The sequence below is a fragment of the Cherax quadricarinatus genome, chromosome 22 (genome assembly GCF_038502225.1).
Source record: "Cherax quadricarinatus isolate ZL_2023a chromosome 22, ASM3850222v1, whole genome shotgun sequence".
Lineage (NCBI taxonomy): Eukaryota > Metazoa > Arthropoda > Malacostraca > Decapoda > Parastacidae > Cherax > Cherax quadricarinatus.
This window is the reverse complement of record NC_091313.1, coordinates 1,596,572-1,648,072: the sequence shown is the minus strand read 5'-3', so window position 1 is coordinate 1,648,072 and position 51,501 is coordinate 1,596,572. Positions and strand designations below refer to the sequence as shown.

The following is a 51,501-nucleotide window of genomic DNA, read 5'->3' as shown; positions in this document are numbered from 1 at the left end:
GTCATGAATGGGTTGACATTATTTATACAATTATTACAATAATGCAAAAGTCTGCATAATAGTAAATCTATTTTTTTGTGAATAAAAATTCCAAATTGTAAGCAAGTTATTATAAGAATACATATGTACTAATTAATAATAACAATAATACATATAATAATAATACTATAATATGTACGTATACTACACAATTTAGCATATGCCAATGTGCCCAACATCTTTTCTCCATCTCCAAAGTACTACATTTCTTCACAATATTATTGTTGTTGTTTTCCACATGAAACTATGTACGTAGTGATCTAATGGAGTTTGCCTTACAAACACTCAATTTTATGTTATAATGAAGCATGGAAAGGTATGTAGGAGTGGTAACCATAGTGGCCCTATACACCCCAACAACAAAGGTCATTGTACTGCCTCCACTAACACTATTCACATACGTAATATTTCATTCATTCTAGTGTATATATCATGTTTCTATGTTATTATGTCATATTAGATGATTATTATTATAATCAAAAAGAAGCGCTAAGCCACAAGGACTATACAGCGCTGCAGGGCAGGAAGGAAGCGAGGGCATCAGGTGGCAAAAGGGAGATGGATGAGCAACAGGTTACGGATAACAGCGGGGCAGTGGATGGTGAAAGGGTAAAGGGCAGCAAGAGACTGAACCAGAAAGGGCTGAGGGGAGTGCGAAAAGTATCATCAGAGTTTGTGGAGTAAATCAGTCGTTGTCAAGAAGTCAATGAGAGAGTCAGGATTAAAGGAGGGTCCATCAGCAAGAAGGGAAGGTAAAGAGAGAGTAGGGGAACGAAGACGACGTTGGAGGTAAATTCTGCGTGCTCGTTGATAGAGAGGGCAGTCTAACAGAATGTGGCTAATCGATACTGGAACTTGACACTGCTCACAGAGAGGAACAGGGTGCCTCTCCATGAGATACCCATGAGTAAGACGAGTGTGGCCAATGCGAAGGCGGGAGAGAGTGGTCTCCCAACCTCGGCACTGATGACAAGAAGACGGCCAGTAACCTATGCTCGGTTTAATAGAATGAAGTTTGTTACCGAGCAGAGTTGACCAACGTTGTTGCCAACGGGTGCGAAGGTGGGTAGCTATTGCAGCAAAATAGTCCAGAAATGGAACACCTCGATAGGAAATTGGTAGGTCATATACTGCTGACCGCGCAGCAGTGTCTGCCTGTTCATTGCCCTGTACGTCGACATGACCAGGGACCCAACAAAAAACAATATCTTTATGTTTGGTAGAGATACGGCGTAGCCAAAGTTGGATACGGAGAACTAGGGGATGAGATGTATCAAATTTTCGTATAGCCTGTAGAGCACTAAGGGAGTCTGAGACTACTACAAATGATGACACAGGCATAGATGCGATACGAATAAGTGCTGCAAGAATGGCATACAGTTCAGCAGTAAAAATGCTAGCTGAAGATAGTAAATGCCCTCGTACGACGCTGTCCGGAAACACTGCTGCGAATCCGACGCCGTCTGAAGACTTAGAGCCATCTGTGTACACAGCGGTGGCATGAGAATGAGAGTGGAAGTGATCAAGAAAAAGAGAGCGGGAAGCCACCGTAGGCAGTTGAGCTTTCGAGCAAGGGAGTGAGAAAGAACAGACCCGAACAGCTGGAACTTCCCAGGGGGGTAGGGAAAAGTGAGATGCTACATGAACATATAAAGGTGGTAACTGAAGGGAAGACAAGAGTGAAAGTAGGCGAAGAGAAAAGGGACGGAGCAAACAGGGGCGGCGAACGAATAAAGAATGTCTACTAATATCGGTGACCATTCTATAAATGGAAGGATTGTGTAGATCGTGAGAGCGTACATAGTAACGAAGGCAATGGGCATCACGGCGATCAGACAAGGATGGAACATTTGCTTCTGTATAGAGGCTCTCAACAGGGGAAGAGCGAAAAGCACCAAGGCACAAACGTAAGCCTTGGTGATGGATAGAGTTAAGGCTAGAGAGAGTAGCAGGAGAGGCCGCGGAATAAATCTGGTCACCATAATCGAGTTTCGATAAAACGAGGGCTGAATGTAGGCGAAGCAGAGTTCGACGATCAGCTCCCCAGGAAAGATGAGCAAGGGTTTTAAGAAGGTTTAGCCGGCTGTGACAAGTTGCCTTCAGAGAGGTAATGTGAGGTTTCCAGGTTAACCGACGGTCAAAGAGAAGGCCTAGAAACCTGACTGTATCACGTTCGGGGATACGGGAGCCATAGAGATACAAAGGATGATCGGAGATAACAGAGCGTCTAGTGAAAGTAATTTGGTGAGTTTTGGTACTTGAAAATTTAAACCCATGTGTGGTGGCCCAAGTGGAAACACGGTCGACCGCATGCTGGAGAGAAACTGCAATAAGGTGACAGTCAGCGCCTGCACAAGCAATAGCGAAGTCATCAACATAGAGTGATGACCAAATATTGGGTGGAAGAACAGAGGCCAAATCATTTATAGCAAGGAGAAAAAGTGTTGTGCTTAGAACACATCCCTGAGGGACACCTTCAGCTTGGACGAAGTCCGGGGAAAGAACATTATTGACTCGAACACGGAAATGTCTGTCAGTTAAAAAGTTCTTAAGGAAGGATGGTAGATTGCCTCGGAGGCCTAAGGAATGGGCCTGGGCCAAAATATTATACCTCCAAGTTGTGTCATATGCCTTCTCAAGGTCAAAAAATATGGCAATAACTGAGTGATTATTCGCAAAGGCATTACGAACATACGTATCCAAGCGTAGTAAGGGGTCTATGGTAGAACGACCCTTACGAAAGCCATATTGACTAGCGGAGAGACTGTTGTGAGTCTCTAAATACCACATTAAACGTCGATTTACGAGGCGTTCCATCACTTTGCAAACTGCACTTGTAAGAGCGATGGGGCGATAGTGGGAGGCATCATGTCCTGTAGTACCCGGTTTGCGGAAAGGGAGAACAATGGCAGATTTCCACAGCTGGGGAAGAACTCCTTGTGCCCAAATAAGATTGAAGAGGTGTAAGAGGACTACAAGGGCTGACCGATGTAAATGTTGTAACATACGAATATGAATGTCATCAGGCCCAGCTGCCGATGATCGGCAAGCTGAGAGCGTTGCCTCCAGTTCTTGAAGTGTAAAAGGCACATTATACTGTTCTTCTCCGAGAGAAGAAAAGTCCAAGGGTACTAACTCTCTGGCAGACTTTGAGGAAAGAAACGAGGGGCATAGATGGAGCCCTCGGGAAATACGGACCAGATGTGTGCCAAGTTCAATGGCAACGTCGAGAGGGTTTGCTATATCAACACCAGTGACCCGTAGAACAGGAGCCGGGTCAGGAGAGTATTTACCACTCAATTTCCTCACTTTTTTCCAGACTGCACTCATAGAAGAAGCAGAGGTGATGGTGGAAACATAGTCTCGCCAACAAGTGCGTTTAGCTTCACGGATGACACGGCGAGCGATCGCACGCTTCTGCTTAAAATCAACAAGTCTCTCAGCGGTTCTATTGTACCGGTACCTGCCCCATGCAGCACGTTTCAAACGTACTGCACGAGCACAAGCAGGAGACCACCAAGGCACACACTTCTGAGAATGCCTGCCTGAGGTGTGGGGTATAGAATGAGAAGCTGCGGTATAAACTGATGTCGAGAAGATGTGTAGGAGCTCATCAATGGAGGATGAAGAAGGAACCTCACTAAAAGCAGTGAGGTGTGAGTAAAGATCCCAATTTGCCCGATCAAATTGCCAGCGAGGGCTACGGGAAGGTGGTGAATAGGAAGGAGAAGTAAGAATGATCGGAAAATGATCGCTGTCATGTAAGTCTGGTAGAACAGACCAGGTGAAGTCTAGTGCAGTGGAGGAAGAGCAGACTGATAGATCGATGCAAGAGAGAGTATGAGTACGAGGATCAAAATGGGTGGGAGTACCCGTATTTAAAACATGGAGGGGGTGAGAGGCAAGAAAAGCCTCCAACTGAATGCCACGTGAGTCACAATGAGACCCCCCCCAGAGGAAATGGTGGGCATTAAAATCACCAAGTAACAGAAGTGGTGGTGGTAAGGATGAAACAAGAAAGGCAAAGTCTGGGATAGAAAATGCTCGAGAAGGAGAGAGATATAAAGAACATATTGTAAACCACTTATTCAAGTGGATACGGGCTGCAGTGTAATGCAGCGAGGTATGGACAAATAGTTGACAGTACGGAATATCATTGCGTAGAAGAAGGGCACTTTCATTAAAGGTCCCATCTGAGAAAGGATCCGAAGAATACAATAAATTATAGCCTGAGATAGGTTGGAAAACAGCCGAGTGTAATTTTGGTTCTTGTAAGCAAGCACCAACAGGGGAAAACCTGGAAAGCAACATCTGAAGCTCACCCCGATTACCCCTGAGGCCGCGGATATTCCACTGTAAATAGGCCATGATTGGCGATGAAGAAAATATCAGGAATCTGTAGGTAAAGGCACCTACGGACTAGAGGGGTTAGAAAAGTCAACGTGTGGTGGCATTGGAAGATGTTCAAGTAGCGAAGGAACGGAGCGTTGCGAAGAATGGGGTTGTGAAGATGGAGGAGAGGGAAGAGAAGGAACAGGAAGTGAATCAGTGTCCATTGAAGGTTTAGTCTCTGCAATATATTCTGAAATGGCTTCAAGTGTTTCTGAATTCAAAGATGTATGGGAAACCATATTGGAGATAGGAGGAGGAGGGTGAGTAAAGATTGGGACAGTAATGGACTGTACCAAAGTAGAGGGGGAGGGAAAAGTGTAAGGGACTGGAGATGAAGTGTGGGGGGGGACAGAAGAGGTAGAAACCTGGGAGGTGACAGAAGAGGGAGAAACTTGGGAGGGGACAGGGGTGGAAGGCATAGTACGAGGAGGAGGGTGAATCTCCACACTTGTAATAGAGCCAGAGAGAGGGGAAGAACTAGGTACAGAGACTGGAAAGGTAATGTGTGGAGGTGGAAGAAGGGAAGGAAGGGGCAAAGAAGATTTGAGCAATGTGGATTTTTTGGACTTCTGAGTAGAGGGGCGATTGGTATTAGGTGTCGTACGAGGTCTTGTCGATACTGGGGCTTGTGAGGAAGGACGCGAAGATGTGAGAACAGACTGAGTTGTAGTCGGGACGTCAGAGCCAAGGACAGCAAAAGGATTAGATGCCGTAATGGCTATGGGAGGGGTAACAACAGAGGAGGCTGCAGAAGATGGGACCCCAGAAGTGGGGGGATGTTTGGAAACACGAGAATAAGAAACACGGGGTAGTCTCCCTTGGAGGCGGAGATGAGTAACTGCCATAGCATAAGGGAGACCTTCTGCCTCTTTGAGGCAACGGATTTCACGTTCATTTAAGTAGACCTGGCAACGGCGGGAGTACGAAGGGTGAGCTTCATTACAATTAAGGCAAGATGGAGGTTGACTGCAAGATGTATTAGAATGGTTGTCGGCACCACAGACTGGGCATTCGGCCATAGATCTGCAATATTTCGCTGGGTGACCAAAACGCCAGCAATTTCTACATTGTTGCGGTGTAGGTATCACCTTTCGAACTTGTAACCGATGTCCCGCGACATATACAGAGGACGGGAGTTCTCGGCTGTCAAAAGTTAAACGAGCCACATTGCAAGGGTAACGTCTCCGCCCCCGGGCAGGAAGGACATAAGTGTCTACTTTGAGGATTGGGAGATCCTGGAGTTCCAGCTGTTCAAAAATGTCATTGCCACATGACTGGAAATTCTGTTGGACTATGGTATGGGGCAGAATGACAGTACCACTACAAGAATTGAGAGAAAGATGTTTTTCAATAGTGATAGGAGTAGTATCGATATTCGAAAGGAGAGAAAGATCATGAGCTTGGGTAGCATTCTGGACAGTGACGATGCGCGTACCGCTCTTGAGAGCGTGAAATGAAATATCTCTGCCAACATGACGCAGGAGCGCTTTGGCAATACTATGGTCAGAAAGGTAGGCAGAAGAAGAAGTTGGTCTTAAAGTAAAGAATTTAGTCCATTGTGTGGTCCGAAACTGAGCGTGGAGAGGGAGTGCTTGACGTGTCGGTCGTTTCCGAGTAGAATGGGAAGGTAACGACGGAGCATCATCAGGAGATTGACGTTGGCGTTTAGGAGTAGGACCGGAGTTGGTCCGGCATGAAATGGGTGGGCGATTCGAAAATTGCCGTACCGTAGAGGGAGAAGCCGGAAGCATAGTCAAAGGAGAGCGGAGTTCAGACAAATCGAAGGAGTCAGTCGAAGCCCCGGTACCTGAAGCGGGTGAGGAAACAGCACCAGCAAGAGGTACAGGGGCATCAGGAGTGTCCGAAGAGTGGTCTAAACACAAGGCAGGGTCAGAATGGGGTGCGGTATCAAGAAGGGGCCCGGGGGTAGTGGTTTCATGGACTAGGGCTGCCATGGTTAGGTTACTCCTTTGCTTTTTGTTTTTAAGAAAAAAAAAGAAAGAAGAAAAGAAAATAAAAACAAAAAAAAGAATAAAAAAAGGGGGGAGCGGGGAGGAATAGTTCCCAGGAGGAATGAAAGGGCCGGAAATCTCCCTCCGCGCCCAAGAGGACTCGACACCGCTAGTAGCGCAGATGCAGCATGGAACCCGTGCCATACCCTACCCTTCATGCCAGTAAACCAGCAATCCGGGATAGCAACCTCACATCTGCCGAGCTACCTCGGTGGACAAAAGAGAGGGCGGCCGGATATCCGCCACAAAGCATACCTCCTTCAGCCACCACCCCCGGAATCCGAAAGGTGGCTTCCAGAGATACACCCGTCGCCCAAAAGACACCCAAAGCTACTCCGGGATACCGGAGAGGGATCGGGACATCCCTAGGCAATCCAGATTCCACGGCAAACTACGCCACCGCCAAGAAACCTCAACGGAATGGGATCGACCCCGGTGTCCTTTCCCCTACCTAGGAACTAGCACGCCTGTGGGAGAAATCACGAAGGCTAAAAAGAGGAAGGGCAAAAGGGAGGGGTGAGGAGGAGGAGGAGGAATGGAAAAAGGGGAGGATGGGGAGGATGGGATAGGGGAGGGGAGAATGGGGGGTAATTAGGTTCGGTCTGAGGAAGAAGACCGACAGGGCTAATTCCTCAGACCAAGAGCCTCTTCACCACGCCAAGGAGCCCCCCTTGAAGAGGAAGTGAAAATGAATACTTGCTCTGATTAGAATTACTACATTCATAAAGTCAAGCAGCACTGGGAAAAATAGAAGGCAATCAGGTTTGATCCAAGGAAAGGAACAATAAGTCTTAATTCCTTGAACCAAGAGCACCTCACCAGCATCAAGGGGCCTTGATAAATGGTACAATTAAAAGGTTAAACTATCAACAAGACCTGAAAAGTTTTGCAAAGATTTGATCCAAGGGAAGAATAGGTCCACTTCCTTGGATTAAGAGCTCTTCACCAGCATCAAAACACCAGTTTAATATTAACTCCATTACATTATAATCAACTGAAATGCTAAACCTGAAAGTACCTTACAGCACTGCTCATTTACAACTTGCAATGCCTGTACTGAAGATTTTTCAACTTCAAATATAAAATTGAATCCCATTTTCTGTCTACTAAGGTAGGATGACTACTACCTTTAGTCCTCCCAAAACCCTAAACCTACGCTAACAATATATTTAAAAATACTCGCATGCAACCTGGAAGCAGCCTTGGAGCTCATAACTTCAGTTCATCAGTTCTAATAACACAACTGCTCCAGCTATCAACCTATCACTTTGCAGTGACCATATATTTATCAGTCCTCCGCTGGTCATATCCACAAGATTCCAGTCTTATAAGAAAAAAATTCCTGTTTTTTGAACCTGTTGCATTATTACATTCATGGGGAGCACTAAACCCATAGGGGTCGTATGCCTCGGGGAATGAAATTGCTGAAATTTGCTATTTTGCTCGATAATAATTACTTGTTTTAATCCACGTATAATCATCTTATACAGTGGAACCTCTACTTATGAGCGCATCCACGTACAAGTTTTTCCAGATATGAGCAGTCGCTTGGTAATTTTTTACTTCCAGACACGAGCAAAATTTCCAGAGAGCAGGCCTCAAGGAGGTTCCTCGATGCTTGTGAGGGGCTCTTGCTCTTGATCTAGGGAATTGGATCTCATTTGTTTGTTGGACTATCTTATTGAAACTTGGGCACTGTATGATGGAAAGATGCTTCTTAATGTACATCAAAATTGAAAGAAATCGGACCCTAAATAATGGAGTTCACTTCTCAGCCATTAGCTGCCCCTTAGCAGTATATTTCACATTTTTTTTTTTTTTGTCTCATTTGATAGAATGGAATGAGCTAAAAGTAACAGAAATGTGTGTCCAACTGGCCAGTCTAATATGCAGTCATGAATGGGTTGACATTATTTATACAATTATTACAATAATGCAAAAGTCTGCATAATAGTAAATCTATTTTTTTGTGAATAAAAATTCCAAATTGTAAGCAAGTTATTATAAGAATACATATGTACTAATTAATAATAACAATAATACATATAATAATAATACTATAATATGTACGTATACTACACAATTTAGCATATGCCAATGTGCCCAACATCTTTTCTCCATCTCCAAAGTACTACATTTCTTCACAATATTATTGTTGTTGTTTTCCACATGAAACTATGTACGTAGTGATCTAATGGAGTTTGCCTTACAAACACTCAATTTTGTTATAATGAAGCATGGAAAGGTATGTAGGAGTGGTAACCATAGTGGCCCTATACACCCCAACAACAAAGGTCATTGTACTGCCTCCACTAACACTATTCACATACGTAATATTTCATTCATTCTAGTGTATATATCATGTTTCTATGTTATTATGTCATATTAGATGAATTGTGAATGAAAAATAATCCGTAGTTGATATTAGGGAAATTATTGAAGTACTTTGTCGTGCCTGGAATTCCAGAGGAACGGATTAATTCCATTTCAGTTAATTTAAGAGGGAAATTGACTCTGCATACGAGCAAATCCAGATGTGAGCCAGGTCACGGAATGGATTAAACTCATAAATAGAGGTTCCACTGTACTATGTTATCTAACTTACTGTGCACTGTACTTTCACAATAAACTTACTTAATAGTTTTTCACCCTCATCTGTAGTTTTCTTTATCTCTTGTATCTTTTCCTGGTCTAGATTATTATAATCAAAACTAAGTGCTTAAACCACTGGTATGATAAGCACTGCTCCCTGTTCTAGAGAACCTGATATATTCTGCATGTGATGTGTACCAACAAAAGCTTGCTCCATGTAATGAGAATACTGTACAGGATATAAATAAAAAAGTTAACTTGCAAATTTTTATTTAAAAATACAAATTAGCTATTTTTTAAAACCATACACAGTATAGTGTATAGATATAAATATTAGAAAATAATACTGTATTGTACTATATTTAATAAATGCTGAGGTCAATTTCATTACCAATTAAAAGCCATAAGAGCTGAACTTTTTCAAAACTATTTTTCTAAGTAAATGATCTCTGAAATAAGTGTTTATGCAATTAAATAAAAATTTGAGAATATATAACAAATCTTAGAGAGCAAATAATGACTTAAACTAAGCAAAATCAATTCACAGAATGGATGGAGCTTGAACCCATAAAACTAAAACGGCAGGTGCCCTAAAACCTTGGGAGTTTTAGGAAACACTTGCCATGGGTTTGAGCCCTACCTATTTTGTGACTTGTCTGCAATTAGTATGCTGTTATGATTTTGAGTCATAAGCAAAATTTTTTTTGGTAGCTCAACCTTACTTCCTTTGGGAAATTGAAACTCCATTAGTTGAACAATTACTCGGAATCCTTAATTTACAATTTTCACATACCACTATACATTATTATATTATTACAGTTTTCTCACTGCTGTATTCAGTGCACTAATAGAAAGTAGAGTGAGGCTACTGCAATTCAGAGATCCATCTGAATTGTGATGTTAGCATGCTTCTGGCAAGGCAGTGATTGAATGACTGTTAATGCATTTCCTCTTTTTTTTTTGAGCCATCTACCTTGTAAAGAATAATATCAAATTAACCCTTTCAGAGTTTCTGATGTACTAGTATGTTTTATGCACCAGGGTTACTGATGTACTAGTACGCGTAAATTCTAGCGCCTTCAAATCTAGCAAGAAAAAGCTGATAGACCTGCATATGAAAGGATGGGTCTATGTGGTTTCTCATTACGCACTGAGAAAAAAAAACTGTGTTTTTGGTTTAAAACAGTGACTTTGCACTGTATTTTCGTATGATATTTATGGTTGTATTCTAGTTTACCTGGTCTCATTTTATAGAATGGAAGACACATTACAGAAATTGAGATGATTTTGATTGGTTTCACAATGAAAAGTACCTTGAAATTGAACTCAAAGTAGCAGAAATGCTTGATTTTTGCCAAAGTTCAAAAGTAAACAAATCATATCAAGCGTCCAATACATATCAACTGCTGAGTCTAATATTCTTTCACAAGTGCGCTGATATTATTTACACCATTTCTACACCAATACAGTAGCCTGCATAACAGTAAATCTTCTATTTTTTTTGCAAGAATAAAAATTCAAAGTAGAAAGGAAATGCAAGAGGGGCCAGGGGACGTGACTAACGAGCAGAGGAAATGTTATTTTAGTGCCAGGAACATCTGTCTTGTTTATTCCGAATCCTATTTGGAAATTGGCATCTTGAAATTTGTGTGAAATTGGCAAAATTGCCAATTTCTGACCACTTTACCGATAGTTGAAATCGGTAAATGGGTGGTTTCTTGTACTCATTCGATAGGAAAAAATGGAGTTCTAGCAAAATAGTTATGATTTTTGTCAACTAGTACACTGGAATTGGCCAAAAATAGGGCTCAGTAGGCGAAATCGCCAGTGCATAAACATAGTCGAGACCGCTAACTTCGCGAGAGCATAATTCCGTAAATTTTCCATCAAATTTTATACTTTTGGTGTCAGAAAATCTTTTCCCGATCATAATATCATTTCATATGAAAAAATAATTTTTTTTTTTCCAAAAAAATTTCGACCTTGAGAACAAGTTTAGGAGAGGGCCTCTCGACCCTAAAAGGGTTAAGCACTCAACCCAAAAGGGTCATACATGCCTGCAATGAGGGATGGATGGCCAACGAAAAAAAAAAATTGCATGGGTCATAAAGCTCTGCAAGGCTGAGGGAGATATTGCAAAGGAGTGTGATAGGTGACTTTACAAGCTAGCAAACAAAAAGTCAAGATTGATGAAACAAGTCAGTTTCAATAATAAATAGTCAAGTGTGTTCTAAAAGCAGGGCTTTCCAAAAAGACAGCAAAATGACGACACTCAAATACTGAAAAAGAAATCATAAATGAATTCTTGGTGTTCTTCAATAAATGGTACAATATATCAGGTATTTGTTCGTGAAGAAGACGTGACAAGTCTCGCAAAGATGCTAGACGCCTCTCCACATATGAATCATGTGGTCAATACCCAGCGATGAAAAGATGACCAAGAACTCAACTGTGGTTTAATCAATAATGCCTTGTTCACTAACCCGGATATATAAAATTGGCATCAATTCCAAAGGCTTAACCACAAAATTAGAAAACACTCAGTAACATTCAGATCCAGGCAAATGGCAAGTCCTGAATTGCAGAACATACTGAGGACTGAGTGTTCAATACTCCAAGCAAAAGAATGACCAGGAACCCAACAGAAGACAAAGTTTAGAAGCTAACTGAAGAAATGACAGCCAATGTTAAATGCAAAGGGAACTGGAATATGACGAGTCAAAGACTGAAGACCTTGTTATGTATTTTGAGTCATTAAAAAGAGAGAAAAAGAGAGAAAAAGAGAGAAAAAGAGAGAAAGAGAGAGAAAGAGAGAGAAAGAGAGAGAAAGAGAAAGAGAGAAAGAGAAAAAGAGAGAAAAAGAGAGAAAAAGAGAGAGAAAAAGAGAGAGAGAAAGAGAGAGAGAGAAAGAGAGAGAAAGAGAGAAAGAGAGAGAGAGAGAGAAAGAGAGAGAAAGAGAGAGAAAGAGAGAGAAAGAGAAAGAGAGAGAAAGAGAAAGAGAAAGAGAAAGAGAGAGAAAGAGAGAGAGAGAAAGAGAGAGAAAGAGAGAGAAAAAGAGAAAAAGAGAGAAAGAGAGAGAAAAAGAGAGAAAGAGAGAGAAAAAGAGAGAAAGAGAGAGAAAAAGAGAGAAAGAGAAAAAGAGAGAAAGAGAAAAAGAGAGAAAAAGAGAGAAAAAGAGAAAAAGAGAGAAAAAGAGAGAGAAAGAGAGAAAAGAAGAGGGGGGGAGAGAGAGAGAGAGATAGAGAGAAGGGGGAGGGAGGGGGGGGCAATATGGCTAATGACTAATAGTGTATAACTGGCATGAAAACAGTAGCCTCTTGTAAGTGAAACCTGTTATTTAACCCGTAAACGGTCCAAACGTATATATACGTTTTTTCAACATTTGAAAGTATGTAAAAAAACTTTGACCTACTTTTTTTTTGTTACATTTGAAAATATGTAAAAAAAACGTAGATCTACTTTTGTAGCACTACACATGTGAACGTAGATCTGTTTGGACCGTTTACGGGTTAATAAATTATCTACTTTTGCTATATTGCATGTCTTTTTCTAGCACTTGTCAGTGCACCTCTGCTCAATAACCTGGCATTGTACCACTTCATTTCATAATTGTGAACATTCACAAAGTCAAGTACCCACCATTTGTATTAAAAAAAAAAAAAAAAAAATTATACGAGTGAAACCAACACGACTCCTACAGCTCAATCCTTAACCCTTTGAGGGTCGACAGGCCCTCTCCAAAACTCGTTCTCAGGGTCGGCCAAATTTAAAAAAAAAAAAAATGATTTTCTCTTATGAAAAGATAGAGAATCTTTTCCCGATCATAAAGACACCAAAAGTTTGAAATTTGATAGAAAACTTACGGAATTATGCTCTCGCAAAGTTAGCGGTCTCGGCGATGTTTACGCATCGGCGATTTTGCCCACTTTGAGCCCCATTTTCGGCCAATTTCACTGTACTAGTCGACAAAAAACATGAATATTTCGATAGAACTCCATTTTTTCTATCGAATGGGTGCAAGAAACCACTCATTTATGAAATTCTACTATCCAGTACAGTGGTCAGAATTTAGTAATTTTGCCAATTTCACACAAATTTCAAAAGATGCCAATTTCCGAATAGGGTCCAGAATAAACAAGATACACATTCCTGGCACTAAAATGACATTTCCTCTAGTCATAAGTCATGTCTCAAGGCCCCTCTTATATTCTTTTGCTTTCCACTTTGAATTTTTATTTTCACAAAAAATATAAGATTTACTGTTATGCAGACTACTGCATTAGTGTAAAAAATGGTATAAATATTATTGGTGCACTTGTGAAAGAATATTAGACTCACCAGTTGATGTGTATTGCACGCTTGGCACGATTTGTTTACTTTTGAACTTTGGCAAAAATCGAACATTTCTGCTACTTTGAGCTCAATTTCAAGGCACCTTTCTTTGTAAAACCAGTCAAAATCATCTCAATTTCTGTAATATGTATTCCATTCTATAAAATGAAACCAAGAAAACTAGAATACAACAATAAATACCATACGAAAATACACTGCAGTCGCTGATTTATTAAAAAAAAATGGTAAAAGTTTTTTTTTTCTCATTATGCACTGTGTGCTACAGGATTTTTTTTAGACTGTGCACACTGACCACATAGACCCATTCTTTCATATGAAGGCCTACCAGCTTTCTCCCACTAGATTTGAGGCCGCTAGAATTTATGAGTACTAGTACGTCAAAAACCCCTACGCGTAAGACGTACTAGTACGACGAAAACCCTCAAAGGGTTAACAATGTCAGATTTTTTTTTCTAATTTCCCATATGCCTAACATTAAAAGAAAAATGGATTTCTTGGTTTATTGTTCACTTTAGTTTTTTTTTTTTATATAATAATATGTATCGATGAATAAAACTGACACCACTCAGTTTCTAGATCTAATTTTTCCTGGAACTACTTCCAGAACCACCCCTAAAATGTGGCCATGTAGAAAATAATGCTGTTTTAGGCAGAAACAAAAAATAATTTATGCAAAAGGTGTACACATCCTTTTAATGAGTTACTTGATATGATGTATATTTCATGTGAGGATCTCAAGGAAATGTCTGACAGGAAATTTTTTTAAACTGAAAGCAAGCAAATACTACATAAGTTACCACTAAGTTTCAAGTCAACAAACAGATATTCAATATTAGAGTAATATGGAAAACATACCTTCTTCAGAGAAATAAAGATAGATACACTTCTTTTTGATTATAATAATTTATCAATCTAATTTAAGTGCAAATGTATTAACAAAATATTGTTAAAACAGTAACTCCACTTCAAGAATACCGTTTCTTACAACTACAATCATTACCTCCTTTAGGGAAGTAGTTAGCCAAGTAAACTTAACATAACCTAAGCCATAATATCTAAATTGTTTAAGGTGTACCATAACAATCACCAGTCTGGTTCATATCTATACTTCCCAAGATATGAAACCAAATTTATACACATCATGAAAATAAAATTATCTACATGTATTAAACAGATGTATCGTAGCCTGCCAGCATCTTCAGATAAATTGCAATGACATCAATTAAAAACAAAATACAAATACAATAAAATGGAAGTTGGAATGAAAATCTCACCATTAAAGTAAAAACTGTGAGGAATACTGAGGACCAGACCAGCATCCTAGCAACTGTAAAGCTGACTCTGTTGCAAGGTTACAGCTATACTCTGAATTTCACTGAAAAGGGTACAGTTATATGGTGGACTTGCAATTGCAAGGATGCCAGTGGTTCCTAATACTCCTTACACAAAATATTGAAGCTATTAGCAATATCATGGTCAATAATACAGTGGTTACTTTGGTGGGAACTCATTCTACAGGTACAACACTAAAGATTCTTCACATTTCTAAAATAGTTTAAGCCTACAATCAAATACAAAGTACAGTATTATTATTTTGAGATCCAAATTAATTTAATTTGGCAAAAAGATCAGAGTATGTTCAAGTCTTCCAGCTCATTGCAATCACATTACTAGCTAGTGTAAGCAGCAGTGGTAATGAATCTCATTCCAGTAAAAGAAATTCACAAAAATCTTTGAATACAGTATGTATACAAGGGAAGGTTTAGTGAACATCTTTGAGTGATCTTCATTTTTTTTTTCCTAAGTGCTGCTTCTAAGTATAGATGTGTTAGACAGGAATGAATGGAGACAAGTAGTTTTCAACAGACATACTGTTGGAGTGTGAACAGTAACGTTCATGAAGAGATTCGGAAGAAACTTGTTAGTTGAGCTTGAGTAGAGGGAGATACAATGCCCACTCTCTGAATGAGGGCTGAGGATGTTGGTTTGGAGGATCATATGAAATATACGTATATGAAATGTGATGTCTGCACACTTCTGGCAAGGTAGCTATTGAATGTATGAATGAATAATGAATAAGTTTCTTTTTAGGGTCACCCTGCCTTTGTGGGAGACAGCCAATATGGTGTAAAAAAAAAAAAAAAAAAAAAAAAAAAAAAAAGACTGGACAGTGAAGACCTAATCAAGTTGCAAAGATAGTAAGAAACACCTACATTGAAAGGGTAACAATGAAATGAATTGAGCTAAGCAATAACACAATAAAAGGTACACAGAGAAGTTGAAACAAATATAATAAGGTTAACTTACATCAGTTAATATCAAATCAAGAAGGCCTGTAATGTCAGCATGCCTCTGGCAAGACTATGACAGAGTGAGTGCTGGTGAAGGTATTTGTTCTTTTTCAGGTCACCTTACCTTGGTTGTAAATAGCCAGTGTAAAAAAAAAAAAAAAAAGTTAAGTGTTTCATCGTCGGGTCATCCTGCCTCAGTGGGAAACAGCCGATTATAAATTATAAATGAACACAACAGCTGCATTCAGGAACCAAGACAAAGATGCAATCAAAACACATTTAATGTTTAAAACATGACCCATTCCTGAGCATAAAGCCCTTGCATTGAACCCTCCTTTGGAAAAAAAAAAAGTATATTGGGCACATTCAAACTAGTACCTGAGTTAAGGGAATGAACTACGAAGATGAAATACACGCTATAGGGATGTCAGAAAATAGATCTTTGATATAAGAGCGCTAAAGCAGCGAAATTTGCCTAAACAAAGACACAATGGAAAACTACATGTAGGGGTTCAAAAATAGATGTGACAGTAATACTTTAGGTCAGTTTATTATAAGTTGAAAAGACAAAGCTAAAGCTCACCCCCTACTAATTCAAAATGGGTACTTACACACAAAATTAATGCTTAGCTAAGTTACTATTGATATACTGTATAATGTATTTGGCACTATGGCATCCTAACATGCTATGTAAGACACATGAAGGTTACCCCAATAGATAACATTTTGACTTCAGCCTCAATTTCTGTTTACTGAGACCTAGATGACTAAGACACTGCACATTAGTAAAATAAAGGTTTCTTAACCCTTTGAGGGTTTTCGTCGTACTAGTACGTCTTACGCGTAGGGGTTTTTGACGTACTAGTACTCATAAATTCTAGCGGCCTCAAATCTAGTGGGAGAAAGCTGGTTGGCCTTCATATGAAAGAATGGGTCTATGTGGTCAGTGTGCACAGTCTAAAAAAAATCCTGCACAGTGCATAATGAGAAAAAAAAACTTTGACCATTTTTTTTTAATAAATCAGCGACTTTGCAGTGTATTTTCGTATGGTATTTATTGTTCTATTCTAGTTTTCTTGGTCTCATTTTATAGAATGGAAGACATATTACTGAAATTGAGATGATTTTGACTGGTTTTACAATGAAAGGTGCCTTGAAATTGAGCTCAAAGTAGCAAAAATGTTCGATTTTTACCAAACTTCAAAAGTAAACAAATCGTGCCAAGCGTGCAATACACGTCAACTGGTGAGTCTAATATTCTTTCACAAGTGCACCAATAATATTTATACCATTTTTTACACTAATGCAGTAGTCTGCATAACAGTAAATCTTATATTTTTTGTGAGAATAAAAATTCAAAGTGGAAAGCAAAAGAATATAAGAGGGGCCTTGAGATGTGACTAATGACTAGAGGAAATGTCATTTTAGTGCCAGGAATGTGTATCTTGTTTATTCTGGACCCTATTCGGAAATTGGCATCTTTTGAAATTTGTGTGAAATTGGCAAAATTGCTAAATTCTGACCACTGTACTGGATAGATGAATTTATAAATGGGTGGTTTCTTGCACCCATTCGATAGAAAAAATGGAGTTCTAGCGAAATATTCATGTTTTTTGTCGACTAGTACAGTGAAATTGGCCGAAAATGGGGCTCAAAGTGGGCAAAATCGCCGATGCGTAAACATCGCCGAGACTGCTAACTTTGCGAGAGCATAATTCCGTAAGTTTTCTATCAAATTTCAAACTTTTGGTGTCGTTATGATCGGAAAAAGATTCTCTATCTTTTCATAAGAGAAAATAACTTTTTTTTTTTTTAAATTTGGCCGACCCTGAGAACAAGTTTCGGAGAGGGCCTGTCGACCCTCAAAGGGTTAATATACTCATTATCCATAATCTGCCCTTTAATTGCTTTAATTATGAATTCATGCAATCAGATAAAAAGCTTAATTACTTAGTTTACTCCTTAAGTACCATTATAATCCAAGATGTACACTGTTCAAATGTACAAATTACTTTTATGCTTATTAACTGAGGTTTTAAAATGGACTGAATATATAGTATTTCTTATATATGGAACACTTCTTCCATGTACTGAACTTACTGGATTAAATAAAAACTAAACTATTCATGTAAATTATTTTCAAGCCATTACTTCGTTTTTCTCTTCAACACAAGGTCACTTCTCTCAATCATCGAAAGATAGTAACATTTTTTTCTAACATGTTGGCCCTCCCATTATTGAGAAATTTCACATTTACCATTACCATATATACAGAGAAAAGCTCAAAACTCAACCCAAGCATCTAGCTGAACTCTAGTACTAAACAATCCATGTATTTTTATAAAAGCCCTAGAATTAAGCATTTTCACAGATATTACCCATAAATGTCCATGTTAGGCTCTGTACCAGTTTGAAGCAAAAATTTTATCTTTAAAACTATCAGTTCCGTAAAAAATATAAATAAATAAAGTTATTAAGGTGAAGATCATCAACTGGGATGTAACAAATAAAACAAATAAAATTGTACATAACTATAGTCGGACTTGAGTCCTGGAAATGGGAAGTACAATGCCTGCACTTTAAAGGAGGGGTTTGGGATATTGGCAGTTTGGAGGGATATGTTGTGTATCTTTATATGTATATGCTTCTAAACTGTTGTATTTTCAGCACCTTTGCAAAAACAGTGATAATGTGTGAGTGTGGTGAAAGTGTTGAATGATGATGAAAGTATTTTCTTTTTGGGGATTTTCTTTCTTTTTTGGGTCACCCTGCCTCGGTGGGAGACGGCCGACTTGCTGGGGGGGGGGGGGGGAAACTATCACACACAGAAACAGCAAAAGAAATTAATGAGAAACTGAGGGTGTAAGTACAAGCAGGAAATGTTGCTTCACTTTATAGATAACAAATTTATATGAAAACAAAATAGAAAGTAAGTTTGAAAACAAGTAAACATGAGTATGGAGGAAACAAATGTCTTAAAATAGTTAACATATTGGCAGATGAGTCTATGAAAGACAAGGTGAATTATAAAATAAATGTAGGGAGAAAATGATAGAAGTGTTGAAACATCTGTGAAGAAAAAGAAGTTTGTGTAGAGAGGAAAAACAAAAAATGTACTAGAATATAATGGTACCAACCCTTTTATAGGAGGGATTTGGGATATTGGCAGTTTGGAGGGATATGTTGTGTATCTTTGTACGTATATGCTTCTAAACTGTTGTATTCTGAGCACCTCTGCAAAAACAGTGATAATGTGTGAGTGTGGTGAAAGTGTTGAATGATGAAAGTATTTTTTGGGGGGGATTTTTTGTTTCTTTTTTGGGTCACCCTGCCTCGGTGGGAGACGGCCGCCTTGTTGGAAAAAAAAAAAAACTTTTATATTGGCGCAAGGCATAGATGTTAAATGTTGCATCAATAAGATTGGAAACAGTCATGTCATATTTGAGAGCAATGTGTGATGTGAAAATCTTGCAAAAAATTTGGAAGTAAATATTAGAAGACTGAAGTATGAAAGGTACTATTCAGATGGCAGAGGAGGGATTGTTAAGGTCATCTGGGCATTTAGAGGATGAAGCAGAACAGGATGACCAAGAGGGTATAGAATACAGAGTAGAAGAAAGGAGGGATAGGCATTGTCTTAGGAAGAGTAGGAGAGTACACAAGTGGGAAAATGTTTGATTGAAGGGAGTGGATATATATGGTTTTAGGGATTTGACATATTGGAATGTGTGCAAAATAGCATTTATGGATTAAATGACAATGATTAGCCGAGTGTCCTGGAAATGGGATGTACAGTGCCTGCACTCTAAAACAGGAGTGGAAATGTATCAGTTTGAAGGATCACTTGAATTATGTTTAGGAACTTCTGGTAAAACAGATATTGAAAGTATGATGGTGAATATTTCTATTTTTGGGTCAGCCTACCTTGGCAAAAGACTGCTGATGGGGTACTATACAGTATAAAAAAAAAAAAAAAGTGTTCAGCGTCCCTTTAACAGTTTAACTGAAATCCATCACCCAGAGGTGGAAGTCAGACCTAAGAGCCTCAGTGGAGCCCCTGGGCACATAAGAGATTTTGTTAGCACTGGAATTTAAACTCAATGCATGTCTTAATCGTTTGTCAATAATGTTTCTGCATCATTTAGTAGACACCACCATCCCTGCTATCTGCTGCACCCTAGTCAGGCAAACAGCACCACCTGCTAATTAGCAGTTTGCTTCCCGTGTAAGTGAGTATCAGATAACTGTGATGGTATCAGTCTAAAATTGAGTATAGGCATCAGCCTAAAAGTAAGTATTGGTAATGGCCTAAAACTGAGTATCACAGCAACAAAAAATTTGCCACCCTCCCATCACTACCAGGGACCATCACCCCAATGGCCTAGTCTCATACTAGGTCTTCTTAACTGCAAAGGAATTTCAGCAGTATTACAAAAAGTAACAACTATTAAAAACAAATAGCTAAGAAAAGTGTATACCAAATATAAGCAGAGGTTATTTTAAGACTGACAGGTAAACAAAATTATCATTTGCATATTTACACAACTCCAGGAGCCACAGAGTAAATCAGCACCTGTATAAAATCTAGGTGAAGAGAATGACAAACAAATGCCAGTAAGTGAATGAGAAAAGGCATGGTAGTGAGCAAGATGGATGGGTTAATAAAGATCACATGTAAGAAGTGTGGTAGAACGAATGACAGAATAAAAGGAAGAATCATGACATAGGATATTACTAAGGTGTTAAAGGGAGATAGTCAGACCATCATATATACTGTCAAATAGCTACAGAAAATTTTCTTGTAAGAATTTAACCATCTGAGATATCAGGGAGCTGCCTCTGCTAATGAGTATTACATTCTTGGAAAAAACTTACTCTTTGTATGCAAATACAATTAGTGCTTGACACTGAAGCATACTGTAGCTTTTCCATACAGATTAAACTTGAGATATAGGCATAAAAGCATATTTGCTAACTGCTGGAAAAAAAAAATTACTAATATTATTTCTTCCCTAGGAGTATGTATTAAAATGATTTTCTTACATACAAAAACCTATTGCTCTAGAAAGTAAAGCAGGAAAACCACTTGAAATGCTGGAAAAATATATTTTCTGATTTCATCTTCAATATAAAAGAATTGCATTACCAGTTCCTGTAATGAATATATGCTAGCATGTTACAACATATGTACAAAACTTCTTAGTTAACACTTGGGCTCACATTCAACAAAACTGTATCCACTTCTCTCTTCCATTATGAAGGATTCCACTCCTGACATGTTCAAGATCTTTCAACCCTCGGTTCACTGCTGCCATATCCCTTTGTAAAGACTGAGAAGGAGAATGGAAATGGGCCCACTGACGAGAACTTGTAGGGGCACTTGCAGAGTGCTTTGGTGTTCGGATTACACCCCGATTCTCATTACCATTGATGTTCCTAGAAGAGTAACAATACAAATTTTCATCATTACAGTAACCCCTTGCTAAATTCAAAATAAAAAAGTACCATTAGACATACAATACACTAATGACCATTTTTTTTTTTTAAACACATCGGCCATTTCCAGGAGGCCTGGTCACAGACCGAGCCACGGAGGGCGTTGACCCCTGGAACTCTCTCCAAGTAATTTCCCACCGAGGCAGGGTGACATAAAAAGAAAGAAAAACCCAAAAAGAAAGAAAAAACTTTCATCATCATTCAACACTTTCACCATCCCTCATACACAATCACTCTTTGCAGAGGCACTCAGATATGACAGTTTAGAAGTCCCTCCAAACTGCCACTATCCCAAACCCCTTTTTTAACCCGTAAACGGTCCAAACGTATATATATATGTTTTTTCAACATTTGAAAGTACGTAAAAAAGGTAGATCTTATTTTTTTTTTTTCTACATTTGAAAATGTGTAAAAAAACTTTTGATCTAGTTTTTTTTTTTGTTATATTTGAAAATATGTAAAAAAAACGTAGATCTACTTTTGGAGCACTACACATGTGAACGTAGATCTGCTTGGACCATTTACGGGTTAAAGTGCAGGCATTGCACTTCCCATTTCCAGGACTCAAGTCCAGCTAACTGGTTTCCCTGAATCCCTGCACAAAATATTACTCTGCTCACACTCCAGCAGTTTGTCAGGTCCCAAAAACCATTCATCTCCATTCACTCCTATCTAACATGCTCACTCATTCTTGCTGGAAGTCCAAGCCCCACACACACAAAACCTCCTTCACCCCTTCCCTCCAACCTTTTCTAGGATGACCCTTACCCTGCCTTCCTTCCCCTACATGATGATAATTAAGGGGGAAGCGCTAAACCCGTAGGATTATACAGCACCTGTGGGGCAGATGTGGAAGGTATTCAAGAGCCCCTCACCAGCATCAAGGAACCTTCCTTGAGGGGCCTTCCCCTATTGATTTATACACTCTCCAAGTCATTCTACTTTGTTCCATTCTTTCTAAATGACCAAACCACCTCAACAATCCCCTCTTCAACCCTCTAATAATTTTAGTAACTCCAAACCTCCTCCTCCTCCTCCTAATTTCCACACTCCGAATTCTTTGCATAATACTATTTACACCACACACTGCCCGTAGACACGACATTTCCAGTGCCTCCAGCCGCCGCCACCTCACCACAGCATTTACAATCCAAGCTTCACACCCATATAAGAGTATTGGTACCACTATACTTTTGTACATTACCTTCTTTGCCTCCATGGAAAACGTTTTATTTTGCCTCCACAGATACCTCAACACACAACTCACCTTTTTTCCTTCATCAAATCTATGGTTAACCCATCCGCTGACAACTAGCAAATATCTGAAAACATTCACTTCTTCCATACTCCCTCTCTCCAGTGTGATATCCAATTTTTCTTTGTCTAAACTGTTTGATACCTTCATCACCTTACTCTTATCTACGTTCATTTTCAACTTTCTACCTTTACACACCCTCTCAAACACATCCACCAACATTTGCAACTTTTCTCTAGACTCGCCCAAAAGCACAGTATCCTCAATACAAATTAACTCTGTTAACTCCCATTTTGTATTTGACTCCCCATAATTTAATCCCACCCCTCTCCCCAACACCCTAGCACTTACTTCTTTTACAATCCCATCTATAAATTTATTAAACAACCATGGTGACATTACACATCCCTGGCTAAGACCTGCTTTTACCGGGTAGTAATCTCTCTCTCCTACACACCCTAACCTGAGCCTCACTATCCTTATAAAAACTCTTTACAGCCTTTAGTAGCTTACTACCTATTCCATATACTTGCAACATCTGCCACATTGCTCCCCTATCCACTATGATATGCCTTTTCTAAATCCATAAATGCAATGAAAACTTTCCTACCTTTATCTAAACGCTGTTCATATACACCTACCATCCGACTTACGACCGAGTTCGGTTCCGAGAAACCGGCCGAAAGTCGAAATGGTCGTAAGTCGAACTTTACTACTGAATATCAACAAAACATTTTTGTAATGACTTTATTTTATTGTTTTATTTTGGTATTTCATGTTTTACTTTACTTTTTATGTTGTTAGTACTGTATTTTATACTGTAAGGTTTAGGATAAACACTGTGTACAACACATAGTTTTTTTTTTCCCAGAAATTTGGCATAAAAAACACAGTCGTAAGTCGAGGGGTCGTAGGTCGAGTGGTCGTAAGTCGAGCAGGTCGTAGGTCGAGTGGTCGTAAGTCGAGCAGGTCGTAAGTCGGATGGTAGGTGTATATGCTTCCACGTAAACACTTGATCTATACATCCCCTACCCACTCTAAAGCCTCCTTCCTCATCTGCAATCCTACTCTATGTTTTACCTCTTAATTCCATCAACAATAACCCTACCATACACTTTACCTGGTATATTCGGTAAACTTATTCCCCTACAATTTTTACAATCTCTTTTGTCCCCTTTTCCTTTATATAAAGGAACTACACACACACACTGCCAATCCCTAGGTACCTTCCCCCTTTTCATACATTTATTCAACAAAAACACCAACCACTCCAACACTATATCCCCCCGTGCTTTTAACATTTCTGTCATTTTTTTTTTTTTTTTTCTTCAACAAGTCGGCCGTCTCCCACCGAGGCAGGGTGACCCAAAAAAGAAAGAAAATCCCCCAAAAGAAAATACTTTCATCATCATTCAACACTTTCACCACACTCGCACATTATCACTGCTTTTGCAGAGGTGCTCAGAATACAACAGTTTAGAAGCATATACGTATAGAGATACACAACATATCCCTCCAAACTGCCAATATCCCAAACCCCTCCTTTAAAGTGCAGGCATTGTACTTCCCATTTCCAGGACTCAATTCCAGCTGCACCTCCCCTACACTCACATTCTGCTCTTCTTCACTCCTTTAAGATGTTATACCTCCCTGGCCAGTGCATGAAATTACTGCCTCCCCTTCTTCATCGACATTTAAAAGTTCCTCAAAATATTTCCGCCATCTACTCAATACCTCCAGTTCCCCATCAACTAACTCCCCTACTCTTTTTTTAAATGACAAATCCATGCATTCCCTAGGCTTGCTTAACCTGTTTATCTCACTCCAAAACTTCTTTTCAGCAAAATTTTTTGACAATGCCTCTCCAACTTTATCATTTACTCTCCTTTTGCACTCTCTCACCACTCTTCACCTTTCTTTTACTCTCCACATAATCTGCCCTTCTTATATCACTTCTTTGTAAAAACCTCTCATAAGCTACCTTTTTCTCTTTTGTTGCACCCTTTACTTCATTATTCCACCAATCACACCATATCTACTTCAAATTCTTAAATTTTTTTATATTTTACCTTTTTATACATTTAACTGAAGAATAACATGATTTTCTTTTTACCATATTTCCTATCATCTCTGCACTGAAGTGCAAGGGATTAAGTTTAATTTTCATTTTACCACAAGATGAGAATTAAATCTGCAGTCAGACATAATACAAAGGAAAAGTTGGAATGAAGTTGTAACAGTAGAGAATTTGCCAGCAGCAATCAGTGATGCAAATAGGTATTGTGGAATTCTGGAAGGCACAGCCAATCATCTTGCATATAGCAATAAGAATAAGTTTCAACATTTTTTTTTTCAACAAGTTGGCCGTCTCCCACCGAGGCAACAATATTTAGATTTACTTAGTTGTAGGTAGTAGGTTGGTAGACAGCAACCACCCAGGGAGGTACTACCGTCCTGCCAAGTGAGTGTAAAACGAAAGCCTGTAATTGTTTTACATGATGGTAGGATTGCTGGCGTCTTTTGTCTGTCTCATAAATATGCAAGATTACAGGTACGTCTTGCTACTTCTACTTACACTTAGGTCACACTACACATACATGTACACGTTTATTTATACACACTCATCTGAGTTTTCTTTGATTTTATCTTAATAGTTCTTGGTCTTATTACTTTTCCTTTTATATCCATGGGGAAGTGGAATAAGAATCTTTCCTCCATAAGCCATGTGTGTTGTAAAAGTCAACTAAAATGCCGGGAACAATGGGCTAGTAACCCCTTTTCCTGTAAAGATTACTAAAAAGAATAAGAAGAAGAAAATTGTCAAAGTGGGAAGTCTGAATGTGCGTGGATGTTGTGCAAATGATAAGAAAGAGATGATTGTGGATGTTATGAATGAGAAGAAACTGGATGTCCTGGCTTTAAGTGAAACAAAGCTGAAGGGGGTGGGAGAGTTTCAATGGAGAGGAATAAATGGGATTAGGTCAGGGGTTTCAAATAGAGTTAGAGCTAAAGAAGGAGTAGCAATAATGTTGAAGGATAAGCTATGGCAGGAAAAGAGGGACTACAAATGCATAAATTCAAGGATTATGTGGACTAAAATAAAGATTGGAGGTGAAAAGTGGATTATAGTAAGCGTGTATGCACCTGGAGAAGAGAGAAGTGGGGAGGGGAGAGAGAGATTCTGGGAAATGTTGAGTGAATGCGTGGGGAGTTTTGAATCAAGTGTGAGAGTAATGGTGGTTGGGGATTTCAATGCTAAAGTGGGTAAAAATGTTATGGAGGGAGTAGTAGGTAAATTTGGGGTGCCAGGGGTAAATGTAAATGGGGAGCCTTTAATTGAGCTATGTGTAGAAAGAAATTTGATAATAAGTAATACATATTTTATGAAAAAGAGGATAAATAAATATACAAGGTATGATGTAGAACGTAATGAAAGTAGTTTGTTAGATTATGTATTGGTGGATAAAAGGTTGATGGGTAGGCTCCAGGATGTACATGTTTATAGAGGGGCAACTGATATATCAGATCATTATTTAGTTGTAGCTACAGTTAAGAGTAAGAGGTAGATGGGAAAAGAGGAAGGTGGCAACAACAAGTAAGAGGGAGGTGAAAGTGTATAAACTAAGGGAGGAGGAAGTTCGGGCGAGATATAAGCGACTATTGGCAGAAAGGTGGGCTAGTGCAAAGATGAGTAGTGGGGGGGTTGAAGAGGGTTGGAATAGTTTTAAAAATGCAGTATTAGAATGTGGGGCAGAAGTTTGTGGTTATAGGAGGGTGGGGGCAGGAGGAAAGAGGAGTGATTGGTGGAATGATGAAGTAAAGGGTGTGATAAAAGAGAAAAAGGTAGCTTACGAGAGGTTTTTACAAAGCAGAAGTGTTATAAGAAGAGCAGAGTATATGGAGAGTAAAAGAAAGGTGAAGAGTGGTGAGAGAGTGCAAAAGGAGAGCACATGAAAGAGTGGGAGAGGCACTGTCAAGAAATTTTAATGAAAATAAGAAAAAATTTTGGAGTGAGTTAAACAAGTTAAGAAAGCCTAGGGAAAGTATGGATTTGTCCGTTAAAAACAGAGTAGGGGAGTTAGTAGATGGGGAGAGGGAGGTATTAGGTAGATGGCGAGAATATTTTTAGGAACTTTTAAATGTTGAGGAAGAAAGGGAGGCGGTAATTTCATGCACTGGCCAGGGAGGTATACCATCTTTTAGGAGTGAAGAAGAGCAGAATGTAAGTGTGGTGGAGGTACGTGAGGCATTACGTAGAATGAAAGGGGGTAAAGCAGCTGGAACTGATGGGATCATGACAGAAATGTTAAAAGCAGGGGGGGATATAGTGTTGGAGTGGTTGGTACTTTTGTTTAATAAATGTATGAAAGAGGGGAAGGTACCTAGGGATTGGCGGAGAGCATGTATAGTCCCTTTATATAAAGGGAAAGGGGACAAAAGAGATTGTAAAAATTATAGAGGAATAAGTTTACTGAGTATACCAGGAAAAGTATACGGTAGAGTTATAATTGAAAGAATTAGAGGTAAGACAGAATGTAGAATTGCGGATGAGCAAGGAGGCTTCAGAGTGGGTAGGGGATGTGTAGATCAAGTGTTTACATTGAAGCATATATGTGAACAGTATTTAGATAAAGGTAGGGAAGTTTTTATTGCATTTATGGATTTAGAAAAGGCATATGATAGAGTGGATAGAGGAGCAATGTGGCAGATGTTGCAAGTTTATGGAATAGGTGGTAAGTTACTAAATGCTGTAAAGAGCTTTTATGAGGATAGTGAAGCTCAGGTTAGGGTGTGTAGAAGAGAGGGAGAATACTTCCCGGTAAAAGTAGGTCTTAGACAGGGATGTGTAATGTCACCATGGTTGTTTAATATATTTATAGATGGGGTTGTAAAAGAAGTAAAAGAAGTAAATGCTAGGGTGTTCGGGAGAGGGGTGGGATTAAATTATGGGGAATCAAATTCAAAATGGGAATTGACACAGTTACTTTTTGCTGATGATACTGTGCTTATGGGAGATTCTAAAGAAAAATTGCAAAGGTTAGTGGATGAGTTTGAGAATGTGTGTAAAGGTAGAAAGTTGAAAGTGAACATAGAAAAGAGTAAGGTGATGAGGGTATCAAATGATTTAGATAAAGAAAAATTGGATATCAAATTGGGGAGGAGGAGTATGGAAGAAGTGAATGTTTTCAGATACTTGGGAGTTGACGTGTCGGCGGATGGATTCATGAAGGATGAGGTTAATCATAGAATTGATGAGGGAAAAAAGGTGAGTGGTGCGTTGAGGTATATGTGGAGTCAAAAAACGTTATCTATGGAGGCAAAGAAGGGAATGTATGAAAGTATAGTAGTACCAACACTCTTATATGGATGTGAAGCTTGGGTGGTAAATGCAGCAGCGAGGAGACGGTTGGAGGCAGTGGAGATGTCCTGTCTAAGGGCAATGTGTGGTGTAAATATTATGCAGAAAATTCGGAGTGTGGAAATTAGGAGAAGGTGTGGAGTTAATAAAAGCATTAGTCAGAGGGCAGAAGAGGGGTTGTTGAGGTGGTTTGGTCATTTAGAGAGAATGGATCAAAGTAGAATGACATGGAAAGCATATAAATCTATAGCGGAAGGAAAGAGGGGTAGGGGTCGTCCTCGAAAGGGTTGGAAAGAGGGGGTAAAGGAGGTTTTGTGGGCGAGGGGCTTGGACTTCCAGCAAGCGTGCATGAGCGTGTTAGATAGGAGTGAATGGAGACAAATGATACTTGGGACCTGATGATCTGTTGGAGTGTGAGCAGGGTAATATTTAGTGAAGGGATTCAGAGAAACCGGTTATTTTCATATAGTCGGACTTGAGTCCTGGAAATGGGAAGTACAATGCCTGCACTTTAAAGGAGGGGTTTGGGATATTGGCAGTTTGGAGGGATATGTTGTGTATCTTTATACGTACAGTGGAACCTCAAATATCGAACTTTCTTTGGTCCAGAAGGCTGTTTGAGTGCCTTTACCGAATGAATTTATTCCCATGAGGGATAATGTAAATTAGGTTAGTCCATTTCAGACCCTCAAAAATACACTTATAAAAGCACTTACAAAAATACACTTACATAACTGGTTGTGTTGGGAGCAGTTCGATTTTTGAGGTTCCACTGTACAGTGGACCCCCGGTTAACGATATTTTTTCACTCCAGAAGTATGCTCAGGTGCCAGTACTGACCGAATTTGTTCCCATAAGAAATATTGTGAAGTAGATTAGTCCATTTCAGACCCCCAAACATACACGTACAAACGCACTTACATACACTTACATAATTGGTCACATTCGGAGGTAATCGTTATGCGGGGGTCCACTGTACAGTGGACCCCCGGTTAACGATTTTAATCCGTGCAAGAGGGCTCATCGTTATGCGAAATAATCGTTATGCGAATTAATTTTCCCCATAAGAAATAATGGAAATAAAATTAATCCGTGCAAGACGCCCAAAAGTATGAAAAAAAATTTTTTTTACCACATGAAATGTTAATTTTAATACACACAAACTGAAAAAGGCATGCACAATTACATGACACTTACTTTTATTGAAGATCTGGTGATGATTGATGGGATGGGAGGAGGGGAGAGCATTATCTTCTTACTGTTTAGAAGGGGAATCCCCTTCCATTAGGACTTGAGGTAGCAAGTCCTTTTCTGGGGTTACTTCCCTTCTTCTTTTAATGCCACTAGGACCAGCTTCAGAGTCACTGGACCTCTGTCGCACAACAAATCTGTCCATAGAGCTCTGTACCTCCCGTTTCTTCAAGACTTTCCTAAAATGGGCCATAACATTGTCATTGAAATAGTCACAAGCACGGCTTGCAACAGCTGTGTCAGGGTGATTTTCATCTATAAAGGTTTGCAGTTCAAACCACTCTGCACACATTTCCTTAATCTTTGAAGTAGGCACAATGGATTCCACAACTAGCATAGGCTTCTCAGGGTTAGCCCCAAACCCTTCAAAATCTTTCTTAATTTCCATACTAATTCTCACCCTTTTTACCACAGGGTTGGCACTAGAAGCTTTCTTGGGGCCCATGGTCACTTATTTTCCAGAAACACCACCGAAAACACTGTAATAATACGAAATATTCCGAGTGTATGCTTGGATGTTACCGCGGAGGCTGGCTGGTAAACAATGGGACGGCCGGCACATGTGAGGGCACATTGGACGCGTCTCGGACGAAAATCGGTATGCGGGTTTTTAATCGGTATGCGGGGCAAAAATTTTGCGATAAAAGTAATCGTTATGCGGAAAAATCGCTATGCGATGCCATCGTTATGCGGGGGTCCACTGTATATGCTTCTAAGCTGTTGTATTCTGGGCACCTCTGCAAAAGCAGTGATAATGTGTGAGTGTGGTGAAAGTGTTGAATGACGATGAAAGTATTTTCTTTTCGGGGATTTTCTTTCTTTTTTGGGTCACCCTGCCTCGGTGGGAGACGGCCAAGTTGTTGAGAAAAAAAAAAATACGAACAGTATTTAAATAAAGGGAGGGAAGTTTTCATTGCATTTATGGATTTAGAAAAGGCATATGATAGAGTGGATTAGGGAGCAATGTGGCAGATGTTGCAAGTGAATGGAATAGGAAGTAAGTTACTAAATTCTGTAAGAGTTTTTATGAAGATAGTGAGGCTCAGGTTAGGTTGTGTAGGAGAGAGGGAGATTACTTCCCAGTAAAAGTAGATCTTAGACAGGGATATGTAATGTCACCATAGTTGTTTAACATTTATATAGATGGGTTTGTAAAAGAAGTAAATGCTAAGGTGTTGGGGAGAGGGGTAGGATTAAATTATGGGGAATCAAATACAAAATGGGAGTTGATAGTTACTTTTTGCTTATGATACTGTGCTTTTGAGAGATTCTAAAGAAAAGTTGCAAATGTTAGTGGACGAGTTTGGAAGGGTATGTAAAGGTAGAAAGTTGAAAGTGAACACAGGTAAGAGTAAGGCGATGAGGGTATCAAATGATTTTAGATAAAGAAAAATTGGATGAAAGTGTTCAGATATTTGGAAGTTTACTTGTCAGCAGAAGGGTAAGGTTAAGTACAGAATTGAAGGAAAAAAGGTGAATGGTGCACTGAGGTATTTGTGGAGACAAAAAACATTATCCATGAAGGCATCAACATGGTATCAACACTCTTATATAGGTGGGAAGCTAAGGTTGTAAATGCTACAGCAAGAAGGCTGGAATTAGGGAAGATGGAGTGTCTAAGAGCAATGTGTGGTGTAAATATTATGCAGAGAATTCTTACTGTGGAGTTACTAAAAGTATTAGTCAGAGGGATGAAGAGGGGTTGTTGAGGTGGTTTGGTCATTTAGAGAATGGAACAAAGTAGAATGACTTGGAGAGCATATAAATCTGTAGGGGAAGGAAGGCTAGGTAGGGGTCATCCTCGAAAAACATTGGAGGGAGGGGGTAAACGAAGTTCTGTGGGTGAGGGGCTTGGACTTCCAGCAAGTGTGTGTTAGCGTGTCAGATAAGAGTGAGTAGAGGTGAATGGCTTTAGGGACCTGACAAGTAGGGTAATATTTTGTAAAGGGATTCAGGGAAACTGGTTAGCCAGACTCAAGTCCTGGAAATGGGAAGTACAATGCCTACACTTTAAAGAAGGGGAGTTTGATATTAGTAGTTTGGAGGGACATCTAAACTGTCATATCTGAGCGCCTCTGCAAAGACAGTGATTATGTATGAGTGATGGTGAAAGTGTTGAATGATGATGATGAAAGTTCTTCCTTTCATTTTGGGTCACTCTGCCTCAGTGGGAAACTGCCGATGAGTTAAAAAAAAAAAAACTATCTGGGGTTGGAGAAAGTGTGCGCCAAGTTTTATTTATTCTTTGTTGCTCCAGTACCTAATGAAAGACCTCAAATTCACAAAAATTTTAGTCTAACGCTTACCTTCTTGCAGTAGCATTTTGGAGCCTTTTAGGTCCCTTGGTGTAACTATTTGGAGTGGCAGGGGTACTTATATCAAAAGGGGTATAAAGTTTGCCAGGAGTTCGCCGAGGAGTGCGAGTCGGTGTTCCACCATCTAATCTGTACCGACGACGAGTTGAGTTTCGAAACATCTGCATGAAAATTTTCCTGTTAAATAAGTGTTTATCCATTAAGTTTCAAATGTAAAATATATTAAATTTATCGCAGGAAAACAAGTTGAGCACTGCAGTAATCCTACTGGCCCATGCTAGATAAACCTTACTTACACCCAACCTTCTCACTTGTGAAATTTACACTCAAGCAGGAAAACAATGACACTGATCCTCTTCTAGACTTCTCAATCTACAAATCATCTACCAGCTTCCGGTTCTAGGTCTTCTGTCAACCCACTAACATGAATGACCTCATCCATTTCTGGGTCCATCACAACACAAGGACTAAGAGACGTGAGTATAAGATTTTTTCTCAAAGCACAGAGTATGAAGTCCTAACTTCACAGAACACAACTGTCATAACATCACTGAATTTTTTCTCCACATTTTCTTTCTTCTTTTTTTTTTTCTACACTTCCCTATACTTTTATTCTAGACTGCAAAAGTACCTCTTAAGCAATTAGCACTTCTGGGACAGAAAAATAATAGATTCCTTATTTTTCCTACATCATCTGTTCCTGAAAATGCTGCTCAACTTTTACACATGGCCAACCTCAATGTCACTACAATCTCATCTTCCTGTATCAGACATCACAAGAGCCTGTGGTGGTGGACAAATCTGGAGGTTTACACCATTCCCTGTGATGGCTGTGACAGTTTGTTGGTGAGGTAGCAAGAGACTTGGATGTACACAGTGGAGAGCAAAAATACACTTGTTTGACTAATGCTATGAATGTGCATGTCAGCCATCCTAATATACAGCAGCTCTGCCTAATGATGTGCAATGAAGCTACTTCAGAAGATATAGACAAAGAGCAATGGTTAAGAGTCAACCCTAATTAACACTACAAACACCATCACACAGAATATTTCAACTCACTGAACCCCTCGCCCATTGCTCCTCAGCCAAGCGTGACCAGAAATAGATTCAGATCACTCTTGCCATTCACCTGCACTGCTGCCCCATATATTGTATGGTTTCATTGAACCTTTAGTAATGGTTATAAACTGTATCTCAGAAATAGGTTAGCTTAGGCTATCTCCAACCTCATTCATCAATGTCCTTTCAGGGACTCACAAGGGTACTTACACCTTACTTCATCCCTATAAAATGTTTTACCTTTGATTTTTCTTCTTTAGTTCTTCTGAAGGAATTCAAGTAGGTGCACAAAAATAGAAGCAGAATGTGAGGGGTTTTGAATTGTAGATCAAGGTGGCAAGGAAAGACTAGATTTTCAAGAATATTTATTATTAAACTGAGATATCAGGGTTACAGTAAAAAATTCTGTCACTACAGAGTTCTGAAAATGTAGATGTCGGCATTACATGAAGGTAATACAGTGGACCCCCGGTTAACGATATTTTTTCACTCCAGAAGTATGTTCAGGTGCCAGTACTGACCGAATTTGTTCCCATAAGGAATATTGTGAAGTAGATTAGTCCATTTCAGACCCCCAAACATACACGTACAAACGCACTTACATAATTGGTCGCATTCGGAGGTGATCGTTATGCGGGGGTTCACTGTATTAACAAAATTGTATACACGAGGCAATATTTACAAGATTCTCTCTTCTTTCAACAAACTAGCCATATCCCACCGAGGCAGGGTGGCCCAAAAAGAAAAGCGAAAGTTTCTCCTTTTAAATTTAGTTATATATACAGAAGGAGTTACTAACCCCTTGCTCCTGGCATTTTAGTTGCCTCCTACAACATGCATGTCTTGCTGAGGAAGAATTCTGTTCCATTTCCCCACTGAGATAAGCAGAAATAAACAAGAACAAGAACTAAGATATTGGCAGTTTGGAGGGATATGTTGTGTATCTTTATATGTATATGCTTCTAAGCTGTTGTATTCTGAGCACCTCTGCAAAAACAGTGATAATCTGTGTGAGTGGTGAAAGTGTTGAATGATGATGAAAGTATTTTCTTTTTGGGGATTTTTTCTTTTTTGGGTCACCCTGCCTCGGTGGGAGACGGCCGACTTGTTGAAAAAAAAAAAAAAAAAAAAAAAAACTAAGAAGATAGAAAACCCAGAGGGTGTATATGTATATGTTTGTACATGCATACATTTGCAGTGTGACCTAAATGTAAGTTGAAGTAGCAAGATGTACCTGAAATCTAGCATGTTTATGAGACAGACACCAGCAATCCTACCATCATGTAAAACAATTAGAGGCTTTTGTTTTACACTCATTGGCAGGACAGCAATACCTCCCTAAGAGGTTGCTGGGAGGTACTGCCATCCTGCCAAGTGAGTGTAAAACAAAAGCCTGTAATTGTTTTACATGTTGGTAGGATTACTGGTGTCTTTTTTCTTTCTCAGGTACGTCTTGCTACTTCTGCTTACACTTAGGTCACAGTACACATGCATGTACAAACATATGTACAAACATATATACACACACACCCCTCTGGGTTTTCTTCTATTTTTTTGCTAGTTCTTGTTCATTTCCTCTTATCTCTATGGGGAAGTGGAACAGAATTCTTCCTCCGTAAGCCATGCATGTCACAAGAGACGATTAAAATGACAGGAGCAAGAGGCTAATAACCCCTTCTCCTGTACACATTACTAAAGTTAAAAAGAGTAACTTTTGTTTTTCTTTTTGGGCCACACTGCCTCAGTGGGATACAGCCGGTCTGTTGAAAGAAGACTGTACTAAATATAAGGATATCACTTTTGTTTGCATGGCTATAAGTAGATTGATATGACTATTATACTTGTAAGGAATAACCAGAAATGAAAATGAAATTGGAAATTTTTAAATAAAATAAGCTTTGTCATTACAGTGTATTCTACTGATTTAAAAATATAGTACCTGTGTAAAAGATGAAAATGATGTCCTGACTCCCTGTAATGCACGATTCATCCTCCTGCCACCCTCATTGAAGAATCTGCTTGTCTGTGGCTTCAGCTGTGAAACATTATCATGGATGTTGTTCCAGAGTGGTGCTATGCCTGAGGGCAGCTTCCGAAGTGGTCTATGAGGAAGGGATGACAATGGGTGGAAAGAACGATGGGACCCACTTGTGTGGTTATTGCTGCCATCTTGGGATTTGTGAGGATGGTTTGGTGGGAAATTTGTGCTACTTGATAGACATTCACAAGGCTCGTTATAACAGCTTTCCTCTTGATTGTTGTTCTTAGAGCAATTTTCCTTATCCAAGCAGCTAATGTTAGGAGTAATTTGGCAAGACCCCTTTGCTTTAGGACAATGCTGATGATGGGTGAATGTGTTGCTGTAAATATATACATTATAAAAATTCTGTAAAATAAGTGTGTGTACACACAAACATACAAAAAAGAACATTACAGTTGGGAAGCACATACAGGCAGGACCCACTGTACAACGCTTTGCTTTACGGAGCTTCGCTGATGCAGCAGTTTTCGATTATACCCATTCTTCAGTATTAAGACTTCCTACAATAAATATATTCACTACTCACTATAAGCTAAGGACAAAATACTTAAAGGTAAGTAATGTATGTACTATACAGGAAGGCCCCGCTTTACGGCGTTTCACTTTACGGCGTTCCGCTAATAACGGACATTTCAAATTATGACCAAAACTCACTATACGGCTCCCCCCACCTGACTTTCTAATACGGTCACCGTGCCCCACCCTGTTTGTTTACATTCTCCATGAGCTCAGTAAGCACTAAGTCTCTCCATTTTGTCTGGAAACTCCAAAATTTCAAATGTTTTTAAAAGTTATTTCATATTTTATATATACTCTGATAATTATACTTATGTATACCTGTACCTAAATAAACTTACATACATCGAGTCATTTAAATGTCGTATATTACGTTAATATACACATTTTCATTAATCCATCCATGATATTTTTTTCAAAATTATATAATAAACACGATGCATAACATATAAATAAGATAAATACACCCCACAGTAGAATAAATAAACATAAATGTGAGATGTGAGCAGACGACTTCCACAAGTGACGCCATAATAACAATACTCACCGAGTCTCATTAAATGTCGTATATTACGGTAATATACACATTTTCATTAATCCATCCATGATATTTTTTTCAAAATTATATAATAAACACGATGCATAACATATAAATAAGATAAATACACCCCACAGTAGAATAAATAAACATAAATGTGAGATGTGAGCAGACGACTTCCACAAGTGACGCCATAATAACAATACTCACCGAGTCTCATTAAATGTCGTATATTACGGTAATATACACATTTTCATTAATCCATCCATGATATTTTTTTCAAAATTATATAATAAACACGATGCATAACATATAAATAAGATAAATACACCCCACAGTAGAATAAATAAACATAAATGTGAGATGTGGTAGCAGACGACTTGCACAAGTGGTGATAATAACAATACTCACCGAGTCTCATTAAATGTCGTATATTGCGGTAATATACACATTTTCATTAATCCAGCCATGATATTTTTTTCAAAATTATATAATAAACACGATGCATAACATATAAATAAGATAAATACACCCCACAGTAGAATAAATAAACATAAATGTGAGATGTGGTAGCAGACGACTTGCACAAGTGGTGATAATAACAATACTCACCGAGTCTCATTAAATGTCGTATATTGCGGTAATATACACATTTTCATTAATCCAGCCATGATATTTTTTTCAAAATTATATAATAAACACGATACATAACATAAAAAGATGATAAATACACCCCACAATAGAATAAATAAACATAAATATAAGATGTGGGAGCCTGGTTTGTTTACATAACTCTGCGCCTGTTACCTCTCATGTACTCATTCTTTCTCTCTCTCATTTATTCGTTTTATCTCATTTACTTACTCCTGACCCTACATTAAGACTACAAATATTTTAAGGTAAGTAATGAGTGAACTGTATATACATTTTATCGCTCTGGGATGCTTAAATATCATAGAATAGTATGTGTGGGTGGGGTGGCCTGGCGAGGTAGCCTGGCTATTACAATACATACCACACTTGATTTCTTACAATAAATACTACTTGTCTCACCCTAGATTAAGACTATAAATATTTTAAGGTAAGTAATGAGTGCACTATGTGTGTATTGTACCTTTTTATTGTTTTTTGATGCCTGGTTCTATTGCTAACTTAATATATGTTAGTGTAAACTTGTTATCTAGTGTTTGTATGCATTTATAAGTGGAAAAAAAGGGTGTTCCACTTTACGGCGATTTCCGCTTTACGGCGGTAGCCTGGAACCTAACCTGCCGTATAAGTGGGGCCCTCCTGTATATGCATTTTTTAGGCCTAGTTCTTATTACTCACTTAATATATTATAGTGTAAACACATAATCAAATTTTTATATGCATTTGAAAGTGAAAAAAAAGGGGGCTATGTTTCACTTTACAGGGGTGGCCTAGAAACTAACCTGCTGTATAAACAGGGCCCTCCTGTATACACCAAGGCACATGATGAAAAACAGGGAAAAAACAAAGAGGCTATAATTTCAAAGGAAATAATAATCTAAAGAAGAAACATGAAATGAAAGAAAGGGATATCAGTATAAGAGCTAGGTAATAAACATCAGGTGGGTACAATACATACTTCCACCCCATATATTTTCAAATTACAAAATATTTTACCAAGTGGGTGCCAGAAGGATGTGAATATCAGCATGAAAGCAGTTACAGTGCTGTATCAAGTAAAGGTATTGATGTAATGCTGTTGAAATTAAGTACCAATATCATAACTACTATAACGGCAATTACTCAAGCCAGTTTTCTATTCAAGTACAGAACAATGCTGGTTTTTCCAAAAATTTTATGCCTACTATGACAAATGGCAACTAAAACTGTGTGGAGGAAACAGCTCTCCTTGCCATGAAGCCAATGAAAGATACTGATGCTGTACAGCTTACTGCTAATTAGTGGATAAGTAATGGTAAGAGATATTGACATTATGGTAGAGACAAAGACAGTTTCAGTATACAGAACCTTTACTGATGATGTTTGGTCCACACAGTGGATTTTATCACATCACAAACAGATGTGACTTAATAAGCGACTACAGAAAAAACTGTCAATAAAGGTTACATAGTATTGTATTTGTGTCTGTTTACCAGAGTAAATTAGTGCTGAAATTCTAACAGCTGAATATAGTTAAAATGTGGATGCAACACTGTTCAACTGATGTTATTCCTCTACACAAGTCAGTTCCAACAGGAATTAAGGACTGTGCCTGCAGCTGCAAATGCAGTAGGAGTGCATAAGTGTAAGTTGTGTCTTTGGTATGCCAATGTTTTCAGTGAAATTAGGACATTTCCTGTGCATAATGGTGCCAGTAAAAGAAAATAAACACCTCAGCCACCAAATTAACATGTGACTGGTTCAAGAATTACCAAGCCAAAGGCTGGAGCACACTGACGGTCACTAAGCATAAATAATGTGGCATTTGGACAACTGCTCTGCCCACCCAATATTTATGTTTTATTCATTATTAAAATATATAAAGTATATATACAGCCTCTCCTCACTTAGTGACATACATGTACTCATTTACCAATGACTCAGACTTACGACAGGCTCTCTGACCGGTATGCACACCTAAATACATGTACAGTGGACCCCCGCATAACGATCACCTCCGAATGCGACCAATTATGTAAGTGTATTTATGTAAGTGCGTTTGCACGTGTATGTTTGGGGGTCTGAAATGGACTAATCTACTTCACAATATTCCTTATGGGAACAAATTCGGTCAGTACTGGCACCTGAACGTACTTCTGGAGTGAAAAAATATCGTTAACCAGGGGTCCACTGTAATGTACAGTGGAATCTCGACTTACGAGTGCCCCAACATACAAGTTTTTTGAGTTAAGATTTGTTGCTCAGTCGATTTTTTTCTCCGAGTTATAAGCGAGCTTCAGAACACCACCACTAGTTGGCGCAGCGAACGCCACAACATCCACTCAGCAGTGCACATGTTTACCTTGCCGTGGAAGCATTTCTCGTGTTGTGCTTGCATTTTGTGCAGTTATTTTGCCAAATTTCTCTTTTCTAACCATGGGTCCTAAGAAAGTACGTACAGTGGAACCTCAAATTTCAAACTTAATCCGTTCCAGGAGCTAGTTCTAAAGTCGAAAAGTTTGAAAGGCAAAGCAATATTTCCCATAAGAAATAATGGAAGTACAATTAATCCATTCCAGAAACCCAATAGTAGTATTAAAAAAAAAAAAATTATAGATAGTATTAGATTATAGTTTTACATACACACAACAAATAGTGTTCAATTATCAATAAATTTAAATAAACATAAAATAACATTTTTACTTACCTTTATTGAAGATTGGTGATGGCATCTGGAAGATAGGGAGGAGAGAGAGAGTTGGGGTGTGTTTGGAAGGGAAATCCCCCTCCATAAGGACTTCAGGTATCAAAGCCCTCCATGGGGTTACTTCCCTTCTCTGCCTTTCAATGCCACTAGGACCAGCTTGAGACTCGCTGGACCCCTGTCTCACAAAATAACTGTCCACAGTCCTCTGTTTCTGGCAGCTCTAAGATTTCCCTAAAATGGGACATGGTTCTTTCACTGAACTTGTTGCAAAGATGGCTTGTTTCAGCTTGCTCAGGGTGGTACTTCTCTACAAACATTTGGACATCATTCCACTTGGCGCTAATCTCCTTAATCTTTGAATCGGCATGCAACTTCCTTGCCTTTTCACAAATAATCGTCTTTGAAACACTATCACCTGCCATCTCTTTATCCTTGATCCACACCAGCAACAACTTCTCAACTTAATCGATTGTCTGTGGTCTTTTTTTTGGTTAGCATATCAACACCTTTCGCAACACCGGCTTCCTTGATTTGTTCTTTCTTTGCCAGGATAGAAGCGGTGGTTGACTTGTTTTTCCCGTACATCCTGGCAAGCTCAAGTCGCACACCACTCTCATACTTCTGTATTATTTCCTTCTTTACATCTATGGTGTTTCTCACTCTCTTTACCACAGGGGTACCACTAGCAAGTTTCTTTGGGCCCATGGTAGCTTATTTCACAGTCCCACAAGCACTAAACACAATGAATTACAGTGGAACCTCAAATTTTGAACATATTGCTTATCGAACTCTTCGAAAATCAACCGCCTTTTTCAAATCAACTTTGTCCCTATTATCGAACTTGCCCCTATTTTCAAACCGCCGGGTACCGGACCTGTCTGCATCCCCATGCAGGTGTCGTGAGCCAGTCTGGCTTTGTTGATGCTTGAGTGAACACTAACCTACAATCTCAGTCAAACATTTTATGAATAATTCATTGTGTTTAGTGCTTGTGGAACTGTGAAATAAGCTACCATGGGCCCAAAGAAACTTGCTAGTGGTACCCCTGTAGTAAAGAAAGTGAGAAACACCAATAGATATGAAGAAGGAAATAATACAGAAGCACGAGTGGTGTGAGACTTGTTGAGCTTGCCAGGATGTATGTGGACAGTTATTTTGTGAGGCAGGGGTCCAGTGACTCAAGCTGGTCCTAGTGGCATTAAAAGACAGAAAAGGGAAGTAACCCCAGAGAGGGCTTTGGGGGGATTCCCCTTCCAAACACTAACCCCCAACTCCCTCTCTTCGCCTCCCTATCTTCCAGATGCCATCACCAATCTTCAATAAAGGTAAGTAAAAGTTATTTTATATGTTTATTTAAATTTATTAATAATTGTACACTATATTTGTTGTATGTAAAACTAGTGTAATACTGTCTATAAAATGTTTTTTTTTTTTTTGTGAATATTTTTGGGTTTCTGGAACAGATTAATTGTATTTCCATTATTTCTTATGGGAAATATTGCTTCGCCTTTCAAACTTTTCGAATTTAGAACTAGCTCCTGGAACGGATCAAGTTCGAAATTTGAGGTTCCACTGTAATCGTAAAATGTTACGAGACCCCAGGTTAGTGTTCACTCAAGCATCAACAAAGCCAGACTGGCTCATGGCGCCTGCGCGGGGACACGGACAGAGCGGGCTGGTGGACAGGTCCAGTACCCGGCAGTTCGAAAGAAGGGGCGAGTTTGATAATAGGGACAAAGTTGGTTCGAAAAAAGCAGTCGATTTTCAAAGAGTTCGATAAGTGATGAGTTCGAAATTTGAGGTTCCACTGTAAGTGCAAAGGACAGTGCTGAAAAGAAAAAGAGGATGATGTCCACTGAATTAACCCTTTGACTGTTTTCGACGTATAAATACGTCTTACGAGCCAACGTTTCTGACGTATATATACTCAATAATTCTAGCGGCTTCAAATCAAGCGGGAGAAAGCTGGTAGGCCCACATGTGAGAGAATGGGTCTGTGCGGTCAGTGTGCACCACATAAAAAAAATCCTGCAGCACACATTGCGTAATGAGAAAAAAAAAAAAAAAAAAAACGATCGTTTTCTTGGAATAAAACGCCGACTCTGAGGTGTATTTTCGTATAGTATTTATCGTTGTATTCGCGTTTTCATGGTCTTAGGTGATAAAATGGAAAACACATTACAGAAATAGAGAAGATTTTCATTACTTTGACGATGAAAACGACCTTGAAACTGAGCTCAAATTAGCGGAAATGTTTGATTTTTACCAATGCTCAGGAGTAAACAAATCACACCACACATCCAATACACGTCAACTGGGGAGTCTAATATTCTTTCACTAGTGCACTGATATTATTTATACCATTTTTACAATAATGCAGTAGTCTGCATAACAGTAAATTTTGTATTTTTTTGTATGAATAAAAAATCAAAATAGAAAGAAATAATAATATAAGAGGGGCCTAGAGATGTGACTAATGAACAGAGGATATGCTATTTTAGTGCCAAGAATGTCTACCTTGTTTATTCTGGACCCTATTTTGAAATTGGCATCTTTTTTAATTTGTGTGAAATTGGCCAAATTGCCAATTTCTGACCACTATATTGGGTAGTTCAAATTGGTAAATGAGTGGTTTCTTGTACTCAGCTGATAGATAAAATGGAGTTCTAAAGAAATAGCTATGAGTTTGGTCAACTGGAACAACGAAATTGGCTGAAAACAGGGCTCAAAGTCGGCGAAATCGCCGATACACGTATGTCGTCGATTCCGCTAACTTCGCGGGAGCGTAATTCCGTGAGTTTTCGACCAAATTTCGAACTTTTGGTGTCATTACCATCGGGAAAAGATTCTCTATCATTTCATAAGAAAAAATAATTTTTTTTTTCGAATATTTGGCGACATAGAATGACAGTTTCAGAAAGGGGCCTGAAACAGTCACAGGGTTAAATAATGAAATCATACATAAACATGAGCGAGGTGTGGGGGTTGTGGACTTGGCCAGGCAGTACCAGCGTAGGTCTTCTTCGATATGTACGATACTAAAGCAGGAGTCAATGAAGGCTATAGCGCCAACAAAGCAATAAAGTGTAACAATTAAGTTCATCAATAAAGTGTAACAATTAAGTTCATCAATAAAGTGTAGCAGTTAAGTTCAGTGATAAAGTATAGCAAGTAGCCTATCTTTTCCACCCTCCACCTTCACTTCCACCTCCGCCAGCATCTGTTCTCCAAGGTAAATACGTACACTTTATAAAACCAGTTTACTGCTTTACATTCTCTATTATGTTTTAATATATTTTTGTACAGTATTTCTTATTTATAAATACATTGTTTCAGTGTTTTCCTTATGAAACTAGTGATCTAGCGCAGTTAGCCTCACAAACACTCCGTTTTCAGAAGGGGAAGAATGGGAAGATATGGTCAGAGAGGGAGCGGGTTTTATTAATTCTAAAGTGTATATCATGTTTCTATGTTATATATACTGTTTATTATGTCAAATTAGATCAATTGTGATAAGTAAGCCATGGAGCTGATATTAGCGTTATGGTGAAGTATTTTCTCCTGCCTCCCGACAGCAGGAATTCTGCTGGAACGGATAAATGGCATTTCAATTAATTACAATGAGAAAAAGTGATTTGATATACTACGAGCAAATTGAGTTACAAGCTAGGTCACGGAACGGATTAAACTCTTAAGTCAAGGTACCACTGTATATTAGAGCAGATTTTCTCTAATCTGTTTATTACAATATACAGTGGTACCTCATGTTTCAAACAGCCCCCAACTCGAACAATTATGTAAGTGTATTTTTGTAAGTACGTACTTTAGTAAGTGTATTTTTGGAGGTCTGAAACGGACTAATCTAATTTACATTATTCCACATGGGAACAAATTCGTTCGGCAACTGCACTCGAACAGCCTTCTGGAACGAATTAAGTTTGAAACTCAAGATACCACTCTACAGTACACTACTGTATAAGCATTTAAAAAATATACCAGAAATGTTATAAATGGTACAAATGTGACATTCAAACAATATCAAAGATAGTTCACACAAACCCACTACCATTATATTATGCTCCTCACTTAGTGACAAATTCGTTTACTGACGTGGTCTTAGGAATGGAATTCCATCGTTAACCCCTTGACTGTCGCAACCCCAAATCCTGAGGTGTCTCCTGGTGTAAAAAGAAAAAAAATGAAATGGAGAATCTTTTCCCGATTGTAATGACACCAAAAGAACAAAATTTGATGGAAAACTGACGGAATTATGCTCTCATGAAGTTAGCGACCTCAGTAATATTTACGAATCGGCGATTTCGCCCACTTTGAACCCTATTTTCGGCTAATTCCATTGTTCCAGTCGACCAAACTCATAGCTATTTCTTTAGAACTCCATTTTTTCTATCAACCGAGTACAAGAAACTGCCCATTTACTGATTTCAACTACCCAATAACATGGTCAGAATTTTGCAATTTGGCCAATTTCACGAAAATTAAAAATATGACAATTTCAAAATAGGGTCCAGAATGAACAATGCAGACATTCATGGCTCTAAAAATAACATTTTCTTTGATCATCAGTCACATCTCCAGACCCCTCTGATATTACTCTTGCTTTCTATTCTGAATTTTTATTCGAACAAAAAATGAAAGATTTACTGTTATGCAGACTACTGCAATATTGTAATAATTGTATAAATAATGTCAACCCATTCATGACTGCATATCAGAATGGCTACTTGGACATTTATTGAAAAATGACATCATTTGTTTACTTTTGAACATCGGCAAAAATCAAACATTTCCCCAACTTTGAGCTCCATTTTGAGGTTCTTTTCATAGTAAAACCAATCAAAATCACTTCTATTTCTATAATATGTTTTCCATTCTATTAAATGAGACCAAGAAAACGAGAATATAACCATAAATACTATACGAAAATAGACCACAAAGTCGGCATTTTAATTAAAAAAAAAAAAAAAAAAAAAAAAAAAAAAAAAAAAAGTCGGATTTTTTTTCTCATTATGCACTGCGTGCTGCAGGATTTTTTTTTATATGGAACACACTGACCACACAGACCCATTCTCTCACATGTGGGCCTACCAGCTTTCTCCTGCTTGATTTGAAGCCGCTAGAATTTATGAGTATATATACATCAAAAAGCGGTGGCTCGTAAGATGTATATATACGACCAAAACAGTCAAAGGGTTAAGTGAGAAGAGGCTGCATAGTATTTCTAATTAAAAAATTTAACCAAGGTATTTAATGTTGATGAAATGCATATACGTATAAAGATGAGTGTACAAGGTGATGTCAGGCAAAGATACAGACTTTTCCAATCAGCTGGTTCAGAGACTTGTTCAAGTACTGCATAACTAAATATAACCAGAATAATCCAACAATGCAATCTATGTTTAGGTTAGGTGAGGTTAATGACAATTTCACTAAATTTATACATATTACCTGGAGTTTACCTGGAGAGAGTTTCGGGGGTCAACGCCCCCGCGGCCCGGTCTGTGACCAGGCCTCCTGGTGGATCAGCGCCTGATCAACCAGGCTGTTGCTGCTGGCTGCACGCAAACCAACGTACGAGCCACAGCCCGGCTGATCAGGAACTGACTTTAGGTGCTTGTCCAGTGCCAGCTTGAAGACTGCCAGGGGTCTGTTGGTAATCCCCCTTATGTGTGCTGGGAGGCAGTTGAACAGTCTCGGGCCCCTGACACTTATTGTATGGTCTCTTAACGTGCTAGTGACACCCCTGCTTTTCATTGGGGGGATGGTGCATCGTCTGCCAAGTCTTTTGCTTTCGTAGTGAGTGATTTTCGTGTGCAAGTTCGGTACTAGTCCCTCTAGGATTTTCCAGGTGTATATAATCATGTATCTCTCCCTCCTGCGTTCCAGGGAATACAGGTTTAGAAACCTCAAGCGCTCCCAGTAATTGAGGTGTTTTATCTCCGTTATGCGCGCCGTGAAAGTTCTCTGTACATTTTCTAGGTCGGCAATTTCACCTGCCTTGAAAGGTGCTGTTAGAGTGCAGCAATATTCCAGCCTAGATAGAACAAGTGACCTGAAGAGTGTCATCATGGGCTTGGCCTCCCTAGTTTTGAAGGTTCTCATTATCCATCCTGTCATTTTTCTAGCAGATGCGATTGATACAATGTTATGGTCCTTGAAGGTGAGATCCTCCGACATAATCACTCCCAGGTCTTTGACGTTGGTGTTTCGCTCTATTTCGTGGCCAGAATTTGTTTTGTACTCTGATGAAGATTTAATTTCCTCATGTTTACCATATCTGAGTAATTGAAATTTCTCATCGTTGAACTTCATATTGTTTTCTGCAGCCCACTGAAAGATTTGGTTGATGTCCGCCTGGAGCCTTGCAGTGTCTGCAATGGAAGACACTGTCATGCAGATTCGGGTGTCATCTGCAAAGGAAGACACGGTGCTGTGGCTGACATCCTTGTCTATGTCGGATATGAGGATGAGGAACAAGATGGGAGCTAGTACTGTGCCTTGTGGAACAGAGCTTTTCACCGTAGCTGCCTCGGACTTTACTCTGTTGACGACTACTCTCTGTGTTCTGTTAGTGAGGAAATTATAGATCCATCGACCGACTTTTCCTGTTATTCCTTTAGCGAGCCTTTTGTGCGCTATTACGCCATGGTCACACTTGTCGAAGGCTTTTGCAAAGTCTGTATATATTACATCTGCATTCTTTTTGTCTTCTAGTGCATTTAGGACCTTGTCGTAGTGATCCAGTAGTTGAGACAGACAGGAGCGACCTGTTCTAAACCCATGTTGCCCTGGGTTGTGTAACTGATGGGTTTCTAGATGGGTGGTGATCTTGCTTCTTAGGACCCTTTCAAAGATTTTTATGATATGGGATGTTAGTGCTATTGGTCTGTAGTTCTTTGCTGTTGCTTTACTGCCCCCTTTGTGGAGTGGGGCTATGTCTGTTTTTAGTAACTGAGGGACGACCCCCGTGTCCATGCTCCCTCTCCATAGGATGGAAAAGGCTCGTGATAGGGGCTTCTTGCAGTTCTTGATGAACACAGAGTTCCATGAGTCTGGCCCTGGGGCAGAGTGCATGGGCATGTCATTTATCGCCTGTTCGAAGTCATTTGGCGTCAGGATAACATCGGATAGGCTTGTGTTAATCAAATTTTGTGGCTCTCTCATAAAAAATTCATTTTGATCTTCGACTCTCAGTCTGGTTAGCGGCTTGCTAAAAACTGAGTCATATTGGGACTTGAGTAGCTCACTCATTTCCTTGCTGTCATCTGTGTAGGACCCATCTTGTTTAAGTAGGGGCCCAATACTGGGCGTTGTTCTCGATTTTGATTTGGCATAGGAGATGAAATACTTTGGGTTTCTTTCGATTTCATTTATAGCTTTTAGTTCTTCCCGCGATTCCTGACTCCTAAAGGATTCTTTTAGCTTAAGTTCGATGCTTGCTATTTCTCTGACCAGTGTCTCCCTGCGCATTTCAGATATATTGACCTCTTTTAGCCGCTCTGTTATTCTTTTCCGTCGCCTGTAAAGGGAGCGCCTGTCTCTTTCTATTTTACATCTACTCCTCCTTTTTCTTAGAGGAATAAGCCTTGTGCATACATCGAGTGCCACCGAGTTAATCTGTTCTAGGCATAAGTTTGGGTCTGTGTTGCTTAGTATATCTTCCCAGCTTATATCGGTTAGGACTTGGTTTACTTGGTCCCACTTTATGTTTTTGTTATTGAAGTTGAATTTGGTGAATGCTCCCTCGTGACTAGTCTCATTTTGTCGGTCTGGGGCTCCTCGCATACATGTCTGAACCTCAATTATGTTGTGATCTGAGTATATTGTTTTTGATATGGTGACATTTCTTATCAGATCATCATTGTTAGTGAATATGAGGTCTAGTGTATTCTCCAGTCTAGTAGGCTCTATTATTTGCTGGTTTAAATTGAATTTTGTGCAGAGATTTAAAAGCTCGTGTGAGTGTGAGTTTTCATCAGAGCTGCCTCCTGGTGTTATTACTGCAACAATATTATTTGCTATATTCCTCCATTTTAGGCGCCTTAAGTTGAAATCCCCCAGGAGCAAGATGTTGGGTGCAGGATCAACTTTTCACCAGCAGGACAATATCAGAGCCTTCTCAAAAATATTCTCCATGGTTACCAATCAAGTCTCACAACATCTTACTCCACCGATACCTCCCTCATTAACCAATGGTTTACCCGAGAACTCAAATATTGCAAGGCAATCTCAAAGGTATGGTGACCCCAGAAGTGCAAAAGGCGTTCAATACAGTTAACCACAATATACTGGGGTTATCCTAGGTAATTTCCACATATGTTACTATGTATGATGACTCTAATCACCTAAATTTGAGTAACTTTATGTATAGCTGTACGTAAATAAAATCACTTGCATTTCAAAAGGCATTTGCAGAATACCTGCAACCAAGGTGAAGAGGAGCAAGCACTGACCATGGAATTTAATGCCAAGGTGCAATTTGGTCTATGGCTAGTGTGTAAACAAACTGTGGCCTCAAATACCCTATGTACCATCTAAACAATGCTCAGTCTGTGCAACACCTGAGTATCTTCACCTGGGAAATGTTTTGCCAGTCATAATAAAAATACCCAAGTGTTGCACAAGTTTCTTATTTAACAACTTCTTGTTATTCTAAACCATTTATTCAAATGTTCAGTCTTATTTTTAAGTATCTCAATTCAAGATGAAGATCTCAGAATTGTTGTACTTTGTTTAAAAGCTGGAAGAAATCACCAGGGAAGGGCCAAGAATAAAAGGATGTGGATAGAAGTATTAAGGCCACCAAAGTCACAGACATTTTTACCATAAGAGCAGTAAATAACTGGAATAAACTTGATCAATTTTCCCAATCCACCATCCACAAAATTTTTAGTGGTTTATAAGACTTCAAAGTAAAAACTTTGCTATAAATAAAAATGGTCAGCAAAGCACAGAAGGTAATGCCTGCTGGGATATACATAGTAACACACTTTATATCATATTTAAAAAAAGAATTTTTTCTTATCGGTAACCCCTGATTATTAGTAATTCAGGTTAATCCAAGAAAGCCAAGCAGTATGGCTTATTTCCACTGGAGTTCTTTTAAGGTCCTGCCCAAGGACACAACCAATGACAGATAACCATTCCTTAGTACAGTACGTGTATCAATTTACTTACAGAATTTAACCTAGGCCCTTTCCATTGTGATCAGAACACACTACCACTGTGCTACAAGCTTTCTGCACTTGAAGAGCAGAACAGGCTGCCTGACCATGTGAAAGCCAGTCTCAGCATAAGCTAGTTTAGGAAGAAAACTACAAAGTACCTCAAGTGATGCCACAGAAAAAGGAGGAAAGTGAGCTCTTATATAGTAACTGTTACATTCAAACGTTTGTACGGTTAATATTAAAATTATTTTTCCTTTCTGATTCACATGTAATTTTTTTCACACGTTTGATTTACTCATACGCATTTTATTACTCATATGCTTTTACTGTTAACAATCATGACAGATTTTTACTGTAATAGGCTGTTAAATGTAAGGTATGAAAAGGACTCCAATGGAAAGTCACTGTTTGATTTCTTTAAGTTATCCTAAGTATTTTACATGTACATAATGCTATGCACAACAATTACAATTATAAATTTTTTTGTAAAATCACACCTAAATATAATTATTGTTATTAAACCCTGTTTTGTTTCTGACTGAAATATTTTCCATGGAATGTATTATAAAAACTGAGAACCAAAGAAATATACTTCAGTTCACATCGACTACAACATGAAAGTAACATGCAACAAGGAAATGTAGGTTTGGAAGTACACAATGCAAGTCATTTTCTTCACAAAGGTATTTATTTGCTGGGGAAATCTTTTAATTGATTCATTCTAAATAGTCTATTAAGGCCATTATCCTTAATGCATAAAATTTTGCATATCTATTACAGTATTTTCAAAGTGCAAATTCTGAACCTGAATAAAGAATGCTAGTGGTCTCAATATTCCCGGGTCACCAACTGATCAATACTAATATTTTTACTGGGAAAGTTCTTCCATACATATATTTAGTAAAGTTATCAGCAATTACTAACCTAACCTAATCTAAAATAAACCAAAATTATATTCTTGCTTAAATGTGGTTAGTTATAGTTTAAAAAGTCACAAAACCTGCCGCCAAGAGATTTGAAGGGCTTTTGTTCCAAAAAATTTGATTAAAAGCCTTTCAAATCTCTTGGCGGCAGGTTACCCTAGGTTAAATCTACACAGTAAACTTTTTATGTATGTATATCACATATGCAATCAATACCATTGTTAAAAAAATGATGTACACGGCCTGAATAAAAATTTGACCATCCCACCAACACTAGCAAGGCACCGCCCCTTGAGCTTGTATCCAACACTTAAATCACCGAACCCTGTGTAAAAAAAGGAAATGACATCAACAGCATAAATGTCAAGGTTGTAATCAATATGCTTATCAGTTATATATCCCCGGGGCTGACGTCAGAGCAGCAGAACAAGTTACTGATGACTAACTTGTGTGTGGGAGGCGGTGGTGGCAGGGAAGTTCTCCTCTGACAACCCTCCTCCTGCCTGAACCTCTCCTGCAGGTTAACACGGCTGCCGGGGGTGCTCGGCTGGTAGTCCTGGCTCAGGTAATTCTTAGTGCGGGTGCTGTGGCGGGTGTTGAAGAAGGACCAGCTCCTGGAGAGTGTGGCTGCCATCACTGCCTGGGGCGCCGCTGCTGCCGCTCTGTTTCAAACACGCCGCCGCCGCCGCCGCCGCCATCAACGGATAACCTGTAACTTTGCCAAACCTCTATTTATTTATTTATTTATTATAAATTTGTGCACACATACAGAGGTACAAAAAAATACAGATAAGAGCAGTATGCCAAAGCCACTTATACTATGCATAGCATTACGGGCTGGCTTAAAATTAACTTAAGATTAATTAAGCAATGATGAAGTCAGTGATAAAACATTAATGTAAACAGATTACTATAAAGCACAAGTGAGTATTACAAAGACAGGTCATATGAAGGATTCTGTTAGGTAGTGTATTTAAAAAATAATAAAGTTAGATTGGGTTTTAGGTTTAACATTTATGTGATATAATTGTGAGAAACATTTAAGATATACAATTTATAAGGTTCAGTTATTCAGTATTTATTTGGTTTTGGGTGAGTAAGTGATCTTTGAGAAGAGACTTGAATTTATAAACAGGTAGTGTTTCTTTTATATTTACAGGTAATGAATTCCAGATTTTAGGGCCTTTTATGTGCATTGAGTTTTTGCATAGTGTGAGATGAACACGAGGAACATCAAAGAGTGATCTGTGCCTTGTGTTATGGTCATGTGTTCTGTTGAGGTTGGCAAGGAGATGTTTGAGGGGAGGGTTAATATCAGAGTTAAGTGTTCTATGTATGTAATAGGTGCAGTAATAAGTATGGATGTTTTGTATGGTGAGTAGGTTTAGTGTATTGAATATTGGTGGAGTGTGCTGCCTGTAGTGAGAATTTGTTATCATTCTAACTGCAGCCTTTTGTTGGGTAATTAGTGGTCTGAGATGGTTAACTGTTGTTGAGCCCCATGCACAAATTCCATAGGTGAGATAGGGGTAAATAAGAGAGTGATATAGGGCCAGGAGGGCTGACTGTGGAACATAGTACCGTATCTTCGATAGTATGCCTACAGTCTTGGAAATTTTCTTAGAAATTTGTTGTATATGTGTATGAAATTTGAGTCTATTATCAAGGTGGATTCCTAAGAATTTTCCCTCTGTTAGCTTTGTGATAGGTGATCCGTTTATCATTATGTTAAGAGGGACATCTGTAGCTCTGTTACCAAACTGAATGAAGTAGGTTTTGTCAATGTTTAGTGTAAGTTTGTTAGTCCTCATCCAGGTAGATATTTTCTGTAATTCGGTATTTACAGTATTGGCTAGTGTGACTGGGCTCGGGTGAGAGAAGACGTATGTAGTGTCATCTGCAAATAGTGTGGGTTTGAGTAATTGCGAAGCATTTGGAAGGTCATTTATGTATAGGAGAAAGAGAAGAGGGCCAAGGACACTTCCCTGTGGGACACCAACTGTAATTGGTTGCGCAGTCATTGTCCTCTTCGCTTTCGGGCTGAGTGGACGCACTGCGCAAACAGCTCTTGCTTTCTCTGGTGCGCAACTTCCTGTTTTCACCAAGATGGCTGCCAGCTACCGCAGGCGGAGCAACACCGTGTGTGTTGACCTTGTTAAAGGGGCAATATACCCCACGAATGCCCCTGTTTTATTACCAACGATTATACGGGACACGTTTGGCATTGATGTTGAAGACTTACACGGAATAGCACTTAATGGATCATCACGAATCTTCATAAAGTTCTGCACAGTGGAGGCATATGAAAGGACGGTGACTCAGTACCAGGAGAAGAACATCACCGTATCATCTGGTCTGGAGGTACGCCTGCGGGATGCCTCAAAATACTACACCTGGGTGAGGATCCGCAACGTCCCTTTCGAGGCAGACGATGTAGATATCAGAGAGACATTTCAAAGATATGGTGAGGTGCATGACATTACTTTAGTTCGATGGACGGAGGGAATCTATGAAGGGTTGCCGGCTGGATCTTACACCGTCAAG

General features: G+C 39.0%; 1 protein-coding gene across 1 annotated transcript; it reads right to left on the bottom strand.

Annotated features, from left to right (window-relative positions):
* Window positions 1-20,769: 20,769 nt before the first annotated feature.
* LOC128689803 (uncharacterized) lies at window positions 20,770-49,649 on the bottom strand. The gene is made up of 4 exons (XM_053778282.2): window positions 49,404-49,649; window positions 34,357-34,777; window positions 31,347-31,516; window positions 20,770-21,115 (listed from the first exon to the last, which is right to left on the bottom strand). The coding sequence occupies exons 1-4, from the start codon at window positions 49,589-49,591 to the stop codon at window positions 20,902-20,904; spliced, it is 993 nt and encodes a 330-aa protein (XP_053634257.2). The 5' UTR covers window positions 49,592-49,649; the 3' UTR covers window positions 20,770-20,901.
* Between the last annotated feature and the right edge of the window lie 1,852 nt (window positions 49,650-51,501).

Excerpts from the sequence above, each read along its gene's own strand:
- LOC128689803 (XM_053778282.2), bottom strand. The coding sequence starts at position 49,591 with ATGGCAGCCACACTCTCCAGGAGCTGGTCCTTCTTCAACACCCGCCAC. Across the intron at positions 31,517-34,356 it reads CATTTTCATCTTTTACACAG|ATGTTTCGAAACTCAACTCG; the intron begins GTACTATATTTT and ends ATTTTCATGCAG. Across the intron at positions 21,116-31,346 it reads CAAAATGCTACTGCAAGAAG|GAACATCAATGGTAATGAGA; the intron begins GTAAGCGTTAGA and ends TTACTCTTCTAG.